Here is a 72,089-nt window from a genome sequence, read left to right on the forward strand (position 1 = left end):
TTCCCAGACTCCTGCCAACATAGATTGGTGAGGTCCGATAACTTTTTTAGCGTATATTTCCTCGAAGAGCAAGTCTTTGATTTCTTCCTCTGGGCTAGTGATATTCAATTTTCCCTACAGAGGCAATGTGGAGTGGTGAGGTTGGGTGTTGAGGAGAATTGCATGAGCTCATATGGTAATTCCCTAAGCGCAGTCATTGGGAAAGTTTTGTCCAAGGAAAAACTGATTCCCTTGTGGGAAGTTAGGGACTGCTTCCTCAGGCAAGGATTTTTGTCTGCTCAATGTCCTCATCCTATTATTTTATAGTCTTAACTTTTCCTCTATCATTTCTTTTAGCTTACCATAAAACCTTTGGCAATGTTGAGCATTTAATTGGTACTGATTCCCTGCAGTCTCACAATCAGGCTCTGGCCTGGACCACAACCATATCTTTCCTGAAGGACTAAAGGAGTCAAGAAACTCCTTCAAACTTGCAGCTGAGGTTTGAATATACCCGTTCATGTTTATAGTAGGATAATCACAGTTTTCAGTTCAAACAACCCATGATTTTTATAACCAATGTTATTGTGGTCATGATTCATGCTACAATCAATCGATCTCTCAGTGCTTTGCCCTCCAGCTGCACTTTATGCTGTCACATTACTGGTGATAATTTAAATTATGAAGATGCCACTACCTGCCATGGCTGTCTAGCATCCCATTTCCCTAGCAAGCAATATATCTGCACATTCTTTAAATATATAAGCAAACTAATCCCAGAGACTCAGTTGAAGGTTTGGTTTTAGGGCTACTCCAAATATTCATTACTCTATCAGTCAGAGTTCTGTCAGGAAAGAGATGGCCCACTCAAATTGGACTATTTGAGGAGAATTTAATAAAGGGACTATTTACAAAGAGCTGTGAACAGAGTACGGGAAAATCACAAAGGGTAGACTAGTCCTTTGGCACAGCATCTTACTACATCTAGGCCTGAGGGGAGAAGGGAAAAGAGCACTTAGCAGAAGCCAGAGAAAGAGGGAGAGAGATTTCATGGGGAGGAAAACCAAACAAAAGCTGGGACAATGGTTTAGGGACGAATGTGGCCTTCATTGACCGAGCAGGGAGAGAGTCTGGGAATAAGTCTTCTGACTCAGTCTTTTCTCTCCTTCCGGCTCCTCCTCCCAGTGGCCAAATTACTTGATACAGCTTGGTCTCCTGGAGCAGAGAATGTGATGGAAAAGGATGGCAGTCAATCTAGAGGGACAAATGGAAGACATCAAAGCACCCTACAGAAATATCAGTACCCACGTGCTTATCAATATTCAAATATACATGTGTGTGTATATATATGTTACATATATATTCATATATTTATATATTTGAATTCAGAAAAACTCAATGCTGAATACACAGGAAAATTATGGTTCAATTCATCTATCGCTGGGGACTCGCAGTCTCTAAACAAAACCTTTCTGAGTTATTAAATAAAATTGACCTGCCTTTGTCAATGTATAGTTTTGTTTAATTGCCTTGTTTGTTATTTCCCTCAAACTACAAAACCATGAGGAATTCTGTGGATATAAAACTCTTGGGGTCTACTAACTGTTATAAGAGATTCTGGAACAAGCTGATTTGAATATTAGAATGCTGGGATGAGGTCTTGCTATGAATTTCAGTAAATTGTCTGATTCAGGTATTACTGATGGCATAGAAATTTTATTTTATTCCCAAAATGACTCAACGCCTGTTTACATTCTATTATATGGCAGGAGCTACAAAGCCTCATTTTCATACCCCATCATTGTTCTATGGCAGTTTCTGAAACTGCTGAGAGGAAAAAGGGAGACTTAGATTTCTCTACTACTCGTGGTGAGAAAGTGCAATTTACGTTCAAGGAAGGAATGGAAAATAAAAATATACGATTGACACACACACACACACAAATAGCCATTGAGAACCATTCACCAAAGGAATGAGCTTTTGTCAATATCTCAAGAGCCCTAGAGGGCAGCAGACTACGAAAGATGTCTACACTCATGTTCAAAATAACAAGTGAAAAATTTAAATTTTTTAAAATTTATATTTGTCCCAGAAGGCAAGAAGACACAAAGTACATTTAAAAAGAATGTCAAACAACAAACAACCATGACTGTCAGGTTATCAATAACCACTAGGTGAGACTGGCCAGAGGAGGACTCCTTTTTTATAAAACTTTAACTTGTAACCTAGCATCCATGTTTAAGACTCAAAGGAAACACTGTGAAAATATATGCACTATTTTGTTTGTCTGTGTTTGTGCTGCGGTATGAACATTTTCTATGAGAAGATCCACGGAGGTCTAGTTCCCAAAAGTGTTAGTGACCCAGCAAAAGTTTATAATATTTATATTTATAATATATTTTAATTAAATATATATATATAAATATTTTAAAGGAATGGAGCATAAGACAGAGAAATAATGAAATCAACAGAAGATGGGGTGGGCACCATGATGGACAATTTGGATTCATCAAGAGAGCTCTGGGCCAAAGGAGAGAAGGCTTGACTAGCAGAGGAAAATAGCAAAAATAATTGTTATATTGCTACCAATTTTACCATCCTCACTCTTTGGCATAATAATTTCACTACTTTGCAATTATATGACTTGAATAACCAACATAATATTAAATGCTCAGCACATAATATCTATTATTGGATGTCAAACCCTCTTCTAATCTCCTTGAATCTCCCCACAATCTTATAAGAAATTCATTATTATAGATGAGAAGTGCATTACATTACAGAAGAGGAAATTGATTCTTGGGAGGATTAAATAAGTTTCTAAAGGTGACCAAATTATACAGGGTTGGAATCAGAATTCAGCCTAGATCTCTCTGACCCCACATCTCATGCTGAACAGTCCATATTGCCTCCCCAAATTATTGTCTACTCTCCTGCAAAATACCTGTGTATACACACATATTAGTTCATTTCATCTTCACACTCTTGTAAAGTAGGACTACTGTCATTCTAATAATAGTGGCCAATATTGCAATGTTTCTGAAAATATTACATAGCGTCAGCTTGCATCAGAATCACTTGGACTACTTGAGGGAGAGATTCCTTGGAACTCGGACCTATTATATTTGAATCTCAAAGGGGTGAGGCCCAGGAAGCTACAACTTAACAAATGTCACGTGGAGCTTATGCTTTCTCAGTTAGAGAGCCAATGATGTATTGAAGGTTTTTCATGTGTCAGGTCCTCTGATAAGTAGTTTAAAAACTTTATATCCTTTAATCTTTATAAAAGCCCTATCAAGTAATTATAATTATTATTCTTGTTTTGAAAGTGAGGCGGTTGAGACTTAATATAATTAAATAATTTGTATAAGGTCTTTTGACAGCTGGTAAGCAGTAAAATAGAATTCGAATCCTTGTCATCAGCCTGAAGACCCAGTGCTGTCTCTACTTTGACTACCTTCTAATCATGGGCACTATTGATTTTGGAGACATGGTTCCTAACAACTCTTCAATATAAAAGACAATTTGCTGCTCAGATGGAAACCATCTCCCTCACAAATACACTCTATTTTGAAATAAAATTTGTCTGTATATTTCAGCGGTCAGACTGTATATTCCGTGACTATTTGTTCTTGGTTTTTCTTGCACGTGCCTGTGAATAGCACAGAATAGTCAGAGATTTCTAGTTACTGCAAGTAATGTGGGGTAACAAACAATTCCTTTAAGGTTTAAATGCCATCATTAGGGCAGACCGGAATGGGGATTTGATTGACATACTTCTTGAGAATTAGGGCAGTCCATCTATTCAATCATTCAGCAAATACCATTTGTGCCTACTCTGTGCCGGATACCGTTCTAAGCACTTGCATCCAACAGTGAACAAAGCAAGCAACAAAGCGTGCCCTTCTTGCATAAACATGTATAAATACAAGTATAAATAAAACAGAGAAAGGGGATAGAGAGTGCTGGGCGATGCGGAGCGGGCACAATTTTGAAAAGGGTGATCAGGAAAGACCTCTCAGAGAAGGTGATATATTTTTGAGCAACTAATGGAAGTAAAAGAATATTCTAAGCAAAATAAACAGCAAGCATAAATATTTCAAATGTGAATGTCCTTTGGGCTGCAAATAAAGTGTGTGTACATATATGTGTCTAGAGTTCATACAGAGATATGCAAGCATCTAGCCAAGAGTTTTCCTGAGATAGAAATGTCCCGTTGCATTGCAAAGCTGTCTCATTCCCACCTATGCTCTCCTCTCACTAGGTTATCAACCATCTTTATGAGAGGACAGGGTAGAGTAGGGCAGGATGCTTGGGAGGTTAAGGGTTATTTGCCACTTCTCTTCAAGATGTGGCTAACAGCAAAAATGCCTAAAAGGAAGGAGGATTTATGTCATGGTGGGAGGAGGCTTAGGAGGAATTTGCTGTGGTAGAAAGAGCACAGAATGAGGAGTCAGAGGCACTGAGTTTTAGATTCAGTCACATCCGCTGATTTGCTTTATAATTACCAATAGTCACTTTGCATCTCTAGGAGGTCTCTCTTTCCTCATTTTTCTGATCCGGAGTAGGAGTGTAGTAGATTGTTTATGCATTCATTATTCAGACTTGCTGCACACATGTGGATTTGAGAGGTGCTAGTTGACTGCCTAACACCACTAAGCATTTTGCCACAGCCCCCGACATTTCAAACATTTAACACTGGTCTAGGTGAAGTCATTGTCTCAGAGAATGTTCGGAGTGTGACATTAAAAGCCCTCTGCAATCTCGTCTAACATCATTCCAACAAAAATACACTACATACTCCAGACAGATGTGACACACTTTAGACAGTTTCTCCACCCTCTAGTCATTCCATTCCCTGCTTCTCTGCTTTGATAGCTGTAGTTTCCTTTTCATTGCCAGAAATCTTCCTCCCACATGGTAACTGCCCATACATCTTCAAGCACACGAGCATGTTTTTCCCTCCTGTCTAAAACCTTTCATAGTACACACAATGCTTCCCTCATTGCTCCTAGCAAGCTGTCCACTCTGGCCTGCCTCCCACTATGAGGCATGATAGATAATTCTATCATAACCTATTGTATTTACTTCTTTACAAAGATTTGATTTCTCCTAATAAACTACACCCTTCTTGAGGTCAGGTCTCATGCCTTAGTTTTATCTCTTGTTCCTAGTACCTACCTATTTAGAATAAAGTAAATGCTAGGTAGAGATGCAGGTTTGAGGACAATTATTGAGCACTGAGAGAATTGGTTTGAATCTTGGCTCTACAACCCTCAAATTTTGTGACCTTGAACAATGTATGTTCCAACATTTCTTAGACAGCTCATCTCTAAAATAGGAATAACAATCACATTTATTTCATAAGATTATAGTGAAGATTAAAATAAAATGACTCCTTTGAAGCACTCAGCAGAGTGCCTGGCACATACTAAGTACTCCATAAATATTATGATACATAATGGAGAAATTTGACAAGTTGCTTTTGGGGACATTAGCCAATCTGACACCTTTCTTGTCACTTAAAAATTGGGTAATGAGTTGAAGAAAAGTGAGACTGAATATGTTTGTTACAAAATCTATCTGTATAGACACTCAGGATGAGTGAAATCCACTTCTAAAACAATACAGTCATTGCTGAATAGAAGTTCAAAGATTATGACTCTCTGAAGTACACTTGGTGTTGAGGAATGTACAGATTTTGTAATCAGATATCCTTGAGCTTCAATCTTGCCTGCACTTACTTCTGAGTTTACCTTCAGAAAGTTAATTAAATGCTCTGGATCTATTTTCCTGTCTATAATGGGAACTGCAACACAAACTCCACAGAGCTGTTTGACAATTAAATAAGTCCCCAAGGAGGTGTTTTGCAAAGAGTAGTTTCTCAAAATGTAGTGATTTTTGTTATTACTTTTTAAGTCATTCTCTTCTTTTGCATTGAGAAAGATTCTCCTAAATAAAGTTAGCACACTTTTAGTTTAATTGCCTTTTCAGGGACTTTCAAAGCTATGAAACCCTGAGGTCCTTAACGGATCAAATATACAGGGGATCCTGAGCAGGTATAAGTTATCTGGATCCATAGTGTGGTCCTTTGTTGGTTGGGACTGTGAGAGTTGCAGGTAAGTGTCCTGGTCCTGGGTGAGGTGAGTAGAATGTTTGTGCGCTCATAATCTGAGTTGGCTATAAATGTAAAAGACACAGGACTCTGCCAGAAGATGACTTGGGTACCACTTGGAAGCATTTATATCAACCTACATACGTGAGGTACTCACCTGGGACAGCATCTGCCTCTCTCAGCATTATCCTATTTGTTTTTGTTAAGGTGTTATAACAAAAAGAGAGGGACCCCTGGAGCCCACAAGCAACTGTTAACCTAATATCAAATATGAAAGGAGGTAGCTTAGTGGTTAAATACCAGGTCTCTGGAGTAGGACAACACCACTTACTAATTGTGTAATTACTAGCTACTTATTAAAACTCAGTTTGCTCATCTGTAAAATTATTTCTATTAATCTCTAAACATACCTATGATAGATGCTGTGGGAATAATAAAATAATGCATGTGAAACACTAAGCGCAGTGCTTGACTCAGAGTAAAGCATCCAAAATTTTTAGCTATTATTTTTATAAATGATCAAATCTTGGGATCGTTACGAGAATCAGTGAACAAGAGAATCAGGACATTAAGTTTAAGATTGAGTCCAGGAGTTTTCTACTTTTTCCCACAGGAAACCCCTTTTATCTCACGGATTCATGTTTTCAAAGATTTTGTTCAGCCACAAAATTGTTCTCAGTTTATATCGAGTGATTTGTTTAAAATCAACAGCCCACAAGATCTCATAGTAAGTCTACTAAGTAAAATGATATATTTTTCCAAGAAAAGTAGATGGGAAAGAGTACATTCTAGTGAAGGGAAAGAAAAAAAGTTAAATTAGTGGGATGTGTGTAATAGTAGATAATGAGCAGCACTAGGGAGAGTGATAAAGTAGAAAAAGATATAAGAAATGTGAGGGATGTATACTGCAATATAGTGATCAGGGAACATCTGAAAAGGGGTAATATCAGCGGCTGTTAAGACTTGAAGAAGGTGAGGGAGTTCACTATAAAGATACCTGAGGAAGAGGATTCTAGTCACAGGGAGGAGCAGCGGCACAGGCTCTGACCATGTGCTGTTTGTTCTATGAGTGGAAAGGAGGGCAGCGTGGCTGGAGGGGAGATAACAGTGGAGGGGAGAACAGGAGAGTCAGACGCAGAAAGGTAATAAGATTGTACACTTTGTAAGGATTTTAGCTTTTACTATGAATAAATTGGCATGTCATTGGAGTGTTTGAAGAAGAGGAGTAAGGTGATCTAACTGGTATATTAACAGGGTCACTGTAGCTGCCTTGTTGAGAGACTCGAGTGGGGTGAGCACGGAAGCAGGGAGGAAGCACGGAGACCATTAGGAAGCTCTATAATGATGCAAACGTGAGATAATGGTGGGTTATTCTGGGGTAGAGCCACGGGGGCTGGGAAAAGTTGGTCAGATTCTGGATCTATTTTGAAGGTAAAATCAAGACGTTTCTGGTTAATCAGCTACAATGTAAAAGACAAAGAGGAGTGAAACATATTCAGTGATTTTCCCTAAACTGAGATAATGCCATTTACTGCAGTGGAGAAATCAGAGAGAAAAGCAGGCTTAAGAGGGACTGATAGGAACTCAGTTTCTCTTGAAATGCCCAGTGGACACCCTGTTAGAGATATTAAGTAGGTATTTATATCCATGAGTCTGGAGCTCAGAGAAGAGAAACGGTCAGGAAATTAAGAAAATAATAAGATTTACATATGGAAATCACTTAAAGTCTAAAGTTGTTAGACTGGGTGACTCGACAGGGAGTGACTGTGGATGGAAAAGGGAAGGGATTCAAGGGTTGATTCTGAGCACTCCAAAATTCAAAGCTGGGGGCACTATTGCTACTGAGAACACACAGCCATGGAAGTAGAAGGAAACCCAGGCAAGTTTGAAGACCTGGAAGCCGAGAGAAGAGAGTGTTTCCAGCAAGAAGGACTGATAAACTATGTCAAATGCTGCAGATAAATCAAATCAGAGGAGGACTGAAACGCGGTCTTTGGACTGAGTTATGTGTGGTCACTGAACCTAGACGAAAGCACCTTTAGTGGAGTAATAGTAGCAAAAGCCTAGGTGCAACAATCATCTGTTATTCTATAATTTACTCAGAAATAAGTCAATTTATTAACTTTGGTTTTCATTAGCACTAATATTGACAGTCTACTAGGATGTGAGTGTTTTTCTGGATTCCAAGAGGCTGGACATACATAATCATGTTCACTGGGATTTTTGTTTTTTTAGCTACAAAACCACTTCAGTTGATGGGAAGTTAGTGTGAATGGAATTGCCCACGAAGTGTAATACAGATGTACAGCTGCTGGATATATTCCAGTCTACCCATTTCAGGAGAACATTTATAGTTGTATGTGCAGAGAATCCTGAAGAGGGTGAGCAGATTTTTTTGTCATTTGTTGGAATGCCAAGTCTCATCATCATATTCTAAGACATATATTTTCTTCCTAATTGTTATTATGAAGGAAAAAATCCTTAATAACAAAAAATTCTAAAAGAAATAAAAACGTAGGGCCAGCCCGGTGGCTTAGGGGTTAAGTGTGTGCGCTCCACTAATGGCAGTCCAGGTTCGGATCCCCGGCGCACACCGACTCACTGCTTCTCTGGCCATGCCGAGGCCGCGTCCCACATACAGCAACTAGAAGGATGTGCAACTATGACACATAACTATCTACTGGGGCTTTGGGGGAAAAAAAGGAGGAGGATTGGCAATAGATGTTAGCTGAGAGTCGGTCTTCCTCAGCAAAAAGAGGAGGATTAGCATGGATGTTAGCTCAGGGCTGATCTCTCTCACAAAAAAAAAAAAAAAAAAAGAAATAAAAACGTAATATAATGTGTAAATTTCTAGTACTATATTACTTATGTAGTATACATGAATTACTTAAATTTAAAATTGGCAATTTAGACTATTCTTATATATTTTTATTGTTACAATATATGTAAAATACAGTAAATCCTGTGTACTTTATAATGCCATTATAGTACATCATTCTTCTGTACACTTCTTTCCAAAACTTTGTATATATCCTCTTTTTATTCCTTATAATCTCCTGAGTATTTTCTTATGCCTATAGATATTATCATGAAATATGAATTTATAATGGCTGCAGAGTGTCTCAGTATATGGAAGTACTGAAAAAAAAATACTTAATTCTTTAAAAAATATATTAAAAATAGGTGAAGTTCAGTATCTCAGATACAAATAAGTAACACTTTAGCTAAGAAGTCACATATTTAGCAAAAAAGCAAATTGACATTGTAAAGAAGACCACAGTACAAGAAAATAGGAATTATAAGGCCATCCTTCCTTTACTTGAACAATCATTCCTAAGCGAAAAAATAAACAACCAACTTCAGAAATTTGGAATTGAATATTGTTAAAGTCATTGAACAAGGAGACCATTACACTGAGGGGGCTCTTAGACCCCGGTAGCCTATGTAAGCAAACCAATATCTAAGAGAGCGTCAATGCACTTGAATCCGAGAAATAGAAACTTCAGAACAACCAATCACAAACCGCCAGCTAAGTTTTCCCAAATAAGGTAACCATTTCAGATATAGCCAATCAAATAATTTCCTTGCTTTCCTTTTGTGTCCTCTCTATAAAAACCTGTCCCCTAGCTCCTGTTGGGGGCGAGCTCCTAACCACTTTCAACTTGACACTTGGCCGGATTCAAATCGATGTAAACTCAAGTAAACTGTTGAAAATTTTAATGTGCCTAAGTTTATCTTTAACAATACATAGTCATAAGGTCTAAGTGGTTTGTTGCAAAATGAAAACTGTTTCTAAAATGAGCGCTTACATTGTTGGATCCTAGATTTCTAGGTTTACCAGAGATGTAAGGTTATTTATTTACCATATTGTCTATTTATTCAGCACAGTGAGTCAAGCTGAACTCTCATTTTCTCTTCTGTTAGGTGAGCTTCCCTATAGCCATGCAGAGGGGCAATCACACAGTGACAGAGTTCATCCTGGTGGGCTTCACAGCAGACCCCATGATGCAGCTGATCCTGTTTGTGATATTCCTTGGTGTGTATTCTGTGACTGTGGTAGGAAATACCACCCTTATAATGTTGATCTGTAATGACTCTCAGTTGCACACGCCCATGAATTTTTTCAGTGGGAATCTGTCTTTTCTGGATCTGTGGTATTCCTCTGTCTATACCCCGAAGATCCTAGTCACCTGCATCTCTGAAGACAAAAGCATCTCCTTTGCCAGCTGTGTAGCTCAGTTCTTCTTCTCTGGTGGGCTGGCCTACAGTGAGTGTTACCTGTTGGCTGCCATGGCTTATGACCATTATATGACCATCTCAAAGCCACTGCTTTATTCTCATGCTATGTCTATAAAGGTATGCACATTTTTGGTAGCAGCCTCATAACTTGGTGGCTTTATTAACTGTTCCATCATCACCAAAAGAACTTTTGCCATGGAATTCTGTAGTGATAATATCATTGATGACTTTTTCTGTGATTTGCTTCCCCTGGCGAAACTGGCTTGCAGTGGGAAAGATGGCTACCAGGTTGTGCTGTATTTCCTCCTGGCCTCCAATGTCATTACTCCCACTGTGCTCGTACTTGCCTCCTACCTCTTTATCATTGCCACCATCTCGAGGATCCGCTCCACCTAAGGCCGCCTCAAAGCCTTCTCCACATGCTCCTCCCACTTGATCTCTGTCACTTTGTACTATGGCTCCATTCTCTACATCTATTCTCATCTCCGAACTAGCTATTCTTTTGGTAGGGACAAATAGTTTCTACATTTTACACTGTGGTGTTCCCCATGTTGAATCCCATGATCTATAGCTTGAGGAATAAGGATGTAAAAGAGGATCTGAGTAAACTCTTCAAATAAATCAAGATTCTCTCCTTCTAAGGAAATGCAAAGACAATATTTGATCAGGCTACAATGTTTCAAGAAAAGCTGTCATTGTGTTCCATCATGATCTAGAACTCTTAAAATGCAAGTTAAAGAATTTGCACTCTCGATACATGACAATTCACAAGACTTAAGATGAGAAAATTAGAGCAATTTAGGATATAAACTTTAAATATAAAATATAAGTATTTGTATTGAATTTCATATTACTCTACATTAAAAACAAAAACTTAAAACCAAAAACTGTTCTCTGCCTTCAGAAAGTGACAGAACAGCCCACTCCTTTAGCATAAGAATATCTTTGGCTGACTGATATATATTGAACAACATCTATATAGTTATTTCCAAAAAACAGGAACAAATATTCTGAATTAATTTTTAATATTTTCCTATGGTTATTAACTAGTTGTAATCACCACTTTCCATTCTCGTAACAGAATTTCTTAGGCATTTTTACATGTACTTTTTTCCCCCAGAAGCATTAGCACAAAGACCCAGAGGCACCCTTGAAATAATTCCGTACAACTAGGCTCAATGAGCATGATCTCTCCAATCTATACGTCTCTTATAAAAGTGCCTCAATTAAGAAAAAATTAAGTCATCATAGATATGATTTTTATGAATCACTGTGTAACTCCCAGGGATCCTCTTTTATTTTATATGTGTGAACCAACAAGAGATTCTATGTCCAAATTGTGACGATAGAAACAGAATTATTAGAGTAAAAATAATAGCTTTAGTGAGGCGAAACACCTTGAGAAATAAAAGGCTATGAGTAAATATTACTCAAAAGAGAAAAATTATATAGAAAATATATACAGGTAGTAATAAAGCAAAAGGGAAGATATGATAAGTTGCTTTAATTTTGATTTTTAAAAGTGAGGCAATGTTGATGTACTTTATGTTGATAAAACATGACTTGTTTCTATCAGTGTAAGCAGGAACTAAAAAAAAACGCAACAAAGTGAAAATTAAGCAAGTAGTTCTCCAAAAATGTAGGAGCTCCATGCAGAGCAGGAAAGATTGATCTACACTGGCAGTGATACACATTAACCTGAAGAGTAAAGCCAAGGTATATAATCAGTACTAGCTGTAACACACAGTAACCCAATAGAGACAGGGCCCAACAGTGTAAGTCCAAGACGCTGGATTTAGACAATGTTCTAAAATGGAAAGTTATTTATGCCAGCTCAGATTCTTATTATGTAAAAGATTTCCCACTAATAATAAAATTCATACGAAATATATTCTTTTTAAGCAATATTAACAGATCTAATTTGTTTATTACAGTGGCAGAAATTCAGTTATTTAATGTTGCTTACATGAAACTAGAAAATACATCATTCCGGAGGGAAACATCGGTTACAAAAATTAAAATTGGTGTAATAAACCTATTCTTAAAACATCCTAGTATCATAAATCCTGATATTTAACTACAACAAAGATCCTCAAACTACTGGTTAAGAACTCTTATCTTAAGCCTTTTAGGAGAAGCAGCCAAGTCCGATTCTACAAATAATTGTCAATATAGACTCAGACACTATAACTTTCACTGGCCTAAGTGGATAGTTACATTATTCTGTGTATGGAAAAGTCATCTTTACTCCAGAATCAAGTCTAAATAACATTACCAAGACCCTCATAAGAAGATAAAGTACAGCTAATAATCAACTTAGGAAGACAGAAACATGAATAAGAGTCTAATAAAAATGTAATTAAACAAGTGACATTGATATTTTAGAAAATGATTTAGAATAAGTGCAAGTTTGACAGTAACTTTTTTACTCACTGTTGAGAATATTTCATCTGCAGTTTATAGTCGTGAAACATCCAAAAGAATCTTCCATATTAATTTGAAATTACAGTATAAATCCCTAAGGGGATTTTATTACTCAAATCACAAATGATGTCTGAAGTCTTACAAAAAAGCAGTTTTCTAAGTGGCAGCTTTTAGATATGTGAGTTTTAACGAACAATTTTTAAAAGTACTAATGGTTTATGGGAGTCCCTCCATGCAGAAAATCGCTTGAACTTACATGTTTTAATAAAAAGAAAGAACTCTGGTGAGAAGAAGACCGTGTTGCTGAGCCCCTGCCGTATGCTGTGACCACTTGATACGAGGGCCCAGTGAACACGAACTGTCGTGTGTGGGGAAGGAGGCTGACTAACATTCACAGACTGTGTCACCTCACCCACCTGACTAGTGAGAGCCTCCCAATATATGCATGTTTGGATATAATTGTGTACATATGTGTGAACATAAAGGGTTTAGGACATCTTCTAAAGAAAGTCTATGACTTTGAAGGTTCAATAAAATATGACAGTCTCTCAGCCTCCTCCACAAATCCAGTGACCTCAAAATGCATTGTTTATCCCTCAAAGCCTACAACTGCTTAGTGCTAATGTGAGCCTGTGCAACTATACAGTTTTTGAGGCTATACATTTGTTTTTACTCCAAACTGATTCCGTCCATTTTTTCCCCAAGACAAAAGTTACTATTCCTGCATCCTTTCTGCAACTTGTCTACCTGTAAAACTCGTTCACTCATGACCTCCACCTTGCACATCTCAATTCCTTTGCTCTCAGAGAAAGAGATGAGTTAAAGGTGATGAATTGGGATCCTCACCCTTGCATCTTTCAAGTCTTTGATGAAAACACAAATCTCTGCACTTCCCCCAGGGATGTGATATTGCATTTTGTTTACTATCTTAGCAGAGGGTGTCTAAGGGGAGCAATTTCAGGGACTTCTACTTGAGCCTTCCAACAGTAATAATGCTCATTCCAAGGGTCAAGGAGGAGGAACTAGAATGAGGATTCTGTTTTATTCTGTATGTCTATGCCCAATATGATTTCTGGATCTGGGTAAATACGATCATCTATATTTCTGGTCCCATTGCCTATACCAAGAGATGCACTCAGGCCAAAATTATCTTTCACAATGTTTCCATGAGACCCACTGGTGAGTGTGTACCTCTGGTGTTTTTCCACGTCTGGAGATTAGTGTCAGTTCAGAGCCAATATCTAGTAACCCTCAGAAGACTTGAGTACTTCTCCTTTCCCATTGTAGGATTACCCTCATAAATGGCTACAAGCCATCCACAAGAGGGCTTGGAGGAAGATATACAGTGTACACCTTGGTCTAGTTTCAGGATTCTTCCTTAAAGGGACCATCCCTCCCCATCAGTCTATGGCTTCAGTGGCTGTAAACTAACTTAGGTCAGAGAACTATGTAAGAGGCTGTATTTCCCCACTAGAACATCTTGAGCTAGTTTTGTCCAAGTAAAAATGTTTTTTGTTTATAAGAAAAATAGCACCTTGGTTGGTTTCCCATCTACTTCATCTTTAGGAACCACGTAATCCAAGAGATGTTGCCACAAATGTCTGGACGACAAAATACTTGGTTAGCATCTAGAGTTTGTGGTGTGTAGGGGTAATTGTTTGCATCTCATCTCTGACGTATGCGGTGCAATCGGCTTTCTGGCTGCCTGTTTGTTTTTCCACAGGTTTAAATTTCAGCAGAAGCCAACTCACCACATGCTGTTTATAAGCTCTATTTGCTCATGCCTCTGTGCCACAGAAAGCCAATCTCTCAATGTCTTCCCTTCATTCCTCCTTCATTGCATGATGCCATTGGTGATCTGTTAAGTTGGATGTCACTAAATACCATAGATTGCCAGAGTCCCATTTCCCACCACAATGGGTTTACAAGTCTAATCTTCAAATATGTGAACAATCCAATTCCATTTGAATATTTATCTTCCGAGACTACTTCTAGGATCAGTATCAATTATGAACCTGGCAGGTAGCAGATTGCTAGTTAAACTGGTTAATTTGGGAAGGGATTAATAAAGGGATTATTACAAAGGAATGTGTGTGGTGTGGAGAATTCCCAAGGAAAAGGGTGATAAACCTAGGACCACTAACTTCTGAGAGTTGTTCTTTCCCTATCCCTAAAGGTGCAAGAAGAGAGAGACGTTGTGAGCACTGGAGGGAGACCTTTGAAAGAAGGTTGCCTGGAAGGAGCTGTGGTCTAGGCCCAGGGATACAGCCAGCTGTGACATGTCTGCAAGCAAGGAGCCTGGGGAAAATTACTCTGACCTCACTCTCTTCCCTGCCAGTGACAACTGGTGGCTAAATCCATTAAGTAGATAGAGTTCAAAGAAACCCACTGATGGAGTTAACACAGCTGAGCATCTTGGAGCAAAGGGGAGGTTCAAAAGGTGGAGAATGAATTTGGAAGGACAAAAGAAAAATGTTCAACATATAACAAAAATATCGGTATCATTGAACATATGTGCTTAAATATGCAATGTGTGCATGTGAATATATATAGTATATGTAATATATGTGCACACACGTGTTCAGTTTAGCTTCTACATAATTCAAGAGAGAATGAGGATGAAAATTCAGACTTATTACATTTTCACGGGGAAATTACAGTCACAAAAAATTTTTCTGCATCATTACATAATACCCAATTTGTCAACATACAGTCTTGTTTAATTGTCTTGTTAGTTATTTCCCAAGCTATGAAATCCTGAGGGGTTGCAGGAATCTACCACCCTGGGGAACCAGAAACTGATAAAAACAATTCTGGGACAGGCAGATTTGAATTCTGTTGAGGTGATGGTGTGGCTGGGAATTTTAAGTAAGTTGCCTAATTCAGATGTTACAGATAGAGGGAAAATTTTACTTGTTCCTCACAACCAGTCCAAAGGTCATTTACATCTTAAGATACAATAAGTGCTAAAAAAAGGGCCTCTTGAAATATCTTCACCATCTTCCTATTGCAGTTTCTGAAACTGCTGACAGTTCACAAGGAGAAGTAGCATTTCTCATTACTAGAGACAAAAAAATTAACATTACATAAAAGGACAAGAGAGAAAAAGAAACTAAATACACAAACAAACAAGCAATCACCGGGAGCCACTTACAAAAGAAACGTGATTGTCAATATCTCAAGAGCAACTGAGGCAACCGAATGAAGTAGCAGAGATTACTAAAGATTACTAGTCTGAAGGCTACATTTAAATTTATTTCAGTTTGATATTCTTTAAGAAAGCACAAAGGCATATAATATTTTTGAGAATTCCAGACAAGAAATGTTTATCTGTAAATACGAAAAGTTATATTTTAATAATTTTGATGGAAAATGCATTGTTTAGCTTACACAAAAACATAACCTTAGTTATGATGTGGGGCCGCTGAGTTGCGAGTCCAAAAAGAATTTTCAGACACGACCTGCTCGTTCGTTCATGCACCTTTATTTTGTGTTCAGCCTGGGGACAGGACCCACGGGCAGTAGAGAGCTGCATGGGGACAGGACCCATGGGCAGTAGAGAGCTGCTGTGTGGAAGAGTCTGTGTGGGGCCGTTATATACAATTCTTAGCTATTTTACTATTCTATAGAAATGTCAAAAGAGAAAGTATTAGGTGGTCTGGTGAGCCTCAAAGATTAGGGCATGGGGTCGGATGAATGAGATGTGTCCTTGCATTCCAAGGTAAAGTTTGCCTCAAGGAACACGTAGGCAGGAGATTCAAGTCATTGATTACCTCCTGAGGTAAATTCCTTCCCTCCCAGCCAGAGGTGATTGAGTAAGGAGGAGCATGTGAGACTGAGTGGCGACCACGTCAGTTATGGAGAATAAAGTTAGCTCCTTAGCAAACACAGCCAGATTACCCTAGTCTTCTGGTTCTGATTAACAACTACAGAACTCAATTCTTCAACCAGTCCCTACCCAAGGAATTGTGTGCCCTATCTTGTTTTTGTGTTGGCTGTAGGATTCCAAGTAAATCTGTTTATACCTCATCGTTTTATTTATTTATTTATTTATTTATTTATTTATTTATTTATTTATTTATTTATTGTGAGGAATATCGGCCCTGAGGTAACATCTGCCAATCCTTCTCTTTTTTTTTTTTTTTTTTTTTGCTGAGGAAGACTGGCCCTGGGCTAACATCCATACCCATCTTCCTTGACTTTATATGGGACGCTGCCACAGCATGGCCCGATAAGCGGTGCATGGTGCATGCCCCGGATCCCAACCGGCAAACCCAGGCCGCTGCAGCAGAGCACACGCACTCAACCACTTGGGCCACCGGGCCGGCCCCTAGCTCATCTTTTTTAATGTATAACATTATGCAACACGTATTTACATTTGTTAACTCCTTGAGTCCTCACAACATTGTAATGCAGGCAAGATTCCTGGAATAAAGAATAAGAATAAGAATACAACTGATATTTATTTCAACATTTCAATGATGTGATCTATAAGCAACCTGCTTCACAAGAATTGGGCTACTTAAATGAAAGCAGGTTCTTGGGGCCCACTCATAGCCTGCTAAATCCTTGTGTGTGCTGTATTTGAGAACCACTGGTTACTTGAGTGTGTATGATGTGCCAGGCACTGTGCTTAGCCTTTATTTGAATTTTCTTCTTTACAACAACCCTAAGCAGAGAGAAGTTATCCCTGTCTTACATATGAAGAAATCGAGGCTTTACAATGTTGGCTAATGATGGAGAACTTGAATCTTTGTTATTGCCTGAAAGTCAAATGCTTTTTCTATGATGCCCAGGCTGGTTTGAGCAGCCAGCTCTGATTTCTAAGATATGGTTCCTATCCATCATGACATATAATGACAGAAAATCTGTTACTGACATAAAAAACACCTCCTTCACAGACCCACTCCATTTGGGCAAACAAATATTGGGTAAAGATATTTCGTAGGCAGATTTCTTTGTTTCTTCCTTTTCTTGTCTGCAAAGAACACAAATGGCTGGGAATTTCTGGTTCCAGGAAATGCATATGAGATATCAGACAAGTCTGCTGACGTTTTAAGGGTAAATGACATCATTAGCTGTCACCCAGAAAATCAATTCTATTGACTTGGTTCTCTTCCAACTCAGGGCTGCCCATTCATTCATTCATTCATTCATTCACTAAATATTTATTGTGTGTCTATTATATGCCCGGTACTATTCTAGGCACAGGGCATATAAAAATAAGTGAAACAGACAAACTTCCTGCAATCATGGAGTTTACATTCTAGTGGCCTCCTATCTCTGTTTGACATCACTCACTCAGTAGACTCATGAAAAGGTAGACAGAGTGCTATATCACCACAGGTAATTTTACCACTCAGGGATACTCTTCAGTTATTTTCTATCCCTTCATATAATCCCTAGAAGAATCCTATAGTCACTAATTAAAATACAAATCTGTGGAGTAGAGTTTCTTAATAGAGTCATAACATCCTTTAAGAAACATTTTTGAAATGTGTGGTGGATTTTTGACTGTCACAAAGATCAGGGACCCTACTGGCCATTTAGTATGTAGCAGATAAGGATGAAAATGGTTTGCAACCACGGGGCAGTCCCATCCAAAGAAAAATGTCCCACCCTCTACATCCACTGCCTTGATGGACAATTGTGCATTGAAAAAAGATCTTCATAATTATGTGAGTTCGAAATTTACTCCACTTTACGAATAAACATAAAGTATATTTTAATAAGTTTTTGCTATACATCAATTTGCCTAGGAATCCTAAATTGAGCAGAAGTTGTGATTTGTTTGGAACTTTGTCAAGAATTGTTCATCTTGTCAAAAAAATCTTATCACTAGTGTAAATGTCACTCTTGATATTTGAGTCACCAACACATTCACGATGATTCTATGTAGATATGTATCCATTTCACTAAGTATTCCAGCATTTACATATTGAAATTCACATTATTTTATAATAAATCCTATAATTATTAACGTATAATAATTGTATTATGAACTACTTTTCTTTTTTATCACTTTTACATTAGACAGAATATTGTATATACATATGCATACACATGTTTGTAGGTAGATTATATTAACTATAAATTTCATCTTAGGACTATGAAGGAAGCATTAAAAGTGTTGGTTATAAAGCGGAAGTTTTTGAATTGTGATAAGATTGAGTACTGTTACTATAGATGATATCAAATTGGGATAAGTGTCTTTTTAAGAATTGTACATGTACTTATAAAAATTGGAAAATAATGCTAAGTTTCAGCTTTTTAGACCCCAAAATACCTACAATGATATTCCATTTTTTTTAATTTAGAATATTCAGATGGTTTAATTTTTTTGGTTTCCATTCTGAAATTTCACTCTGATTCTCAATTTGGTTTTCTCCCTGAGATTTATGACAAATGTGCCAAATGTTCCTGTACAGTAGCTGAGGGGAAAACTTTCTCTGTGATTATGGAGAAAAACTGTGTAGGAGAGACAAAATTTTACCTTAGGGTTTTAAGCTAGGCCTGAGAATTAAATTGACATAAGACAGATTAACAGGACAAAAGCATACAAATTTATTTGATATAAGTATTATGTGACATGGAAACCCTCATAAGGAAACAGAGTCTCAAAGATGTGGAAAAACATAAATGTTTTTATATTAGGTTGAAGAAAGAGAAGCAATAGATGAAAAGTAATTAAAACATATGGGGAGGCTAAAGGAAGATAGAATTATTTTAAAGAGTAGATCAAAGTTGAAGGACTCATGCTTCCCAATTACAAAACATACTACAAAGCTATAGTAATTGAAACAATTAAGACATTGGCATACGGACAGACATTAAGACCAATGGAATAGAATGGAGAGTCCAGAAATAAACACTTACATTTATGGATTTGGTAGGTAGGGATAATGCCTCCCCAAAATGTCTATGTTCTAATCCCTGGAAACTGGGAACACGTTAGGTTACATGGAAAGTGGGTGTTAAGGTTGCTATTCAGCTGACTTTAAAATAGATTATCCTAGATTATCTCCTGGGCCTAATGTAATCACAAGAGTCTGTAAGATTTGAAAGAGAGGGAGAAGAGTTCAGAGTCAGAGGGACATGTGAGTATGGAAGAATGGTCATAGAGATGCAATGGTGCTGGCTTTAAAGATGAAAAAGAGGGACCATGAACCAAGGAATGTGGGCAACCTCTAGAAGCAAGGGAATGTATTCTCCCTTAGAGCCTCCAGAAAGGAACACATCAGGCCAACATCATAATTTCAACCCAGTTTGATCCATGTGGGACTTCTAATCTACAGAACTCTAAGATAATATATTTGTGTTGTTTTAAGCCACTAAGCTTGTGGTAATTTGTTACAGGGGCAACAGGAAACTAAAACAATGGTCAACTTTTTTTTGACGAAGATGCCAAGAAAATTCAGTGGGGAAAGAATAGTTTTTTCAATAAATGGTGTGGGGACAACTGGATATTTATATGCCAAAGAATAAAGCTGGACCCTTACCTCACACTATATACAAAAATTAACTGAAAATAGATAATAGACCTAATTATAAGAGTTAAAACTATAAAAATATTAGAAGAAAACAAAGCAAATCTTTGTGATCTAGAGTTAGGCAGTGTTTTCTTAGATAAGACACAAGAGTAAGCAATAAAAAAAAAGATAAATTTAAAAACGTTTGTATATCAATGAAGAAATAAAAAATAGACAAATTGGACTTTATCAAATTTAAAAGCTTTGGTACATCAGTGAAGACCATGAAGAAAGCAAATAAGATCGCCCAGATGGTGGGATAAAATAATTGCAAGTCACATATCTAATAAAGGCTTTTATACATAATATATAAGAATCCTTACAATTCAACAATAAGAAGATAAAAAAACCTATTTAAAAAGTGGTGCAAAGATTTGACTAGCTATTTCTCCAATGAAGCTAAACAAATAGCCAATAAGTACATGAAAAGATGCTCAACATCATTAGTCATTAGTAAAATGTAAATCAAAACCACAATATTATACTTCTTCACACCCAATAGGATTGTGACAATCAAGAAGACAGAAAATTACTTGTGTTGGTGAGGATAGGGAAAAATTGGAACTTGTATACTTTGCTGTTGGGAATGAAAATTGTTACAGCTAATTTGGAAGACAGTTTGGCAATTCCTCAAGATGTTAAATATAAATTCAACACGTGACTCAGTGATTCTATCTTACATATCTACACATATAAATGAAAACATGTATCCATACAGAACTTATACAAGAATGTTCATAGCAGCTGCCAAGAAGTAGAAGCAACAACGTGTCCATCAATTGATGAAATGGTGACCAAATATGTTTTAACCATTTACAAGAATATTATTTACAATATAAAGGAATAAAGTAATGATATATGCTACAACATAGATGAAAAGGTCAAAAAAAAAAGGAATTATTTTAACAAGGTCTGTTTGGACAGAATCCTTTTGGTCTCAGCTTCCTGTCCTTGAAAATAAGAATGTTTCTTTTCTCCTGGTATAGAGAGGGCAGCTCTCACATGATGGTTTTATCTCCTGTTTTCAGAAAGAAAGGGGGAGATCAGAGTGTCCGTTTTGTATCTGATATTATTTCAAAAGCCATTAGCTCAAAATAATCCTATACTAACGCGGGATATTTTGGAGAGATACATTCTGCCACCTTTCAAATGTCACCACCTTCTAAACCATAAGAACTTTTCCAATTACCATGGGTTTTGAACATCTTGTCCGTTTCTGGCTAGGAAATTAGAAAGGGGTGTTATCTCTCAGTGTCTAAACTTAATTACCTCTTCTCTCAGTTTTCACCCATCATCCAGTATTATGTTCTTAATATCATCTAACATTAACTGAAAGTATTTTTATACTTGTTTATTTATGTGTCTCTCCCTTCTAAATAAAAGCTACACAGAATAAGTCACAGCCCTGTCATCCTCACTGCTGTGTCCTAATGCCTAGACAGTGCCTGGGGCTCAAGAAATATATTCTTAAAAAAATGAATAAACCACTAACAGCACTAAGTCTTTCATATTAGCAAAAGAATTTTATTGAAATGAATACACTGAGGCTCAGAAAACTCCCATTGCCTGTCCAAGTCAGGCAAGATTCCTGCTCAGATCTCCCTTACTCTAAAATGCATAGACTCAAACAGAGAAAGCCCTCCTTTGGTATTGGTTGGAGGAATTAAACTCTTCACTCTTCCACTTGTAGGTGAGGTTCCTTTAAGCCATGGAGAGGAGTAACCACACAGTGACAGAGTTGATCCTGCTGGGCTTCACAACAGACCCCATGATGCGGCTGGTCCTGTTTGTGGTGTCCCTTGGTGTGTACTCTGTGACTGTGGCAGGAAATACCACCCTCATAATGTTGATTTGTAATGACTCCCAGCTGCACACTCCCATGTATTTTTTTCATTGGGAATCTGTCTTTTCTGGATCTCTGGTATTCCTCTGTCTACACCCCGAAGATCCTAGTCACCTGCATCTCCGAAGACAAAAGCATCTCCTTTGCTGGTTGTGTAGCTCAGTTCTTCTTCTCTGCTGGGCTGGGGTTCAGTGAGTGTTACCTGTTTGCGGCCATGGCTTATGACTGCTATGTAGCCATCTCAAAGTCACTGCTTTATTCTCAGGCTATGTCCATAAAGCTATGTGCATTTTTAGTAACAGCTTCATATTTTGGTGGTTTTATTAACTCTTCCATCATAACCAACAGAACTTTTGCCTTGAATTTTTGTGGCGACAATGTCATTGATGACTTTTTCTGTGATGTCCCTCCCCTGGTGAAGTTGGCATGTGATGTGAAAGAGAGCTACCAGGCTGCACTGTACTATCTCCTGACCTCCAATGTCATTATCCCCACTGCGCTCATACTGGCCTCCTACCTCTTCATCATCACCACCATCTTGAGGATCCGCTCCACCCAGGGCCGCCTCAAAGCCTTCTCCACATGCTCCTCCCACCTGATCTCTGTCACCTTGTACTATGTCTCCATTCTCTACATCTACTCTTGCCCAAGTTCCAGCTATTCCCTTGAGAGAGATAAAGTGGTTTCCACGTTTTATACTGTGCTGTTCCCCTTGTTGAACCCCATGATCTATAGTTTGAGAAATAAAGATGTGAAAGAAGCTCTGAAAAAATTTTTCAGGTTAGCACAATCTGAACTCTAAATTGACATAAATTTCTCAAATCAGTACTCAGTGAAAATGGAAGTCTTCAGGGCAAGTTTGAAGAACTAGATTAAAAAAAACATAAACATATTTTCCATTCAAAGAAATCCAATGAAAGAGACTTACTTCTCTGTGTTTGTTTTGCTTTTGTGATCAAACTATAATCTATACTATAGAGTATAGAATCAATTTAATATTAATACAGGTTTTGAAAAACAGCATGAGAGTTTAATGTAAAATAGAAGAGTATATATTACTTTGGGATCAAAGGATTACAGTTTATTTTACTATCTATGCTGAGATTGACCCTTTTTTTCCTCCCTACATGATGGGCATTATGGGAATGTGAACTAAATGTTCTATGGATACTTGATTTATAGAATATACCCCAAATCCTTATTGCCTAGCACACACAAAGATTCCATCATAATGGAACAATAAGGAATGTTAAGAATTTTGTGATGAAAAGAGAGAGCAGTGACATGTTAGATAATAAATGAATATGAAAAGAAAGTTCACAAAAGTCAGAGCTAATACAAATGGTAAAGTGGCTGCCACTATTTGCTTTAACATTTTAATTTAAATGCATTTTATAACTGTGCTCATTATACCAAGAGCTGCAATCTTTCAATAACAAATTCTAACTTCTTAGGCTCAAGCTGCTTATTTGTCAAATGTGACTAATAATCCTTTATTTGCGGCGTGGTTATAAAGAGTATTGAATAAATAAATCAACTAAACCTGCCACATACTGACTATTGAGTCGTAAGTTTCTTTCTGGTTAAAATCTTCCAATGGGAAAAATGAAACAAGCATTGGGTCTAGAATATAGTGGAGTTTTGTTTGTTGGTTTGTTGTTTCAGTTTGTACACTTTTAAGTTGTTATTTTCCTTCATGGGGAATATGTAGTGTTATGGAATGAGGGACAGGATGGCAGGGTATTCATTCTCTGTAGAAATGATCACTCTTTACAGTGATATACAATCCTAAAGATACATCTTTCACGATGGAATTAGAAAGATGTTTTGATTGCTTTTTTATTTATCTTATAATGTAAACAACTAAAACGTTTCGAATATATTAAATTGATGCAGAAGGCACAATGTTTACAAAGATATATTCTATATACTCCGTTAGAGCTATATGAAAATATTCGGACGGAGTTACTTACAAAAAATAAATGTTTATAAAATTTTGAGTAAATTTCCTGCAGTTTAACCATTTCAAATCTTTTTCTCAATAAATAAAGTTTGTTTGCAAGATCAAGTCAAACTATGTGCATGAAAACGGTCCAATTTTATTTTCTCATTAGGAGACCTCCCAAGGTAATAAAGATGATAAATTTTATGAAAATCATGTACTGCAAAGAAGCAAAATACAATATTGTGGAACATAAACAACTCAATGATATAAGTTTAAGTTTGTTTAATCACAATAAAATAATAAACAATTAAAAAATGGTTTGATCAATGTGTCACTGTTTTAAGTATAACTCACTGAATATACTTGAAAAATTACAATGTTTACAAATTGTCTATAAGCAAATAATTTGGAAAATACAATAAGACCATTCTGCAAAAAGATAACCTTCATCTCTGTGGCCTTATGATCTGAGTTGCCTTCCAGAAGGCCAATTTGACATCTTTGTTTCTCAGGCTGTAGATGAGAGGGTTGAGCAGTGGATTGACCACAGTGTAGAACAGAGAAGCCACTTTGTCTCTCCCCAGAGAGTAGGTGGAACTTGGCCTTGAATACGTAAAGAGTAAGGATCCATAGAAGAACATGACTGAGATTAGCTGAGATGCACAGGTGGAGAAGGCCTTGCGCCTTCCTGAGGCTGTGCCGATTCTCAGGATAGCCGGCAGGATTTTGAGATAGGAAATCAGGATGGCAAGAATGCTGGAGAGGACAGTGAATCCCACCATACCTAGGAGGAGTTTTTCATAGACCTGGGTGTCTGTACAAGACATTTTTACCAACGGTGGTACATCACAAAGATAGTGGTCAATGATATTTCTACCACAAAAATTCAGGCGGAAAGCGTTGACAGTATGGGCTACAGCATTCAGGAACCCCCCTATGTAGGAGGCAGCAACAAGTCGAGTACAGAGAGAAATGGACATGGTACTTGAATAAAGCAATGGATTACAGATGGCCACGTGGCGGTCATAGGCCATGGCTGCTAGGAGATAGCACTCAGTGTAGGTTACAGCACAGGAAAAGAAAAACTGGGCTCCACATATAGCCAAGGAAATGCGCTTGTCTTCTGAGACACAAGTGGCCAGGATTTGGGGAGTGTACACAGAGGTGTACCAGAAATCCAAAAATGACAGATTGCCAATGAAAAAATACATAGGCGTGTGCAGGCAGGAATCGATATGGATTAAGATAACCAGGGTCATGTTCCCAGGCAAGGTTATCAAATAGAGCATCAGAAATATTCCAAATAGAATCAGCTGCCACCGGGGGTCTTTTGAGAAGCCCACCAAGATGAATTCAGTCAGGGTGGTGTGATTTCCGACTTCCATGTCCACAGAGAAGCAAGCCTAACATAGACTACGAGAAAAAAAAATATTTAGTGATTTTGCTATTGAAAGAAATAAACAAAGGTATCAATTAAGTCAGCAGTTACTTGAGGCTTACAGAATTTTATCCTTTAGTATCTAGAATGATATAATTTCAGTCTGAGATTTGGAAACCACTGGGATTGGAGTAGAATCTGATTTTGAAATTGAGCTTTCACTTAATAATTGTTTAATATAGGTAAATACCATAATTCTCACAAAACAGATGAGAAAAATGATGACTTCTAACATGTTGTCTGATTGAATAAAGAAGATATGCATGAAAAATACTCGAACTGATATTCAATACATAGTGAGCAATCACAAAATTTGAGTATCTTGCATATATTACTAATAACCTATGTGTCAGGCATTGTGCAGATAGTTATACAGAAACAGATATATTGTCCTATTCCTGCCACTATTAGTACAAATAGAATAAATAAATAAATAAATAAATGTTACTCACCGTGTGCCAGTTAGTACTCTGAGTCCTATACTTAACCCACTTAATCCTTACCACAACTTTATAAAGTAGATACTGTTATGATCCCCATGTAGTTAGGAAACATTTCCAATGGCACAGAACTGTTCAACAGCAGAACTAGTATTTGAACCCAGAATTTTCTTTATAAAGTGTATATGCTCTCAACCATAAAGCGTTTTATAAGTGAATTGTTTCTCTCTTGTTCTCCTAGCTAAGGTAATGTTATAATCCTCTGACAACCTGAATTTCCTTACCTATTGAAAAGAGCTTTAAAAATCACTTTTTTAAACAGAACGCTTTGTTTTCCACTTTCCCCTAGTAGATGTAAGACTTATATACATAATTGAGGCATTTTTTTATATGGTGGATAGTGAACATTAAAAAGAACCCAAATTTGATGTCAAAGATTCATTGAGAAACCATGAATCCTTCCAAGTTCCTATCTTGAAGCTTTGAGAGCACATCTAAACGGCGGTATCTAATTTAAAACGGTACAGAATCACAGCTGATGCCCCAGTGCTTTAGAGCTGATGTCCCCCTAATTATAAAGGCAGTGGGAGAAAGCTAAAACCAACAGAGGATTGTAATTTATTCCGATGTTTGAAATATTTACCTTTGAGCTAAGCTGGCGTCAATGTTGTAACTAGTATGCAAACCCAAGTCTTCTACCTGGAAGTCTGGTGCTTCTGCTTGCTAGGAAGCAAGGTATGGTGTCCAAGTCTTTCAAATGCAGCTGATGATGTTATGATAGGTTATGACTTCATTGATGACATTGTGGTGAAAGCAGCTCAAAGTATATAACGGATCTTTCCTCGTTAACGCACAAAGCACAGATGCTTTAGTCCTACACCCAAAGTTCCATAAGCTAGATCTGATTTACCTTTATAAACCTCTCTCTCACCGCTTGTCTTCATCTATTTAGGAAGTCAACCAAACTAAATTCCTCACACGACTGATTTTCCCAGAATAATCTCACACGTGCTGGGAGCTTCACAGTTCTAGTGCTACGCTGTTATTCATGTGTACACTATAATTCATTTTTTTATGAATCTATTCCAGCTTGAGTAGAATTACCAGGCAGAAATATATAGTTATTATATTGATAATATAAAAAATGGTGTATTCTAGCCACCATCTCAATGGTTACTAAGATCTTTCTCTGGTATGTTATCATGTGTCTGTACAAGGAAACATATGGGTCTTATTAAGCTCATTTTTAATACAACATAATTTGGGGAAAAAATGGAAATATCTGGCCAGAGCCAATTACTTCTACCTCTACCCTCTAAAGAGGCAAATAACTAATAAAATAAATGTTCTGCTTTAATCTCAAAGTCCCAGAAGAGATATTTAAATGAGACCTGGAAAATGAACTAAAATGAAAAATGACCCTAAAATGCTTCCAATTTATTTTAAGTTGAAGTTAAATTCCATACAATGGCCTTAAGGTCCTCCAAGAGCCTACCCTCCATAACCTACAGGTCTGTATTTCCTAAGACTCATGCCCTCCCTCATTCTGCTCCAGCTTTGGTGACATTCATGCTGTTTCTCAGAAAAATGCCAGCCCTGCCCAGCAACAAATATTTCTGAACTGTCTGTTCCTCTGCCTGAAACACTATCCCCAGATGTTTCCCAGGCTGACACTCTCATCTCCATTAAGACCCATTCAAATATCATTTTCTGACTAAGACTCGTCCTCATCACTATTGTAAATTCCATGCCCTTTTTCCCACCAGTAATCCCCATCCATCTTATTCTCCTCAGACTCTGCTCTATTTTCCCCCAGAACTATGGTCATTTTCTAACTCTTGCTTATTAAATTTATTGTCCATTTTCGCCCATCAGGATGCATCAACCTCAGGGCAGAAATATTTCTCTGTTTTGCTTACTACTGTATCCAAGCATACAGAACAGTTCCTAGTAACTAAATGGCACACAATAAATATTTCCAGAATGGGTAATTACCTTTATATCTTGAAGGTATTTTTCCCAACGTATTGTCTGCTTCTAACCTAGTTCCAACTATTCAGGACACGATCTACCCTCAAGTGGACTTTCCTGGCTCAGTGTACTGTATAACTAATAAGATGCAAGAGTAAATAAAGAGAGGACTCATAACTACAACCCCAAATCCATCTCAAATTTGAAATAAATTGCAACTAAATTGTGAATTTGAAATAAAAACACAGAAAATATCAGAGCCAGTTATGCTAAAACATCACATATAGGACAACTTTTCAAGTTATGTGTTCCCCTGTGGAAGCTCTATTCCCTGCTCCCTTCACTGGAGCACTTAAAACTTCTATGCATGAATGTGTCCCTTTAGCACCTAAAAGTGAGTACTAAGAAATGAAAATATCACACCCTAGTACTTTGGAGTACACAGTATCACAACCACTAGAGTAAAAAAGCATGTCACATTTTTTTTATCCTCTTGATTTCTCCACTGTGTAAGTGAATATATGATGACTCAGCATAACCACCACACTGAATATTGATTTCTACATGAAAGTCACATATACCATTGGTTCGAATACTATTTAGGGTGTAGGTGTGTGTGTGTTTGGCATAACAATGATACTTTGAGAGCCAGGTCAGACTCTGTATCTCCCTTCTAATTGCATCTGAGGTCACAGAGAAGCCAAACCACTTAGCTTCTTCTGATGCAGTTGCTTACCCTTGGTCAGGAAGGACACTCCAGGAAGTGTCACTCTTTTTCTTCTCCTCTGATGTTTTGGTGTGTTCTGTTGGACCCAATAGGTGTATTTTCTCAACAGCCCTTTGGGACTCCTTCCACAGAGCATCCCAGAGATATGTACCTCGGTCTCCAGGGACTCAATTAGAATTAATTTGGAGAATGGACATAATATACTAATTAGGATAAGATGAAATGTGGAATATTTTACTGAGTACACTATCTTAAGAGATCTGAGTTACAATAGAATCATTTAACACTTCTGATGATAGAAACTCTCTAATTGTACTAATTAGACTTTTCTAGAATATATTATACAGTCTATAATTTTTTTCCTTCCCATATGCTCTTCTCTCTCTTCTAGGCTATCCTCCCTTATCTCATTCATCAAGAAACTCCTATTGGGGCCAGCCAAGCGATTAAGTGGGCACGCTCCGCGGTGGCCTGGGGTTCCCTGGTTCGGATACCCGGGGTGCACCAATGCACAGCTTGGTAAGCCATGCTGTGGTGGCATCCCATATAAAGTGGAGGAAGATGGGCATGGATGTTAGCCCAGAGCCAGTCTTCCTCAGCAAATAAAAAAAAGAGGAAGATTGGCAGATGTTAGCACAGGGCTGATCTTCCTCACAAAAAAAATAAAAAGAAACTCTTATGATTCCCTGATGTTATAGGTTAAATTGTATCCCCTGAAATTCACATGTTGAAGCATTAATACCCAGTAACTCAGAATGTGGCTGTATTTGGAGATAGGGCTTTTACAGAGGTAATTAAGTGAAAATGATGTGGTTAGGGTGAGTGCTAAACAAATCTGACTGGTGTCTTTTTAAAAAAAGGGGAAATAGAAATTGGGACACCCAAAGAGACACCAGGGATGGGTGTGCACAGAGAAAAAACCACGTGAGGACACAGCAACCGGGTGGCCGTTTTCAAACCCAGGAAAGATGCCTCAGAAGAAAGCAACCCTGATGGCACGTGAATCTTGGCCTTTTAGCCTCCAGAACTGTGAGAAAATAAATTTTTGTTGTTAACACGACCCAGTCTGTGGTATTTTTTTGTGGGAGCCCTAGCAAACTAATGTACTTGTTTATCAACACTAGGGCTTTTTTATGTTGGTGCAATCCCATGTTTTATATGTAGATAGACTATTAAATTAGGAAAGGTAGTGCATCATAATGAAATATTCTCCCATTATTCATTAATACATACACAACTCTGACCAACCAAAGAAATATAAATATTCATAGAACCTTAATTGTTATCAATCATTGCTTCACCTAGGAGACAATTTCACTTTGAATCTTTTCCTGGATGTAAAGCTTTTTGAAAGTTCTTTCTCTATTTCTCTACTTATCTGTCCATTTCTATCTACATCTCCATTTCTGTCTATTTCAGACAGCTGCTATATTTTTATCCTTAATTCTTTAATGTTTGGGGAAAATACTCTATTGAAAAGCTCGCAGTGACTCTAGTAAAGATATTTATTCCCTCCTCTATCTATTGCCAGGGAAATCTTCACATCATGTAAACCAAGACATGAGAATCAGAAAGAAAAAATAAATTTATTTCCAATTGCATTTTACAGTAGACATTTTATATACGACCTCCTATCTGACTCTGTCTCCCAACAACTGGGATAAAAACCTTTGGAGTCAGAAGTTTTGGCTTCGCATTCCGATTTTCTCACCAATGAACTACATGATTTGAAGGAAGTCATTTAATCCACCTGAACCAGGCAATGACTCTGTCACCAATTTTATTACTCCCAATTATAGATTATAATATTATACATATAAGTGACTTATGAACTGTCAAGTGAAAATTAGAAGAAAAAAAACTTCTCTCTTTCAACCTTCTAGAATTCCAGTAATTTTATAGACGCTGTATCAAGCTAGCAGGTCTGGCAGTTTTTCTAAATGCCCCAGCCTTATTCATTTTAAAAACACATTCAAATACATCAGTGCCAACTTAAAAAACAAATACAGACTGGTGTTTCAACATTATCCAAAGATTTCTTTTTGTTTTCTTCTTTTGTGTATTTCTGAGAGTACAGTCTGAAAACAATGACAGGGAGATAATCTGTGAAATAAAATATAGTCATTGTTCACCATATATTTCCATTTAAGAAAACTTTGCTCTATATAACATTTTCTTCAGGGCATCTTTAACATCTTTATTTCTTAAGCTATAGATCAAGGGATTCAACACTGGAATCACCACAGTATAGAACACCGACACAACTTTATCCCTCTCTAGTACATAGCTAGCACTTGGTCGAGAGTAAACAAAGAGACTTGAACCATAGTACAAGGTGACAGCTGTCAGGTGAGAGCCACAAGTGGAGAAAGCCTTGAGGTGGCCTTGGGTGGAGTGGATCCTCAAGATGGCAGCAATAATGAAGAGGTAAGAGGCAAGAATAAGCATGGCAGGAGTGATGACACTGGAGGCAAGTACAAAATAGAGCACAGCCTGGTAGCTCTCCTTCACATCACAGGCCAATTTTACAAGGGGGAGCACATCACAGAAAAAATCGTCAATGATGTTGTTGCCACAGAAGCTCAGAGTAAATGTTTCAGTAGTGATGATAGTTGAATTAAGAAAGCCAGCAATATACGAAGTTGCAACAAGACTGGCACATAACCTTGCAGACATAGCCTGGGAATAAAACAAGGGATTAGAGATGGCCATGTAACGGTCATAAGCCATGGCAGCCAACAGGTAACATTCACTATAGGCCAGACCAGCTGAGAAGAAGAACTGAGCTAGGCAGCCAGCAAAGGAGATGCTTTTGTCATCAGAGATGCAGGTCATCAGGATTTTGGGGACATAGACAGAAGAATACCAGAGATCCAGGAATGACAGGTTTCCAATGAAAAAATACATGGGTGTGTGGAGCGGAGAATCAGTACAGATCAAAGAAATCATGGTGATGTTCCCTAAGAGACTGATGACATAAATGATGAGGAAGATGAAAAAGAGCGCTCTCTGGAACCGTAAGTCTGCTGTGAACCCCAGAAGTATGAACTCTTTCACTTTGGTAGAATTTTTCTCATCCATTGATTTTGGGTTTCCATGGTCCCTTTCTGTGAAGACATTAATAAATAATGTCATGATTTGATTTAATATATTAGTATATCAGCTCCCCCATCATTTGCCATTTTAAATGATTAAAAAACCCAACTGATGCTTTTACTTTGTAAATTGTGAGACATTTATGCTGAACTGTGTATCATTCTTGCGGATAACTGGGAAATTATTCTATACTCCCCTGAGAGATGAGTTATTATGCACATAACATAGTGTGTGTCACCTTATATTTTTAAACTATTTTTCCTACTTTTTGGAGGGAGTGATTTGTGTATTTTCTCTTCTGTTTGCATTTAGGGTGATTGGGAACCATGTGGACGATATGAAGAAGATAATTTGAAAAGATGCACTGACTTTTCTCTTCTCTTCTTTTCTCTTCTCTTCTCTTCTCTTCTCTTCTCTTCTCTTCTCTTCTCTTCTCATCTTTTTGTCTTTTTCTAGAGAATTACATGTGGAAGCACACCTATATTATTTTAATTATCTATTGGAATACCTTTGGAAGTGCATTTTATTGCAATTTCTTCAAAGGTGATATTTATATTCTCTTCAACTTTGTATCCACAACCAAGAACACAGCTTTGCATAAAGTTGAAAATGTATAATTTGAATAAAAGAATAGATTTACTTAGACAATAGGAATTTGAGACAATAGCTACCTGTATGATGCTCAATATACACTGAAGGGGAGTAATCATATTAATCAATGGATAATTGTGTTCATAATGGAGTTGAATTTCCTATAGAATCAAGATTTTTAAAAATGAAAGGAAGAAACCAAAAAACTAAACTGTCCAAACTGAATGATTTGGGGAAATATGGTAGGCTGAATAGTGACCCCATATAAATCCATGTTCTAATTCCTGAAATCTCTGAATGTTACTTCGTATGGGAAAAGAGTCATTAAATTAAGAATCTTGAGATGCGTAAATTATCAGGATGAGCCTTAAATGCAATCTCAAATATCCTTATGTGATGGAGGCAGAGGGAGATTTGATTACAGATACCAGAGGCTGAGGCAATGGAGACTCAGAAGCAGAGACTGGAGAGATACAACCACAGGGAACGCCAGCAGCCAGAAGTAGCCAGAGGAGGCAAGGAATGGATTCTCCACTGGAGCCTCTGGGTGGAGCGTTCTTGCCAACACCTTGATTTTGGTTCAGTGACATTGAGTTTGGATTTTCAACCTCCAGGACTATGAGGGAGCAAATTTCTGTTGTTTTAAGTCACCAAGCTTTTGGTAATTTGTTAATACAGAACATTATGGACCTCAATCTCTAATAGTCTTCTTTTCCTTGAAGGTAGAAGGAGACTGAATTATTGCCAGCACTGAGGGAAGCACTCTCTCTGCTTCTTTATGTTACAACCCAGGAGGCCCCCTACTGTAACATACCAAAATCAAAAAAGGGCTAAATGATGATTGTCAGGGTTCTGAATCGACAGAGGATGTAGTATTTCTGCTATTGGATCTAAGGCTTTAAAATCTCTTCTGCTAGGGAAAAGAAACTTAATCTTGGTCATATGCTTCGCTATGGACTTTAAATTCAGCTAGAAAAATGGAGAATTGGTCTCTTGGAACTGTATCTATTTGATGATGAAAATACATAATTTTTAACTGTAAAATAAATATTAATGCTATAGTTATTATCAAAGTAGAAATTTTTCATAATAACCAAAAGAGGATTGGAATAATTGACCTTTCAACTCCCTTAGAATTTCAAGGCTGTCAGACGCTAAGGTCATTTTCAACAAAGCGTATTCCGGGAAGCAGCTTAAGACCAAGAACCAAGAGATCTGTGTTTGATCTTAGTTGACTGCTGCCAACTTTAAATAAAATTATAACCTCCAAAACTCTATTTTCTCACCTACTTTGCTTAGTTCAGTGGGACTTTAGGAGATCACAGATGTGATTAAGCACTTTGAAAACTAGAAGTTAGAACTACGCATTGCATTCCTTATAATTTCATTATCTCTGCAAAAAATCTGTCCTTCTGATATATTTGCTTTACCTCCCAAGGACTTCCAATTTTACCTATGATATTGACTCCCTAGAGTTGCATATGTTCTCATGCAGAAACTTCCCCTTCTTTAATATGTAGCTTTTACACAAGTTGGGAATTTGCAGTTGGGAATCTGCAAAAAAAAAGCTTGTTTGCAGAATTATAACTGGGAATGAACCTTGCAAGATACATTTCTTGCCTAATATCTTCTCTCTACAGTTATTAAAAAGTAAAATAGGGGCCGGCCCAGTGGTGTAGTGGTTAGATTCACATGTTCCACCTTGGCGGTCTGGGGTTCGCAGGTGCGGATCCCAGGTATGGACCTACACACTGCTCATCAGGCCACACTGTGGCAGTGTCCCACATACAAAATAGAGGAAGATTGGCACAGATGTTAGCTCAGGGACAATCTTCCTGAAGCAAAAAAGAGAAAAATAAAATAAAACAAATGCAAGTGTGAATGTCTACATATATGAATATGTATTCAAAGCTTTTACACATAAAAAAGAATTGAAGGTATCTTGGTGTGAGACAGGTAAATAGCATAAATTAAGAAAATGTGAAACGGAAAAACAAGCCATGGACATAAAATGGAGGTAAGGATAAACCTGCGGCTCACCAACCAGTTCAACCCATTGCTCTGTGCAGACCACAGATGTGACCAAAACTTTCTAGCAGTCCATATATACAATTAGAAGCACCTCTCAAAATAAACAAATCAACCAAAAGGATGGGCAATATATTACCATTCGTGATACTAACTTTGAAATCATCTCTCCTAAGGTTTCTGGTGAAAACAATGAGTCAAATAAAATGCATGATATATCGAATGGTATTATTATGTATGTAGACCCAAAAGGGAGATTTTGAGCTATATTTACTTGCCATTAATTCATAGACTTAAAGCTGGTTGCATGCTTTCTTAGATTGTAGGGACGCTCAGACTCTTTTCCCCACAAAACATCTCTCCTCTCCATCTGCCACACATCTCCCTTCACTGGGGGGCCTCTTGAAGAGGGAAATGCCTTTGGGAACGGTCACCTAAAAGTAACTGCTGTCTCGGTGATCTCTGAATCTTCTCCAGGCATAACGGACCTACCTACTTGTCATTCAGCTTGATACATTAATCAGATATTTCTTGAGTTATATGATAATTATAACTGTACAGTATGATCCCAAAGATATATCTATATCTCTATTTTTCGTTTTTTTTTTTGTGAGGAAGATCAGCCCTGAGCTAACATCCATGCCTATCCTCCTCTTTTTGCTGAGGAAGACTGGCCCTGAGCTAACGTCTGTGACCATCTTCCTCTACTTTATGTGGGATCTCGCCACAGCATGGCCTGACAAGCGGTGCATCCGTGCGTGCCCAGGATCAGAACCAGGCCACCAGCAGCGGAGCGTGCGCACTTAACTGCTATGCCGCAGGGCCGGCCCCTCTATATATCTATATTTTATGTATATATATATATGCACTCCTTCTCCTAAGGAGCTCCTGTATCATGCACTGCCTAACATAGCATAAGAAACATTTTAAACTCATGAAAATATTGACCTATTTTAATTTTTCTATACTCCGCCTACTCTAAGGACTAATAAGTTTCTGGCAAGATGCCAGAGGAGACAACAGTGGGCCACACACAGCTACAGAGGGTTTATGAGAATGAAAGCATCCATCAAGTACACATTAATTGCTTGTTGCACTGAAAGAGAAAAGAAGGCAGGAAGAAAAGATATTTAGAGACATTTCAGCTTCCTTCATCAAATATAGTTGTAGGAAAGATAACTATGCTATCACACAAAGTAGAATTATGTTGTGGTTTGATTACATTAAGAATTGTTCTGTCTTTTGTCCCTATTGTGATTTACTGACCTTTTTCCTCTGGTTAGTTTAAAACAATACTTGATGGACAAAAAGAGTCACTTCATTTAAATTTCAACTCAACTCTAGAATTTCTCACATTACCTTAGAATAAAAAGTGTCTTCTTTTCACTCCACAGGAATCCTATTTCCAATGGTAGCATATAAGCCTGAGCATCCCTTTGGGATATGCCGCAAAAAGCATGGAGGGTCTTCATGTGCTATTCTGGTGCCAAGTGACCAATTATAATGCTCAGCTATCTTTCTGGAATGCAGTAGGGAGAAGTCATGTATCCTGAATATACTGGGTCTCATTAATCTGTAAAGCCTTTTTGCTTTGTGAGTTTCACTCACTCATTTTAGGAAAACAGAAACCTGCAAAACGGAATAACCAACAGGATAGTCTTCACACAGCAGATGCTGAAGAATTATTTGCAGTCCATAATGATAATGATAATAACATGATAATGGCATGAACATAGGATTTTAGTGCTGAAACATGTTAATTGTCACTTAATAAAACGTGCCCATTTTACAAACAATGAATTTAAAGGCAGAATTTGAGAATTTAAATTGAGAGACAGAACCAAAGTCATATGATTAGAGGAAGCTTCATCTCTATAGCTCCATGATTTTATTTATTCACTATATTCATTCATTCAATATATATAGTCATTATATATATAATATATATTTACATATAATATATATTATATATACATTCATTCAATATATTCATATATTCATTATATTTATTCATTCAAAGCATATTTATCATGCAACACCTAGGTACCCAGCACTGAGTTAGAAGTTGGGGGAGATACAACAGGGAGGGAAGGGAAGGTCTTAGGTGAACTTAGTTGTTGTCAGGAGGCAAGCTCATGACAGAGATTGCCTAAGAGCGAACCCTAGGTCTACAACTCACTAGTTGAGTGACCAAGAGCAGTGCACTTAAACTCACCAAGCCTCAGTTTTCCTATCTATAAAGTGGAAAAAAACATGTCTTCCTCATAAAGTTGTTGTGAAGATTGAATGAGATAATGTATATAAAGGTTTTAATAAACATCGGTGAAAAAAAACAAAAGCAAAAATACAAATAAAATAAAGATAGGGAGATACAGTGCCTGCCCTTGTGGAAGTTATGGCCTCATGGGAGAGGTAATCAAATCATTATATAAATTTATAATTACAAATTATGACTAGTACTGCAGAGTCATAATATTAAGGTGTCATGATATTTATTACAAGCCCTGACATAGTGTGGGATCTTAGGGAAGCTTTTTCTGAGGAGGTTATATTAAACTGAGAACTGCATGACAATAATAGCAGGTCACTAGTCATAGTGAGTGATGACAGGAGGGATGGCATCTGCAGGGAGGGCCGGGAGAGGAGTCTTGTGAGGTCACAGGAAATGTAAAGATCCCAGTAGGGAAAAAGCACCATGGATTCCAGGAAGGGAGGGAAGCTCATAGTGGCTGGACCCTGGAGATATAAATACAGCTGCACTGAATTAGGCAGGAGAGGTGGACGAGGTCAGACAGCAAAGGGACTGAGTGTCCATGTTAATGATTCGGAGTATGTTCTAAGTGCACTGGGAGCCATTGATGGATTTAATCAGATGCATGCTGTGGTCAAACAAAATTCAAATAAAACTATCTTTACAGCATGAACAATAGAAGTATGAAGGCAGAGAGGTCCAGATGGCTCTTTCGGAAACCCAGGCAATTGCTGATAGCACTGGGCTGGGTGATAGCAATGGATTTGTTGGTAAATAGTCAGATGTGAGGGATATTTGGGAAGTAATATACATATAGGAGTTGGTGATGAAAACTTTGAGACACAAATATCTCTGAAATTTCCTTGTCTTTGAAAACAGCCAATTTCCTCTCTCTCAGGGGAAAAAAATCTTTTAATGACTTTGTAAGGGCAGGTATCTTGCAGGAAAAGTCAGTATCTTCTCTGTCCCTACACTCAACACGCCTCTTTGCTTCCAGGTCCAAGAGAGAGTTAGATCCAAGCATAATCCAGACATGGAGTAAAAGGACTGCTCTAGGAGGACATGTGTATACACCTGAGGTGAGATTGTGCTGATTGTCAGGGTCTGAGGAGCTTGTGGGGAATAGGTACTAAGGAAATTGAACAAAGGAAGATAAACCAAGAAATAACATCAACAGAGAACTATAATCAGTACAAATGAGATGCAAGACCATCCCTTACTTCCTTTGTAAAAGAAAGAGTCAAAAAGATTAGAGGGGCCGGCCCGGTGGCGCAAGCGGTTAAGTGCGCGCGCGCTCCGCTGCGGCGGCCCGAGGTTCGCTGGTTCGGATCCCGGGCGCGCACCGACGCACTGCTTGGTAAGCCATGCTGTGGCGGCGTCCCATATAAAAAGTGGAGGAAGATGGGCACAGATGTTAGCCCAGGGCCGTCTTCCTCAGCAAAAAAAGAGGAGGATTGGCGGATGTTAGCTCAGGGCTGATCTCCTCACAAAAAAAAAAAAAAAAAAAAAAAAAATGAAGTAAAAAAAAAAAAGATTAGAGAGATAGGTATGTTGGTGTAGATCAATTATGTGCAACCTACTTAACTATCTACTAAACCTGTGGTTCTCAAATGTTTTGATCTCAGCACCCTTTATGCTATTAAAAAATACTGGGGACTCAAATATTTTTTGTTTATACGAGTTATATCTATCAATATTTACCATTTCAGAAATAAATACAGAAATTTTAATGTTTTATTAATTCATTTAAAATAATAGTAAACCCATTACATTTTAACATGAATAATAGATTAATAAATACAGATAACTATATTTCCATACCAAAAATGTATAGAACAGAATGACACTGTTATACATTTTTTCAAGTTTTAAAAATATCTAGCTTATACAAGACAGTTGAATTCTTATACATGTTTCTGAATTCAATGTATTGAGTTATGTTGTTTTGATTGAAGCATATGAACAAAATTCAGCCTTAAACAGATACACAGTTAGAAAAGGGAAAAATATTCCAATACCCTTTTCAGATAATTGTGATACTCTTCTTTGATAATATACCAAATCACGAGTAGTATTTTTTAAGTTAATTTCAATATGAAACATGAATCCAATACCTGTAATATCTTGGACTATTATGAAAATAGTATTGAGACTGTGAAACCCTTGAAAGTATCTCAAGAACATCCAAAGTTCCCTAGACTACTCTCTGAGAACCACTGCTCTAAACACATCCCTTGAAAGAGCCCAAAGGACATTCCTTTCTCAAAGCAAAGGAAATGCATTAGTGAGAAGATCACAGAAAATCTCTGTGTGTCTGTTTTCAATAGGCTGAAAATGACAGTCAGAGATGCTGTCACAAAATCGGGTTTCTTGATTTCAAGGAAAATAAAGGAATGCTAGAGAGTTGCAACTAAGGTTAGGCATGTAATCATGAGAGATCAAGTGACTACAATTACTATAATAGCCACAGGACTATTTTACAGTTGAGGTAACTGAAGAGTAGGAATAGTTATGAATGAATTGTGCCGGGTCACACAGCAAATGACTTTCAAGGATAGATAACTTTCAAATCCACGTCTTCTCATCTCTCAAGCACATTCTCTTAACTACTACAGTAGCCTCCATATCTACCAGGTACTTATATGCCAGTCACTGGGGACAAGTAATAAAAAAGGCATGGACCCTACTCTCAAGGAGATAATAGTCTCGTGGGAGAAACAAGCATCTATCATCAAAAAAGTGCAATAAAATATATAAGAGATGTAATTACAGCTTTATGTAAAAGGTATAATGATGGGAAAAAGGCGTGTATTAGATATGAAGGGAAATAAAGGAATTGTTTACGTGCCTAACAAAGCTTATAAAATGAAGGAGGTATTTATTTCTGTTGAACACTTGATTAAAATTTACCAATTGGTTGGAGCATGTGCCAGTTAATAAGCTATTGCCGCTCAGCTTCAAACCCACTCTTATACTCTGTTCTAGGATGCTTGGGCTGGGACTCTGCAAACCACATTCCTTCCTTGCCACTTGCCTTCTGATTGATTCTACCTACAAAGGGTGCAAAGAGGCTGGAAACCTGCAAGAGGGATAAAAGACTTGCTCCTTTCTGTTTTCACTTCCTGTTCCACTCAGTGTCTCCCTAGCAATGTTTCTCCACCCAGAGCGTAGCAATTTTGTTCTAGTAGGAGAATTTCATTCCAGTTTGCAGTTTTTCTTACATTGGTTGAATCAGGCTTGTTACATCACCTCAAAGATACCAGCCTGAGACACCTGGGTCCCAGCTCCATGCGACAGATAGGGAAGGGAGGGTCCTCTGAACTTTGCTGAACAAAAACCCCTTCTCTGAGGTCTGAGTCTTATCTCTGCAGGATCCCTCTTTCAACTTTCTAAGTTTTAATAATTTCAACCTTTTCCCTTTCTGGGCCCATTCCTAAAGGCCACAGCTGCTTTCTGAAGTTGCTACCTCTGTAATACCTAAGTCTTTCCTTTACATCTCTGCAATTCTTCAATAACGAGTTAGCAATTCTTTATATTTAAATTTTCTGTGTTCAAATAATTGGTGTGGTTTCTGTCTCCTGGCTAGATCCTAGCTGATACAAAGAGAATTTCTTACAAAGAAAACCATAAATGTAAAGATACAGAAGTACAAAAAAATTGATGCATGAATGAATGATTCAAAATACAGTCCTTTTCCTCAAAATATCTAAAATTTATCAGAGAGAGGAGCATTTTTCTAAAATCTGCCTCTTTGATAAAAGTGCTTAGCACATCCTGCTTTTTGTTCCCCTGATTGGCCACTGCATATCTTACATTCAAGTCCTAATTACGAGGCAGGCACAGTAACAAGCACTCCTTATCTCCTTTGCTCCTCACGAAGTCCCGTATCTACTATTATCTCCAACATATAGCTGAGGAGACTATTGTCGAGGAAAGTTAAATCACTTACTCATGGTACCCAGATAGTAAGAAGCAGAACCATGGTTTTAATTCAGGGAGTCTGTTTGTAGACAATACAAATAAAAAACCCAAAATCTTACTGGAGACTGCTTTCATAATTTCAATAACAGTTTTTAGTAAACTATGAAAACTTAAAAAATGGAACTACGTTTACTTTCACTTCCCCAACAAGGGGGAGTGTCGCTTGCAGGTGGATACCATACCCAAACTTGCGCATCCCAAATCGACTATTTGCACGAAGACAGAAGGTATGGTCAGGTTTTCCGCCAGGAATTTCTCTTGGATTTTTTTTTCCTTTGAGTTTTCAGGTTTTACGATCTTTGCTGAACCAACCACAATGCATTATCTCAAAGATATCAGCACCATCTGTCTGTCACCCCCTCTGTACTTTGACAATTCTGCAGTCACCGGACTTCTGGCCACTGGTTTCTCCTACTTGCAATCCATTCTCCACGCAGTTGCTCTAATAATCTTCCAAAAAACTTGTCTAAAGTTGTGACTCCTGTGCTTTAAAATAAATCATATTTGTTCCCCATTTTCTACAGGATTGAAACAGGTATGTCTATGGGTGAGATTAAGCTGTGTACTTATTTTAATTCTAGTTATTTCAGGGAATATAAGGAAAGACACAGTTGTGGGCCCATAAATTTAAATTTACACATAGAACCAGGGAGCCTCCTTGCACAGCCCTCAACATTAGGGAAAAGAAAGTCTAATCGTGCAGACTTGATCCAAGGCAAGGGGGCAGAGGTGATTTGTAAAACATTGTGGATTAAGTCATTATTAATCAGCCACAAAAAGGAAGCAAATCCTGCTATCCGCGACAACATGGATAAACCTGGAGGATATATTGCTAAGTGAAATGATCCAGACTCAGAAAAATATACCCCAGATCTCACTTATATGTGGAATCAAAAAGTCAAACTTCTAGAATCAGAGAGTAGAATGGTGGTTACTGGGGACTGGGCAGCAGAGGAAATGGAAAGATGTTGACCTAAAGGAACAAACATTCAGTCATAAGATGAATAAGTGCTGGGGATCTAATGTACAGCATGGTGACTATAGTTAATAATACTGTATTGTATACTTGAATTTGCTGAGAGGGTAAATCTTACCTGCTCTTACCACTCATAAAAAATGGTAACCATGGGGGGCTGGCCCCCTGGCTCAAGCAGTTAAGTGCCTGCACTCCACTGTGGCGGCCCAGGGTTCACCAGTTCGGATCCTGGCCACGCACCAACTCACTGCTTCTCGAGCCATGCTGTGGCGGCGTCCCATATAAAGTAGAGGAAGATGGGCACGGATGTTAGCTCAGGGCCAGTCTTCCTCAGAAAACAAGAGGAGGATTGGCATCAGATGTTAGCTCAGGGCTGATCTTCCTCACACACACAAAAAAATGGTAACCATGGGAAGTGATGGACGTGTTAATTAGCTCTACTGTGATAATCATCTCACAATCTATACATATATCAAAACATCATGTACATCTTAACTATATGTAATTTTTTTTGTCAATAAGAAAAGATTACCTTTTGATGGAAATCTCAAGGATTCACATCTGAGCCCTGGAAAGAAAAGGAAGAATATTATGTCAGGCAAAGTGCTGTATACTTGATTCTCTGCAAAATCTACAGGTCATCTTTATACTGTGACTTAGAGTGTACCACCACTCCAGGTGGGATTGAAGAGCACTTTCTTCATTCGCTGCAGCCCATCTAGTCCTCATCCATGCACACCGAGTCTTGAAGCACAGAATGGAGGAGGAATTAACGTAAAGCAAGAGGCAGATAACATCACAGAGCGCACAGGAAATACAAGAGGACAGAGATGCTCAGTGCAACTGTGTCAGGCACTAGAATCCAGAGGCCAGTTTTTGGAAGGAGGGAAAGAAGAAACAAATTCGTACTGACTGTGTTCTTCAATTTATGAGAGACTTTTTCATGATGGGGGAGACTCCGAAAAAAAGAAAAAGAAAAATGAACGGCCAGACTAAGAGGTCATTTACTCTTCTCTAAGTAGAAATTAAATCATAGAAAAATGTTACTGTTGCTGTTTGTGACCCTATTATAAATCACCTGCCCCTCTCAACAACCTCAGACCAATACGGCAACTTGACAAGATCATGGATCAAGCTCCTCTGCAAGATACAAAAGACTCATAAGTTACAGCCTTCCTATGGAGTCATATCTGCTACTTACCACCATGACGCCCACAGGGGTGCAGACCCTCAGAACTCTGTGCTGTTACCTGGAAATGCCTCCACTATGCCCACCTCTCTTTAGATTTCTGCATGCTATTCCTTGTGCTTGCAATGCTCTTGCATGCTGTTCCACCTGGCATGCTTCTACTCATACCACACATTTCAGGTCAAGAGTTAACCTAAAACATTTGACATTCCCTATACCTCTGCATAAACAGAATTAATCCCTCCCTCCACTTTGTACCAGGTGACCCCCAAAATAGTGCACTCTGTACACAGCACAGTTAACACTGAGGTCAGAGGTGCCTCCACACTTGTCCCCAGCTCAAATCTTGATAAAGGAATAGTTACAATTCTATGTGCTTGCTAAATGCCAGACACAGGGTTGAGCATGCTATGGATATTATCTCATTCAATTCAGAGATAAAACCTGTCTAGAGCAGCGGAGAACTTTCCTAAACATTATAAAATTGAGAAAAAAGAAAAATGTATGAGATAACATTTCCATAAGAAATGAAATTGATTTTAGAAATCAGACAATGAACAGCAACTGTGTTTAAGCATTCTCTGAATAATTTGATAAGCTAATACACGAGTCTTTAGAATCTCATTTAGAATACATAATAATCAATATATGAATTTAGAACTAACATGAATGCTGGTGTCATTTAATTTCTCTATTTTGAACACTGAAGTGCTTTTTATATCTTCTTTTGGGGAGACAGGGCATTGAAATTTCAGAAATGACAGCTTTTCTGGTGATATAAAATTGCTATCTAATTATTCATAAATTTCCACCCATTGGTACTATGAAGAAAGGATGAGAGATGGGAGAATGTGGAGAAAAACTGACAACAGCCTCAGCCACTCACCAAAAAATGGGGACTCTGTTATGATATGATATTCCCAAATGCAGGAGACAGCAAGCCTAGAGCAGTGAAGAAGCATATCTAAAATAGAGGTTCTATAATGTGTATTTACGATCCAAATCCTAATCCCTGTGTGGTTATGCTGAGAAACATAAAAACATAAAAAGTGTTCAAAGAAATGACAACTTAGAAAATGCTGAACACTCAAGCATACCTCTTGGCTTCACAATAGAGAGTCTGATCAACCAAGAAGCTAACTTATTTGAAGGTCAGAATTTCGTTCATTTCTTAATGTTATCCTCTGACAATACAATGCAGACATAATGAAAATTGCTGACAATGAAATTTTCACGGTAGATAAATGTTCAAATTGCAGATGCATCTATTGAGCTCTGAGGATCTGACATGTCACCGTTTAGCAATTGAAGAAGAACCAATATGGATCACATTTTAATAGCTTCAAAGAGAATTGAGATATGCAAGTTAAGAGAAACCTTTGAGAGAACTGATGAAGTTCTCTAATGGATTTTGTGAAAAGAACACTCTTTATGAATGAGCCATGAATAATCATAATGAAGTGTTGAAAATGTTATGCCCTTTCAATACTTAATTTCTTATTAGCTTTATGTATGAACTGGTACATAGTTGAAATTATGTATAGCATTTCGTGATCTTTGTTTTATTCTCCATGATCTATTCCAATCAAACACTTTATTATAATGTACTAGAAAATATTGTTTTTGTTTCCCATGTTAGTGTATTCACATCAATGGATGTTTTCCTGGCATCTGTTTTTATCAGATAATAAATTTGTGAATGGTTACCTCTTCTTCTGCACTTTGCAGTTATGAAATAGCTTCATTTCTCAGGGCAGGAAGCTGGAGAGAGAGTATGACAAGTGATAAAACCTCTTCCATCCTTTTTGGGAATCTGTATCTCTCTTGTCCATATAGCCCACAGTATATTGTGAACCAGGTATGTGTGACCAAGGCCACACTTCTATATACCTGTGCCCCGATGATGCCCTTTTCCAGGTGCTCCTTCCTCAGCTCCACTTAACTGTAGTAGAAGGAGGACTTTCTCAGTGTTCGTGGATGAGTGACTGAATAAATGAAATTATGGTTGGCCAATTTTCCTTTTTTTATTTTCATGATGCCGATTTTAGATCAAATCAGAAAAAGAATCAAATAGAAATATGTAGCCCAAATATTTATTGAGCAGTGGCTATGGACAATTTATCCAATTGTGTGCAAATCACTAGAGATCTAACAGTGAACAACATAGAAAGAGTCCTTTTGCTGCTTATAGCTCAGGTTGTCATGACTACAGAGCAAAGCAATTGCTTAGTGTGATTGTGAGAAGTTGCAAGACTTTCCCAAGACCATGAAAAGAGTTTGTGGCAGAGCCAGTATAATCAGAACTCCTAGCAATACACTTTCTAAGTCTTAGATGCTCTAAAACTTAGTCCTCTATCCCCTTTTTTCACCCAAATGGCTTTCTCTACCTCTACTGGAGCAGGAGTTCTAAATGATGGTCCACTGTTCACTAGATGGGCTTCAAAGTGTACAAGGTTCCCTGCTGAAAATGTTCAGGAGAAATCTTCTTTGTGTGCTTATGTATTCAAGAGGGTCTATTAGATTCTCAGTAGGGTCCACAGTTCAGAGCCATTTGTCTACAAGTTTCAGATTTGTATCCTTCAAAATGAAAGCCTTCTAGAGTGATGTTGATACTTCCTGAAATGGATTTTACCAAAGGAATTTGGGCAAAAAAATGGTAAACTAGATGAAATTTCCTTTAGAGTACCTTAGAACTCTAACCTTCTAGATTTGACTGCTGAAGAGAGTTGTCAGCCAAACATTAAAGTCAATTTTTCATTTTATCATTTTGAACATATCCAGAAGAAGAAGAAACTTAGGTACAATGTTATGAAAACATTTCCAAGAAGAGGAAGTAAGTAAGGGTATACTGATGTTTCATATCAATGTTGTGACAAGAAAAAAAAAAAAGAGAAGAATTTTTGATAAATGAAGATTTACTGTTTTTCATATGAAAGAATTTCAAATCAGAGCAGAGTGATTATTAACCATAAGTATGAATAACAGCATCAGTGTAAGCAAACATTTGTAGGATAATGGCTTGTCTTTCCATTTAATTTTATCTTAAGAAAAAACTGACCCTATTCTCAAGGAGCTTATCATCTACTAAGTACAGACAGGCTAGATGTTCACCAAGCCAATCTACTCTTCTGGACACACAGGAAGATTACATTTCGCAGCCCACTTTGTAGCTAAGCCAGGATCATGTGACTACATTTTAGCCAACGGAATATGACAAGAGTCAGGTACCCCATTTCTATTTCTGGAAATATAAATACAAAATAAAACCCCATACACAATCATCCACATCATTCACCCCCTCTCTTCCCCTTCTGCCATACCATGGTGGCCACGTTGGATGATGGTGATGCCAAAGGAAGAAAGGAAAATGGATCTCCAAGTCACTAAGTAGCAGAAAGATGGCATGTACCAGAACTTGAACTGTAACATAGTCTAGCCCATCCCTACTAAAATTGTTTTGGTCACTTATTTAAAAATCAAACAAATATATATTAAAAACCCCAAGCTAAGCATGCATTGCCATTGTTAAAAATCAAAAACAAACAAGAATGTAATTCCTACCTCCAAGGAAGATGATAATTTAAACATGGAAAATGTAATTGCAAGCAGATAATACAACACAATATTTTTTGTAGGCAAATGAAAAGGGAAAAAAATCTGTCAAAAAAGAGTTATTGCCTGTACTTTCCAATAAATTTTACTGTGAAACTAAAACTGGTCTATAAAAACATAGTTTATTTAAAAGGTGGGAGGAGATGGTTGTTATCTCGTGATAAGAGTTCAGAAAGAGGCTGAACATGAGGAAGGTTGAAGGCGGTTTTCATTTTTCCTCTATATTCTTGAGAGTTTTCGACTCCTTTTAGTAACAGATGTGCATTAATGTAACCTATGTAATAGAAATAAAAAAGAATTAAAAATGGTTTGCCTATATTTATAAACATACTAAATATAATTAATGACATTGTTTATGAATGATATATTTAAAACTTTTGCCTACTCATCTAATTCTTTATCCATACATGGAAAACCAAAAAATACATTCCAACTTCAGCTTAATGGGGAAAAGATCTCTTTCTTGGAGAATTTATGCTTCCTTGTGGTGTGAACAAGAAATACACACGCTCAGTGTATGGATATACATGTACTCAACAGAAGTACCTTCCATTAGCCAGGCTCTGCTGCTCTAAATGCTTTTGTAGAATCCATACCCTTCAAAATATCTATGACCAAGAATTCCTACTTTGTAGCACCTACTATGCTGAATAATTTACATTTATTTGTGGTTACGTATTTCCTGTCTCTTCCTTAAACCATAAACCCCGAGAAGGCTGGGTCCATTCCTGTTTTTGCTCAGTGATGTATTATATTCCAACCCTAGCATAGCCCCCTACACAGCACATAGCACAGTAGCACTTGATAAATATTTGTTGAGTTTAATTAATTAATTAATTAATGTGCTGGAACATAATCATCTCTGAGTTATTTTTCAAATTAAAAAAAGCAATAAACAGAACAAGGTCTACAATATCTTCCCATTTGCCTGGATGTGCAAAGACATATTCACGTATATTCTTGTAAATGGATAAAAACCCTCTGGAAGGAAACACAGGAGCTATTAACACTGATCCATGTTAGAGAAGGAAGCTGGAGGTCTGGGCTGAGCTGATCACTTCTTATCGTGTATTCATTTGCATACCTTGGAATATTTACCATAAACATATAAAATTTTTCAATATAAAAGCATAAACCAAACAATAAATAGTATAAATGTTACCAAACATAGAGAGCAAATTACTTATATTTTTCATTATATAAAAGGGAGAAAATAAAACTCCCCATTTTCTTTTAATTTTATTTTATTAATAAAAATTGTATATTTAAGGTGCACAATATGATGTTTTGGTTTACATATACATAGTGAATGATTATTATAATTAAGCTAATTAGCATATGCATCTCCTCACATCATTATCATTTTTGCGTGTGTGGTAAGAGCACTTGAGATCTACATTCTTAGCAAATTTCCAGTATAAAATAAAGTGTTATTAACTACAGTCACCATGCCATACATTAGATTTCTAGATATTATTCATCTTACATAACTGAAACTTTGTATCCTTTGACCAACATCTCCCCATTTCCCCCACCTCCCTGCCCCTGGTAACCACTATTCCACTCTCTACTTTTATGAATTTGACTTTTTTGGATTCCACGTATAAGTGAGATCATGCAGTATTTTTCTTTCTAAGTCTGGCTTATTTCACTTAGTATAATATCCTCCAGATTCATCCATGTTGTCACAAAATACAGGATTTCCTTCATTTCTAAAGCAAAGTATATCTATATATATATCTCACGATTTCTTTATCCATGCATCCATTGACGGACATTTAGATTATTTCCATATCTTGGCTATTGTGAATAATGATGCAATGAGCATGGGAGCACAGATATCTCTTCAAGACACTGATTACATTTTCTTTGGATCTATATATACTCAGAGGTGGGATTGCTGGATCATATGGTAGTTCTACCTTTAGAGGAACCGCTATATTATTTTCCATAATGCATGTAGCGATTTACATTCCCACCAAAAATGCACAAGAGTCCTCTTTTCTCCACATCCTCAACAACACTTATCTTTTGTCTTTTTGATAATAGTCATCCCAGTGGGTGTGAGGTGATATCTCACTGCGGTTTGATTTGCATTTCCCTGATGATTAGTGATGTTGAACATTTCTTTATATACCTATCAGCCATTTGTGTATCTTCTTTGGAAAAATATTCACGTTCTTTGCCCATTTTTTAATCAGGTCTATTTTTTGCTATTAAGTTGTTTGAGTTCCTTATACATTTTGGATACTAACTCCTTATCATATCTATGGTTTGCAAATATTTTCTCCCAATACATACGTTGCCTTTTCATTGTGTTGATTGTTTCCTTTGCTGTGCAGAAGCTTTTTAATTTGATGTAGTTCTACCTGTTTATTTATGTTTTTGTTTTCTGCGCCTTTGGTGTCATATCCAAAAAATCATTGCTAAGATCAATGTCAAAAATCTTTTCCCCTATGTTTTATTCTAGGAGTTTTTATGGTTTCAGTTCTTATATTTAAGTCTTTAATCCATTGAGCTGATTATTGCGTATGCTGTAAGAATGGGGGCCCATATCACCCTTTTGCATAATTCCACCTGCCTTTTTATTGCAGCCCTCTTATTTTTATCTTAAACCTTAGCATTGTAGTATCTATTTAAACTCGTCATTTCATCATTTTAGGAGCTCCCCCTAAGCTAGTACAATGTTTTCTCTGCCATACATTTGCTCTAGTGAGTGTGTGTGTGTGTGTGTGTGTGTGTGTGTACAGCATAGCTATATATACATTCAGAAGATTAGATCAAATTCTCAGAGGAAAGATCCAATTAAAAAAAATGGAACAGAAAAGAGAACAGAGTAAAGGAAAAGGAGAGCAAGTGTAATTATTTCCTCATGCTGTATTGAGCATTATTTTTGTGCTCAAAACTATTTCCTCCCCCCTATTGTCTTCATCAGAAAGTACCAGGAAGCATGGACTCTCTTTTAAAAAATATCTCCTCTACTTCTTTACCACAAATTGCTACAATCCCACAAGAACATAACTGTCTTTTTTTCCTTTGCAATGGACGGTCCTTTCGGAATAGTCATGAGTTAATCATAAAATGTTTATTATTCCCTTTTAGCATGATAGCTATTTGAGCTGTTTTTTCTTCCTTCATTTCCTTCCCTCTTTCCCTCTTTCCTTCTTTCCTTCTTTTGTTTATGAGCAGCTGTCACGGTGCCCTGCGAGGAGTAACTGCCCTAAACATCAGGAGGATCGGGTTCTTAACACGGCTGTGCTTCCAACCCCACGGCCTTGAACAGGTCAGTTCCTCCCTCCAACTGTTAGTTCTCTCACTTGACAAAGAAAAGGCTCAGCCCAGATCATCTCTAAGGTAGTTTTCACTTCTAACATTTCTGTGACTCAAAAAAACTATATAAGAGTTTGAAGCCTGAGCAATGAGTAGTTAATTCTTCAGAGAAATTGTTACAGCCAAATGCTGACAAACTATTCTTGCCATCTAAGACTGAGGCCCCAAAGCCCAACATGGTTATTGATCCCCTTTCTAACGAGATGCCTTGGGCATCATTAAGATCAATTGGGTGTACAGAGGCAGCAATTACTAAACTTGAAAGAAATTATTTGCCTCATTCCTAATAAGTTTCAGAGGAACTAATTAATCAAGGCAAATTTAAATAACAAAACTCCCCTGGTGATAATTACTGTTTAGCTCTGAAAGTTAGCTCCTGGGGCCTGATCCAGGTCAGGAAGGAAAGAAGCACTGATCCTGGGGATGGGCAATGCCTTTGTACATTGATGTAAGACAGGAGGGCCACTTTCTAGCGTTATCTGTTCATTGGATGCTATCCTGTCTTCTTGGGGTTTGATCTCTTGCCCTACAAAAGAAAACAAAACAAAAAAAAAACAGAAATGTATTCCAATTCAACAAAAACTGGCAAACCCAGGAGATTAAATTAATTTATAAAAATCAGAAGCTGTAAGAAAGGCTATAATTCAAATCTTTGCTCTGTTGAAGAACATGTGTCTTGCACAAAGACATTTCTAGGTTTGAACACCAGCTCTTAATCTTGAGCAAGTTATTAAAACTCTCGAGTTTCAATTATTTCAAATGCAACAGCACGTTAAATAATAGTACCTGCAGTGGGGAATTTAATGAGATAATGCACATAATGTGCCTGGAACATAGTAAGAACTCAATACATATTAATTGTCATTATTGTTTAGTCATCACTATCATTCTCACCCAGGCTATTGCACCAGCTCCTACCAGGTCCCCTCACCTCTAGTCGCTCTTTATTCCTGACTATCCTACACAAAGCCACCTCTCCAGTTGGGTAGGCCTACATGTTATAAATGGTGGCCTCTTCCTACAGAAAGAATAATGCCCCAACTCCCCAAACTAAATAGGCCGCAATCTGACTCCATCGATTTTTCTATCCATATCTCCCACCACTTTACTTCATAGTTCCTATAATCCCAGCTAAATCAGACCACTTGTTTGTCACATCGTCATGCTCTTCCTGTGCCATTTTCTCTACCCGGTATTCTTCTCACCATTGCTAGATGTCCAAGTCCTACCTTCACTGCCAATCTCAAGGATCACCTCCTCCACGAAACCATTCACTGCCCTAATCCAATATGAAGCTTCTTTCTTTCTTTCCTTCCTTCTTTATTTACTGAGTCTCCACCAAACCATGTATTTGCTTCTTATGGCTATTATATTCTGTCATACATTTTAGTCATTTATACATTAGCTATGCTTTATTAGATTGGAAATTTCGCAAGGATAGAGACCTTATCTTTCTGGTTATTTTAAATAATAGTAATAAATGCAAAAAAAATTGTATTCTATTTTAATTTTGATAAAATAACCCTTATTTCATTGCTCACAAATGATTATAATTCTATTTTCTAAATGAGGCCCTCCTAGAAGCAAGGTAGCTTCTGGAGATCACACAGAAAGTTAGTGACAAAGTTAAATCTAAAACTTTGATCTTGGGGCTGGCCCAGTGGCATAGCAGTTAAGGTCATACACTCTGCTGCGGCGGCCCGGGGTTCGCAGGTTCGGATCCCGGGAGTGGACATACGCACTGTTTGTCAAGCCATGCTGTGGCGGTGTCCCATATAAAGTGGAGGAAGATGGGCATGGATGTTAGCCCAGGGCCAGTCTTCCTCAGCAAAAAGAGGGGGAGTGGCATCGTATGGTAGCTCAGGGCTAATCTTCCTCAAAAAAAATAATAATAATAAAAATTAAAAAAATAAATAAATAAAACTCTGCTCTCTGACTTCATATCCAGTGATCTTCCTAGCCCAATATTTTCTTAACTTTATGTGGACAAGATCAATGGTCCTTTGTCAATGTGGTTGATGGTCCTTATGCACCTGGGCTTCCCACGTAGCTACTTACATATTTGCCAGAGTATTCGTTGGATCTCAATTTTACAAAACAAAATGAAGTAAAAATTATAAGCATTAACTTCCTCAGCCCCATTCTCAATTCCCCCTTTCTGCTCCTTCCCACTCCTCCCTGGCACAGTCTTCCCCACCAGAGAGTCCACAGACCCAGAACCTCCTAAGAGCCTGTAGAAGCACCTCTTCAGGGGCAAAATCTGTGGCACAGAGTCTCAGGTTTACAACCAGGAAAATGAAGATATGAGACAGGAGTAGTTAATGCATCTTTTACTCCAGCAAATAGTAAATTAAATATTTGAAGTCTATACATTGGCAAGGCAATGCTTAAAACACTGTTATTGACTGGTAATGGATAATAAATAGTTTGAAACAGGCTTATTCCAAAATCCTAGCCTCAATTAAAAATAAATAAGAGGAGAGTTACTATCCTTGAAAAAGATATAAGTGGACATTCTGAAGAGAATTCCAAGGTCCCTTTTCAGTAGATGTTTTTAAAAGTACACTCGTTACAGAAAAATTGAACAATACAGAAACATAGAGAGAAATTTTTTTACAGCCATCTGTGGTCTCACTACACAAATATAACTGCTACTAAGTTAGATGACTTATTTTTTTTTCCTTTTTTTTTTTTACTCTTTCTTCCCTGTGTAGTACTTTTAAACACATATATAACATTTTATTTTTATTTCTTAATAAGAGGAAAAAATAATATTTTCATGATTTTACAGAAATTTGTTTGAGATTGGGAATAGCTGAAAAATATTTCCTTATAAAGGACATAATGTGACAAGTCACTAGCCTTAAATGTTTGTTGGAGGGAAATTATTGTTTCAATAGCTCATCATTCCATCTGCAGCTAGGGCCACCTGGCCTCTACAACTTTTACTTTCAATGATGAATGTCATAAGAAGCCATTTTCAGAACATTTTGAAGTTCTCTGTTTTTTTTTTAAGGTACAGACCTGGATACTTCTTTGAGGTGAAATATGTTCCCTTATTCTACACAAATCCTGACAGTCACCTTTTTAAAAAATCATAGTAAAGTAAACTAAACATAAAATTTCCCTTTTAACTATTTTTAAGTGTATAATTCAGTGACATTAAGTACATTCACATTCACCCAACCATCACCACCATTCATCTCCAGAATTATTTTTACATCATTCCAAATCGAAACTCTGTACCCATCAAATCATAACTCCACGTTACCTCCTCTCGCCAGCCCCTAGTAACCACTATTCTACTTTCTATCTCTATAAATTTTACTACTCTTAGTATCTCTTATAAGTGGAATCATGTAATATTTCTCCTTTTGTATCTGCCTTATTTCACTAAGCATAATATATTTAAGGTTCATCCTGGTTGTAACGTGTCAGAATTTCATCCCTTTTTAAGGCTGAATAACATTCCAATATATAGATATATCACATTTGATAATCCATTCATCCCTCAGTGGACATTTGGGTGGTTTCCAACTTTGGCTATGGCAAATAGTGCTGCTATAAATGTCAGTTTTTTAGACATACAAAGACAAAGTAAAGATTTTATGTTGAGATAAAGATGAATATGGTAATATAACATATTGGACAGTTTATTGTCATTCATTCAACAAATATTACTAAGCACCTACTCTGTAGCAGACATTCTTCTAGTGGAACAGTGGTGAACAAAAAGAGCTTTGCAATCAGAGTGCAAAGTATATATGTGCCAAGAAATATGGGGACAAATGTGGGGCAGCTGGCCACTCTGGTCTGGTAGGCTCTGACCACGGGCAGCCTCCCGAGGCACTCTTCAGAAAGCAGCCCATGCAGAGAAGGTCTGAGGGCAGGCCCCACGGACCCCACAGAGAATAACCCCAACATCCACTGCTCTGCTCTCTGCTTCACCACAACATGCTGGTTTGGCCTGTGGTAGCACCACTACTTCAACAGCCTCATTGTGGATAAGCAGTCATGATGCTGCAGGATGGCACATGCTCCAGGTGTCCGTGGAGATGCAGTCAAGCAAGAATTGATAGAGAGGTGGGCCTGGCAACATCTCCTGGAAAAAGCAGCTCCACGCAGGCTCCCAAATCTGTCTTCATATTTACCCTATATGTCTGTACCTTTCTGCTAATTATTTTACTGATGGGTAGGCTGGAACATGACTATCCAACAATCCATGAACATTCAGAAAATTCGAGATTTATCTGATTTTGAAATATGTAACATAAACATTCAACTGGATTTGAATTCTATTTTCATTTTAACAAGAAATTTCAATATCGCCATTTGTCAAAAGAATAGCTTTAATATGATTTCTTTAAATTTAATTTCAACTCCTTTAAATACGTAAATGCCGTAAAAATTAATTTTCAGATTATTATTAAAAATTATTTGTTAGAAGTCGTTCATAATAATTTCAGCCAAAAACCTGAGGTAAAACTGTTATGCTCATGGAAGCAAATTCAAGTTCCCCACGCAAAAATTTGGAAAAAAATTCCTTGTAATTTTTATATAAATTCAAAGCATCTTACCTACTATTTTGTATTTTGTTTATTGTTATAATATGATACTTAAAAAAATAATGAAACGTCTATGTCTTGAGAGCTTGGCTTTGTGACCTTTCTGATCTCTGCCATCAAGAGGATGCACGTACATCTCGGTGGCCAGTTGAATATACTGGGTTTCCAGGAAGCACTCTCTTTGTCTGGCTGTGTCAGCTCTCAGGGGAGTTTGTCATAAGGGGTCCCAATTTCTTTCATTAGGAGTCTTTGTTGTTTCACCCTCCATTGCTTATTAGTGCACTCTGCCTGTGCAATACAGGCCTTTGCTTTCTTAGACTATTTTTGGCAGTGAACTTTCTGGATCTTATGAGGACTGCTTCTTTTGCACTCTCTTTTGGTGACAGCTCTTATGTCCATGGTTAAGCTGTAAAAGACTTGTTGGTTTGAGTCACTCTTAAGATCCTACTCGTCAATGTGGTCAGATGACGGATCATTTAAATTAGAAAAACTTCTAAATTTTAAAAAAAAAAATTTGAGAGTTCTTACCATAATTGTTTTATTGGTACCTATAAAAAGACTAAATTAATAAAGAAATACAAAAATAAAATAATGACTAACCTTAAGACTCTAACTCAGGTTACAATTAAATTGAGAAAATGTAAAAATGTGTTGATAAGATTATGAAGGTTGGAATGCTTAAGCTAATTTTATATGAAGAGGTTGTATCAACTTTGCCTGAATGCATTTTGAAGATGGACATTATGTCGGGCTGGGAATGGTTCCCATATCCAAAATTATAAGACCAAGACCTATTGATAAAGTCCTAAAGATAGCTATGACTAGAGGTATAAGAGTTGATGGAAATCAGACAAAAGTTTGTAGGTAAATTGATATATTTTTAGACTTTATGTGAAGTGACTGCATCTGTTTATGCCTGATTGTATTATAGATTGTATTGTGGTGATAGACATAGTGTATCACTGGCAAATGTTTCCCCTGCCTAATTATAAGACAGCATATAAATCTGCACTTTAGACGATGTTAATTCAACATACTAAAAGGAAGTCAATAGAGTTGTCTGAGCCCCCACATGATATGAAATAAAAACTAGAGGCTAATATCAGGTGATAAAAAAAAAAGATAATAAACCCCCAACCCCCAGGGCAAATTGGTCTAGGGTTAAATTGCACACTTAGAAAGAGGGCCTTTGTTAAATGATTTGTGCAGACTTTTCAAGGTGTGATACATTATCCTAAAGTTTTAAAATAATAGCTATGGAGTCTTTGTGTATGTGCATCTATATGTGTGTTATATACGTGTGATATTTTGCCCTGGATGGTATGCCCAAAATTAAGACCTCTATTTCATTGGCTTAAAGCAATTCTCAAAAAAGACACCTACTTCTGGGTCTCTATTTTTCTGGTATTTGTTGCACGTTGAATCACAGTTGCATATAATGAAATACTGGATTTTCCCTGTTTTTAGATTTATATGTGTTGGAAATTTGATTCATGAAAATTGATATGCCATTGCGGTATCATGCTGTCAGCAGAACGACTGTTTTCAGCATGACACGTCTCACAATAAGCCAGTGTGTTGGGATTTGTCTATTTGCCTGATCGAGCATGTTGCACTCTTCAAATCCTCTTTATCATTACTTACTTTTACCCCACAGATTTATCAGTTTCTGAGAGCAATGTGTTAAACAATAATAGAGTATCTTAATATTTATATCTTCCCTAAAAATGAGTTATTTTTTAGCTAAATCTTCTCTCCTCTATTCTTCCATGTGGTAATCATCTGGAATTTTGGTTCGAATGTGTTTTTAATGTCTTGTTTTAAAACTAATACTAAATTAGACAGACTGTTTTTTCCTTTCGTCGTGACTCCTGTTATGTTTTCCTGGGTTCACATTTCTTCTTCCTGATGCACATTCTTTACCGCTTCTTTCACTGCAGGCCTGTGGGAGGTCAACTTGGAGACTGTTTGTAGGTCAGATAACATCTTTCTTTCTTTGACACATAGTGTGAATAGGTGTTTAATTTAGCTTTGGAGTAATTTTTTTTCTTCTTTGCCAAGTTATTTAATATTTCTGAGCCTCCGTATCTTTAGCTTAAAATGGGAGTAAAACTCTAAAAATGGTGACTGTAACTGAGATAATACACGCAGAGCTTGCCAGTCATGTTGCTTAGCAGAAATTAAATAGTCAATAATGGTAACTATTATTAATCATTATCATGATGTTGTTATAATAATGTAATATACTGTAATAATATATTAATGTATAATAATTATATATTAATTTATAATTATAATGTACAGTGTATAATGTATAATGTATGCAATGTATAATAATAGTATATTATTATTATTAATCATTAGAATCTTCAGAGTGTGCATTCTCAGAGAATCACAGCTTAAGATTGAGAATGTGAAGCTCACACACAAAAAGTCTGAGAGAGTGGCATGACTGTGACTTTAATTCTCAGCCCTTGGGTATCTTCAGCTGTGGTCATCTGCACAGTGTGTACAGATAATGCAATCTGTTCCCACAGAGCCACGGCAGAACAGCGCAGCCTGCCTCATGCCTGGGATGCTCTGGGCTGCTTGTTGTGGGGGCCAATGCTGTGAGGCTAGTTGGACTCTGTACAGAGAAAGATGAAAAAAGACTCTTTCTTTTCCCTCAGATTTCCCCCTGCCTGAGTTTTATTCACTTTTCCATCCAGAGCAGATACTCTCTTCCCAGAGCCTTGGTGTTACTCTGGGATTCAGGGTCTCCAGACACCTAGTCATTTCAGCTCCCAAGGTCCAAGGTGACTGCAGAGTCATGTCTCACACACTCCTCTCATCTTGGCCTGTTTCCCGTCATGGAGGACCCATGAGTGGGGAGAGGAGACATTGAGGGAGATTGATCTGGAAGTCCTGGTGAATCTGAGCTTCAGAGAATGAAGCAGAAAAGGGGAACCTGAGACTGCCAGTGCTTCAGTGGGGGAGGAATATGGAGGAACCGACAGGGGTGTGATGGCTGCACAGAGTCAAGGGGAGGGATGTTCCAAAGTTTCCTAAGAAGGGAAAACTTGCACTGAAGTGGGGATTCGATTTTACATGATGGCAATGTCTGTGCTGGTTTCACCAATTCTGGTGTCCCTGAGGGATGAACTGGTGTGACACCACAGGACAGAAGTTGCAGTCACTTTCAGGACTTAAGGAAGTTGAAATCTTTCAGCTTAGTCCCCTGTGAGCCAGTCAGGGGCCAAGTCTAGAAAGGCTTGGAGCCTGTGTCTGTCCAATGTGGTTTCGTTCTGTTCCAGTCAAGCTTCTCCGGACCCCGTCTGGGAAAAGGGGACCTCAGATCTAGTCAGATCTAGTCATCGCAGCTTCCGTAGGTCGCCATGAGGCAGGTAATAGCCCAGGCGTCGTCACTGGACCTCATAGTCGCCCTCCTTCTTCCGCCGGCAGACAAGTGACTTGTGAGGTGACGAGGGCGCATCAGAATGGTCCAGTCAGCTGCCCAGTATGGGAGACTCCAGGGGAAGGAGATGCCAAAGCCACAGAGACCCGATGCCTCCTGTGTCTCTCTCTTCCTTTTGTCCACTTCATATTCACCCTCAGTCCTTCTTTTCCTTCCCTTTTCCCTCTTTCGGCTCTCTCTCCCTCTCTTTCCCCTGCATGTTCTAGCTTAATTGAGGTATTAACGACATACAGCAAACTGTATACATTTAAAGTGAATAATTTGATACATTTTGATTATAACTTATTGAACCATCACCACAATCAAGAAAAGGAATGCCCATCCTCCCCAAATTTCCTCATGCTCATTTTAATTTCTCCTTCCCTGCCGTTTGCAAACACATTCTCATTCCCAAGCAACCAGTGTTCCGGTATATGTCCCTATAGATTTTCCTGTATTTTCCACGAATTTTTATAAATGGGATCATATACTACTCATTTTTTACTGTCTTCTTTCACTCAGCATAATTATTTTGAGATTTATGCTTGTCATTGCATGTACTATGAAGTCATTCCTATCCCCAACCCTTCCCTGGCAGCACTGTGCACATGCCCAAGTGCTTCCCAGGTTGGCGTGAGAGCCAACAGTACTGCTGCATCCCCAAAAGTAGGAATGCGCCTTGGTGCAACTCTGGGAGGGGTTGGCAGCAGCCCTGGGTCTGCACTTGAATGTTTTCCTGGATGGTTGGAGAGCCCACCGTGCCACGGCAGTCCCAGTGATTGGCCAATGCTCAGACCCTTGAAGAAGCCCCACCCGCCAAGCAGAGAGGCTGGCATGAGCATGAGAAAAGGCAGCAGCAGATATACGGGCACAGGCGAATGCTTTCCCAGATGCACAACACCCATAGCAGTGCTGCGCTCTCACAACTGGGTACTTGCCTCCGTGTGGCGGGAGCTCTGATCCCAGTGTGAATGCTTTCCCAGCTGGCTGGAACACCCACTGTACCCACACAACTTCCAGCATATGGGGGGGATCAGAAACACAGCTCATGCTTCCCCCACAGCAGTAGCAGGTGGAATCTGCGACCTGATACTACCACAAATACGCAGGCAAAAGATTAGTTCATCAAACACCATAAGAAACTACAGTAACAATTCAGAGCAGAAGGAAATGACAAATCTCCAGAAACCAACTTGAAGTCACAGAAATTTACAATCTAAATGACAGAGAATTCAAAATAACTGTCATAAAGAAACTCACCAAGTTACAAGAATGTTCAGACAGTTCGATGAACTCAGGAATAAAATTAATGAGGAAAAGGAATACTTCATCAAAGAGACTGAAACTATTAAAAAAAAAACAAGCAGAAATTCTGGATAGAAAGAACATAATTAATGAGATAAAAAAGAATCTAGAATCCTTAAAAAATAGAGCTGATATCATGGTTGAAAGAATAAGTGATTTAGAGGCTAGAAATATAGAAATGCTTCCAGTGGACGAGGAGAAAGGACTCAGATTTTTAGAAAATGAAGGAATTCTTGGAGAAATATATGACTCAATTCTAAAAGGAACATAAGAATTATACGGCTGGGTAGACGTATGTAGTTATTAACGACGCATCCAAGCTAATTTTCACTAGCACTCGATGAGAATTTCAGTGACTTGACATCTTCAACAACACTTGCTATAGTCAGTCTTTTTAATTTTAGCCATTCTCAAGTGTGGTAGAATCTCATGATGACTGTCACTTACATTTCCTCAATGACTCATGTTGTGAAGGAGAAGGCAAGCCACGCACAGACTGGGAGAAAACATCTGCAAAACATATCCCTAGAAAAGGACGTGTATTTATAATATATAAAGAGCTCTTACAACCCAATAGTGAGAAGACAAGCAACACGTCATGGCTTACCAGGAGACAGCAGATCAGGCCTGTGATGAGCATCAGGAATCCCGCCAAGCAGATGAGGATGAGGGCCCAGACGGGGTGGTCTGGGGAGACACGTGCTGGGGTGAGCCACCTCCTGTCATTGCCCCAGGGCTCCTGCTGACCCCACTGTGCCTCAACCATCCTTGACAAGGGTTGGCCATCTTTCCTCATCATCCAAGACCCTGTGCACGTGGTTCTCTTCGATGAGGCACAGCATCAAGATACTCGCCCCCTACCGTGGGCTGGGGCTTCCTGCAGGTTTACCAGGCTTCTCAGTCAAGGTGTCATCTCTGTTGGGAGAATATTCTGGAAGTGAATGAAATGGAGAATGCATGTGAGTGTGTTTCACTCTTTTTAATAAAACTTTTTAGACACAGAAAAATAAAGGGAACAGTCGCATAAACATCCATCATCTAGATTTCACAATGTATATTCCATCCAATTAAAACAATATTTCATCAATGTATAAATTATTAACACTTGCCACCCTTGATTCATCCCATGTTTTCAATGAAATATTAAAGTCAAGTAGACATCATGATGTTTCACCCCATTTTACTTTCCATCTCTAAAAAGTGAGCACACTTTGCTACAAAATCCAAGGCCATTATCACAGAACAAAAGTGTAATAAATTAAACCAAATTAAACCTCTGTGCCCAGAGGACTGAATTTGGGGCGGACTATCTTATGATGGCCGGAGGGAGAATGGGTCATCACAGTTGGCAAGCCTATGGGATCTCTCTAAATTCGTAAATTCCCACTCAAAATTGTTCTTCCGTGCCTAGAAACACATCATTCCCTTCTCCTTTATCTATTTGCTTAATATTCATTTTCTAGGATTAACCTACAATGTAATTTCCTGCAGGAAGTCTTTTCTGATTTCCGCCTGCAAGTATGAGTTTGTTCAGATCAAATAATTGATAAGTTTCAATTCTCTATTCTTGTTTTTGCCAGCTACAACATAAACTCCAGGAGGGAGTGGGCATGGGGGGAGGGGTGCAGGTCCCCCTACTTGTGCCTCTACCCAGACAACCTCTTAGAGGTGTGCTGTCTGATATGGAGCAGCAACAAGTCTCTTTTTGAATTAAAATTAATTTTAGTTAAATAAAATAAAAATTCTAACCTCAGTAACATTAAAAATCAGTAACAATAAAGACCAGTCACAATACCATCTTTCGAGCACTCAACAGCCACATGCAGCTATGCACTGGACAGCACAGATATAGAACATTCCACCACTGCAGAAAGTTCTAGTGCATTGGTGCTCATCTAGAGCAGGACTTGGCAAACTATAGCCTGTGGATCAGAAACCACATCCACTCCCAAACCTGTAAGTCTGCTTCACACACAGCTGGAGGCCCTCACTGACCATCTGGCCCAGTGGCTCTCAGTGCAGAGATAAGGAAACAAAAGTCCAGAGAGGGGAGGTGACTAGCTTGAGGTCACTGAGCTGTCTAGGAGAAGGTGAGGGCCTCCCATACTACACTGGTGTCCTTTTCTCTCTCTCAATGGTGGCTAAAGACTGGGGGACTATGCCACCTCCCGCCAGCCTGAGAAAGTTCAATGTTCTCTCAGCCGCAGGCCTCCAGAGTCCCTAGAAAGGCCTCACTTTCTTCCCCAACGACCAGGGAGCCTTACCATCCCCAAGGGCATTCTTTCCGTCCAGGTTAAAGTTCTGCAGCTGGGTACCATTCTGGTCAGCCGCAGGAATTCCTCATAGATGGCAACTCTGTCCAGTCTCTGTGCGAAGGCGGCTGGGTACACAGTGAGTCCACTGCAGTGTGGTTACCATGGGGGACCAACCTGGAAGGACACAAGGGATGAACAAGGGTGTCAGGAATTCTACCCTGATTCTAGATTCCCTGCTTCTGGGTCCTGTCCAAGAGAACTTTGTGCAATAATGTCAACATTTGCCTGCACTACCAAATAAGTCATTATTAGCCCCATGTTGTTATCAAGCACTTAAAATGTGGCTAGTGTGTGTGAGTGAGGAACTGAATTTCTCATGTAATTTCATTTCAAGTAATTAATTTATAAATAAATAACCACAGGGAGAACATTTTTGAAACTTTGGAGTAAGGACGTCTGCAAATGCATAAAAACAATGAGAACACTGGTAAAAATGGTCAAAATCAACTTTTCAGAAGTCTAGAAATGAATCAAAGGCTTGTAAGAATCTGAGGAGGGTTTAGTGAAGAAACATGGTGGAATCTTGATAACGGGAGCAAACTTTGTGGCATTATAACTTGCACTATTCCCACCCTGCTCTCACAATAGCCTCCATAACTTTGAAAGCCGTCAGTCTCAGCACCATGGTAGCTGAGACACCCAGCAGCACAGCAGCCATAACGGGTTTGGAGCTCTGAAAAGACCCCTCCCCACCCAACTGCAACTAGCTGACCTGCCTGGCAGCTCCCCGAAAACGCCCCATGTTCAGGGCTTGTTGTTACTAGACTCAGAGCTTGCCCAGGGAGGAAAGTCTGTCCCCAGGGCACTTGCTAAAAACAATCAGGGCTAATTGTTTTATATTGCAGTTGCCTGAGGGAGTGATACCAGCTGAGGCAGGCAAGAGGTGAGCCAAAAACTTAGAAGAAAAATTAGGGGAATGAGATGTCCACAGGGGGCTTTGAAAAGCTCCAGGGTATTTGCGGGCATCTAGAAGGCCACAAGGGCTCAGGAATGTGGCACACCCAGGAAAGACTTGAGAACATCTTAATCTCTCACCTCTAGTTGAAGGGTTGGCTTAATATCTGAAAACTTGATTATGTAATACACCATATTAATAGAATAAGGGCCAATACCACGCAATCTCGACCACATATACAGAAAAGAATTTCACAAAATACAACGCCCTTCATGTCTAAAAAAGAAAACACTCAACAAATTAGGAAAAGAAAAAAACTTTCTCAACCTATAAACAGCATCGATGAAAAACCCACGGCTAACACCATATTCAATGGTGAAAGACTGAAAATTTTCCCCTAAGACCAGGGACAAGACATTGATGTCTTCCCTTATCTCTTATGTTAATCACAGGTACCAGAGGTTCTAATGAGGGCAATTAGGCAAGAAAAAGGAATAAAAGAAACCCAGATTGGAAGGGAAGAGGTAAAACTATTTGTTTTGCAGATGAGAAGATATTGTATCTAGAAAAACCTAAAAAATACACCCCCCCCACACACAATATGTGCATCGTATCCCAATAGGTGTATAAAAAATTTAAATTGCCCCATCTGGTTAGTGGCTCCAATATTGGAGAGCACAGTTAGACTGCTAATATTTGTTGAACGTTTCCAGAAGGGGAGGAGGAGGAGGATGCTGGAGGTTGGTGGCCCCAAATGTTAATGCTTTTCTCAACCCCCGAAAACCTATGGAAGGAGATGGTAGGATTAGCTGACAGGGATGTGGGGCAGAATGGGCACCATGTCAGTGACTTCCAGATCAAGGATGTGTCACGGGAGCTCAGAGCCATCAGCCACAAGCTCAGCCAATGCTTCCAATCTCCTCAACCCACATCAAGTCGGTGACCAGGCAGGAGTGGAATATGTCTCACAGCTGGCTGCCTCTGTAGAGCTTGGTGACCTGGAACAAACGCAAGGGAGAGTGGGTGAGATGGAGGTCTCCTGGAGACGCAGGGGGCCACTGGAGCCAGTGAAAGATCACAGACCTTGGGGCAAGGGAGACATGACTTCAAATCTTGGCTCTGCCCCTAACTCACTGTGTGAGAAATCTCCGTTCTGAGCTTCAGTTTACCCATGTGAGAAATGGGGAAGGCAGCTAGGACATCACCTCCAGACACTGAGAGAACCCAGGCACGCAGGGAAAGTGAAGGGTTGAAACAATCACGTAACAGATGTAAGTCAGACGGAGGAATGACGGTGCCCTGAGGGCAAGGAGCGATGCGAGAGGGGAGACCCCACCTGGTCCTGGGTGTCCCTCAGCAGGGCGGTGTACTCCGAGGATGTGGGCTCCGGGTTGCTGAGGTTCCAGCTGATGATGTGGAAATGTAGCTGGTGCTCTCTCTGGATGGATAAACTCTGGACTGCAGAGCCTGGAGCCACCGAGAGGAAGAGCAGACACGTGGAGACTCTCCGTTCCCAGCACAGAGGCATGGTGGCCCACGGGGTCAGGATGGTAGGTGCAGACGGCGTCCACACTGCTGGCTCCCCCATCCTTCTCAGGCCTGGGGAGAGAGGGATGTGGGGACTCTAGAGAGAGGTCCTGAAACCTCTGGGGTGGGGGCCAGAACAGGAAGGAGGAAATGGGAGGACGGGGGGAGACAGAGAGGGGTGGTGACAAAAGTGGTCATTAGGGGCAAATGCTCAGGGGAGGGTCTCGCCTGAGGGAGACCAGTCTGCAACTCAAGGAGAAGAGGCCCAGGCTGCTCTTCTTGAACAAGGACCCAGCTGGGGAGGAAGGAGGAGGAGGAGGAGCAGGAGGGACAGGGGTTGGGGGAGGGGCTGGGTGGGATTTAACCCACCAGGAGCTGCTGGGACCAGGGTCTCCCCAGGCTCTGCAGGACCCTCTCAGTGGAGTTGAACGTGGCTGAGCCATTGCTCCTGTCTGATGAATACTGGAGGGTGGAGATGGGGAAGGTGACTGTGAGGGTCTTCAGGTTGTGCCCCAAAGCTGCAAGACGAGAGGGAGAGCGATGGCCATCACTGAGAGCTGGCCTGAGACCACACCAGAGTCCTGCACTCATTATCATCTGTCGTCTTCTCGCCCAGTGGCACCACCACCCACCCGTGTGGTCACCCAAGTCAGAACCAGCACATCTGCTCAGCTCCTCCTCCCTCCCAGTAACACCAATTCCAGTTGCGCACTGGTCCTCACATACACTCCCTCTCTCCATCCCTGTCCCAGCTCAGGTCTTAACTTCCTTCACCCAGACCAACACCCCACCAGGCTCACTGGATGCTCTGTCTAAAGGATGTTCTACATGGACCACTAGAAGAATCTTTCTGAAATGAATACCTCACTAGGGCCACCACTGCTCTAGTACCACCCATGGCTCCCTATGGCCTTCAGTGTTTAGTTCAACCTTCTTGACCTGGCACTCAAGGCTCTACTCAATCTGGCTCCTGCTGACCTTTCAGTCTCATTTTATCCATCTACTGCGGGTTAAACATTATGCTTCACGCACCCAAATTCATTTCAATTCTCCCCATAGGGCATGTTGTTTCTGGCCGGAGCCTTTGATCATGGAATCCTCTCTGCCAGGAAAACCCTTCATCCTCTAGTTGCCAGGGTCCCTCCTACTTATTCCTAAAGACTCCATTTTGGTGAAACTTTCTCTAGCAAGCTCTTCCCCTCCAAATTACGCCAGGCCCTCTCCCCGAAACATCCCACATTGTACTATAATGGTGTGTTAATTTCACAAGATTAGGGGCTCTCTGAGGGCTGGCCTTAGACTGAATCGTCAGTATAATCTTTGTGATCAGCATGATTGCCCTAAAACCAAAATTTCACACCCTGGCTTCCCAGCTCCTGGATCACAACTGGCTGGTGGAGGAGTGGGGCCGGAGAGCTTCTCTTAGGAAGGAAAAGGGGCCCACAGATACCTGTGGTGGCTTCTGGTGGCACAGGTGATGATGAAGTATGCAGGGACGTGGTGGCCGGCTCGGGAGCTGTGGCGAGGGCTGTCATCAGGGAGGGCCAGAGTGGGAGGAGCCCCCAGGCTCACCCGGGCTCCAGCAGTGGCTTTCCCAGGACCACCATTCACAGGTGAAGCATAAATGAGAGTGAGGGGACGGGTGACTGTGTGAGTAGAGGGATGAGCAAGCCTGTGGATGAGAGGAGCCCAAGAGAGAGAGATATGTGAACAAGAGAGAGTGAACTCGGAGGAGAGACAGATGGACGGGCAGAAAACTGGACAGACGGATGGGATACCTGGAAAAGGAGGACCAAGGGCGGGGCTTCAGGAGAATTAAAGTGAAAACCACGTGGGGTCAGAGTGTGGTGGAGAACATGTCTGTGTCTAAGGCTTTCTCACCCTGGGCTGGGACTCTCCACCAGAACCCGGGAGGGAGAGAAGGGATGAATTAGGGCCCTTCCAGGTGCTTCCCTCACCAAGGACAGCGGGTGAAGGAGAACAAGTGCTCCCCAACCCCAAATGTGGACGGGACCCAAGAGATCAGGGCCAGGAATACTCACTGGTGGTAGTCGGGGCTGCGGCTCCATAGGTGTAATCTGTGGAGAGAAGGCGAGAGGAGCTGAGCAAGGGTTGGGGTGAACATAAAGGATTAAGGGAGAGGGAGGATGTAGGGAGCTTTGTGGGGAAAGCAGAGGGGAAAGCAGAGGGGAAGAGGGGAGTGGTGTTCAGGGGGGAGGCAATGAGATGGAAGGTGGCTGGACCCAGTGATTACACAGTGATGAGAAGACTGAACCCACACCAGGAGGATAGAGAGATGGATCATAGCTCACTTTAGAGCAACGGAGGGAACACAGAACTCTGACTGGGAGAGAGAGTGTGGCTGTAGCACAGCCCCTCACCACTGACGTAGAGGCTGTCCCCGTCCAGGGTGAGGGAGCCCAGGTGGGTGACGCCCTGGGTCTCATGGTGTGGCTCCCAGTAGAGTCACTCTCTGGCCAGCCCGGGACCTGCGGGGGTCAGAGTGGAAGGTGTAGATGATGTCCACCCCAGTGGCTACCCCACCCTTCTCAAGCCTGGGGGAGGGAGAACCTGGGGACATGGAATACTGAGCAGGGGTCCTTCTGGGTGTGGAAAGCGAGAGAGGGGAAGGGAGGAGGCTGACGGAGAGGCTGAAGGGGCTGCTCTGATGTCTGGAGAGGCCCTCCTCGGTGTCTCCCATGTGAGACAACCCCCTCACAAGTAAGGCCTGACTTCCTTTAGGATGTGGAGGGGGGCCTGTGAGTGACAAAGAGGGGTGAACACACAGACCTGGGTGAGGGGGCGCCTGCAGGTCTGCACGGACAGCAGCGAGGAGAACAGTCACTGCCCTGTGCCATCTGACACATGCAGGCAAGAAAGTACCGTTACGTTCTCTCAGTTCCACACTCCAAGGTCTTTTCTTTCTACTTCTTTCCTGCTCCACAGCCATCACCCAGGCCTAGGGAACAGTCACCTTATTCCTCATCTTATTCCCAGCACCTCCCATCTCGCCTCTTAAGTCTACATTCTTAACCATGAAGTCCATCTGAACCCACGTGCTTAGACCAAACACTAATCACATCCTCCTTCTACTCGCATCTCTCCAGAGTCTTCCCACTGGCCTTAGAACAGAGTCCCAAGTCACCCCTGATCTGGTCCTGCCTGTCCCCCCTCTCCGGTGTGGCTCACACCCCTCCCCCTGTGTTGACTCGGCTCAGCCATCCCTCTTCTCAGTTCATGGACACACCAGGCTCTCTGCTTCAGGGGTGTCCTCATGCGGGTCCCTCTGTCTGAAACGCTCTCTTGAACACACTCCCACACCCTCACTCCAGTCTAACCCTCCAACCAGCTAAATCCAGTCCCATCTCTAGCTCTCAAGCTAAATATCAGTCCTTCTCAAGAGGGCTTCCCTGTCCCCTCAGGTTGAGTCACCTTGTGCCAAACTCCCACATCACTCTCATCATTAACTGTCTAAAATCCAAATTCCCAAATACAATATAAATTCCATGGAGGTGGGACAAGGTCTCTCTGGTTCTCCAGGTCCCCATGTATGTGGCCCAGGGCCTAGCTCATCAGATGAGGAACCATCCCGGTTTGTGTAGGACTGCCCTGGTTTGAACACTAAACGTCCTGTGTCCTGGAAAACCCCTCTGTCCTGAGTAAACAAGGATGGTGGGTCACCATAAATTATAAACTCAAAGACTATCTATTGCATGACAAGCACACATTACCCTCAAGAACATCACAGGAAAGCTAGAATGAAAAAGGCACACACACATACACACACAATTAGTAGAGGCCAACAACTAAATACAAAATTACTTAACAAGATTCTCTGCAACGTGAATCACCAGACCGTTATTTCAGAAAAGTTTCAAGAAACAAAGTTAATTCCCTTTACAAGGCAAGGTGGTGAGGACAGTCATTTTAGAGACTAGTGCCCTGCCCTGCAATCTACAGTGTTGCTTAGTACTCCTCCAAATGATTTGAAATGTCATAAAGAAAAAAATGCTCAAAATAAATCTGGCTACTGGCAAATTCAATGTTAAATTTGTTATTAATACAAAGAAGTTCCAATCATCTTTTTCCCTCAGTGCTCCTATATTTCAAATTTTTGTAGAGGATTTATAGGACTTTAGAAGTCAAGTTGAATGGGTCTAAGGAATGTTGCTGAGTATCCCTGCTAATATTTAATGGGATGTCTTCTAATACTACATACACACGCAAAACATTTCTGTATTTATATTATATATAAATCCTGACTTTTGAGTATTATGCAATGCAAGTAAATCTATATTTTCTACTATAATACACATTTGCAGTTATTTACACTTGTTTTATGTGTTCTTATTTGCATATAACTGTACTTACTGAAATATTTACCACACAGAACCACACACAGCTTACCATCTTTCACTTGAATATAATCCATCAAACATCAATAATTTTTCTCAAGATACCCTCACTCTGAGTGTCCATGTGGTGACAACCTGAGCCCAGGAAAGCCCACTAGCAGGTCTTCTGCACAGCGGAGGCTGCCGGAACCTGTTGGTACCAGGTCGACAGGGTACTCACCTGGTCACACAGAAATCCATGGATCAGCGAGGACAGGTGGACCCTGAGCCTGCTTTCACCTCAAACTTGAGCTCCACGGATGTTTTCGTGTCTGAGGGGGGAAAAAAAAGTGCAAACAAGCTTTTGAGGCCTTTTATAGGGTGTTGGATGGAAAGGCCACCCCATTCACTTTTCTTTTGTGTATTTACTGATTTAACTGTAACTGTTGGCTGAGACTGGATTTTCCCGATTCCCATGCAGTCAACTGCTCCCCAAGATGGGAGGAAGCAGCTTTGTGCTGTGTGCACTTGTGTCGCTCAACTCACTTGGCTGGACAGAGACATTTTGGTGACCCCGGACCCTTTAAACAAGCTTGTCATTTAGGGACCCTGTAAGTGACTCGCTGACTTGTAAACAATTCCCACACTTCATTCAGGGCTCGGGAGATCTTCAGGCCCTGGAGCAGGTTTCCCAACCTCGGCACCACTGACATTTGGGGCCGGATGATTCTCTGTCGGGCGGTCCTGGGCCCTGGAGGAGGCTGAGCAGCATCCCTGCCTCCCCCTCTAGACGCCAGGAGCGCCCCCATTTGTAACGACCCAAACACCGCCTCCAGACGCGGATAAGCCCCCTGGGGACAAAATCACACGGAGGACGGTGACGGGGACTCTGAGGAGGGGCCGGCGGCGCCCAGAGCCGGGAGGAACAGCAGCCTCGGGCGCCCTGAGCGAACAGCCCGGGGGACACGGGGCTCCGGGGGGACGGAGGGACATGACGGGGCAGCCCGCGGCCCAGGCCCCTCCCTGGACCGCGACCGGAGCCGGGATCGCCCGCCGCTCACCGAGCCCCGACCCTTCGGCCGAAGGTCCACGGGAACGCGGTCCGCGCCGAGAAGACTGGACACACCGCGCAGACCTCCCGCTCCATCCACGGCGCCGCCCGCGCTTCCGCTTCCGGTCTCGGGCGGGCGTTCTGGGAGGACGGAAGTTCGGGGAGGACAGAGGTTTGGGGGCTCCGGGTTGAGGCGGCGTGGGGGGGGCGGGGCGGGGCCGCGCACCCCAGCCTCGGGGGAGGTGTCTAGTTTCTAGAGTGAGTGCGAGGCCTGGCCGCGGGCTGGGTCAGCACCAGGGACAGGGACCAGGTCTAGGGGCGGGGCTGTGGGTGGAAACCAGTTCTAGGGGCGGGGCTGTGGGCGGGGACCAGGGTGCGGGCGGGGCAAGGGGCGGGGACCAGGATGTGGGCGGAGCCAGGCCCGAGTGTTGTGGGCGGAGACCAGTTCCAGGGGCGGGAAGAGGCGGGGTTGGGGATGGAATAAGTCTGGCCGACTTCACAGTGGGAGGAAATCAGCTCCAGGGGCGGGGCTGGAGGCGGGGCTTTCCGTGGACCCCTAGACTGTACAGGTAGCTGGATGTTGAACAGCTTTTCTTGTTCCTTTCCTCACGTTTATACAGCCTCGTAGAATGATGTGCCCATATTTAGAATTATAAATTTTTTGTGCGTGTTTGCTGTTCTTAATTTCATTAAAAAATTGGATCATATATTCACATTTCTCTAAAACTTACTGTCCCAAGCCAGTAGATAAGGATATAACGCTATTTTAATTTTAATTTAAAAATCTGGGGGGAGGGAGGCCACTACGTCGTAGATGCACGTTAGGAAAACTTCAAAGAGTGGTGCAAAGTCAGTAAAATATTCTCACTCTACCACTGTCTCCCAGTCCTTTTGCACAGAGATAAACATCCTTTTCTCCTCTATCCTTCCAGACATACTGTGTATATGTGGGCCTGTGTATATGTTCAAGCCCAAGAGTGAGGTCCCCAAGCAAAACCTGAAGCCCATGAATTGTCTCACGCGTCAGAAGTTACTGAAAAGAGATTTAAATTTCTGGTGGAAGGAGATGAACTAGTGATGAATCCATAGGAAGACAACAAAGAAATAAGGGAATTTTACCATTTAAAAGGTCAAAGGAAAAAGTGAGAAAGAAAATGTGTTCATCATATCTGATGTAGCACATCTCTGGATAAGATTCGTATGCTATAAAATGGTAAACACTTATGTCATAAAACAGTAGACATTGAATTTTGATTTATCCTAATTCATTAAATAGTTATATTGGGCAAGGGGAATTATGTTTTTAATGTATGTAAGAACTCTTCATGCTGATTTTTTCAGAGAAGAAAGAAACTATAAATAGTCAAAAGATGAAAAATGAAAAAGTGTATGAGTAGCTAATATAGAAATACAGATTTTCAACCAGAAAATTAAAAAAGTTGTTTTTGGAACCAGAGTCAAGAGTGGGGAAGGTAGATTTCATTATAAGGCTTGAAGTATTATTTGAGAGATGTGCGTATAGACACACACACACGCACACACGGGAGCCTGAATTTGCATTCCAAAGGGATCATCGAACTCTACAAATAATTTGTAAAAAGGATTCACTTTACAACAGTAGAACATATTTTGAAAACTACAGACTTCAAGCATAAAGAAAGCTCTCATCATCCCGGTAGAAAAATGAATGAGGCATCACTTTCCAACCGACATGGTGATAAGCATTTTACATACATTACTCTTGAGTATTTTCACAGCAACCCATAGGAAGATGGTATTATCTATCTCCATTTTGCAGATGAGGAAATTGATGACAGCATATTGCTAAAATTTTCATATAATTTCTCAATAGATGTTGTTTTATGTTAAAATTGTTTATTGAATTTTCTTTTCATTAATAAAACAATATATGCCATTCTTACAAAGAAGCAAAGAGTGTGTAAAAACAATTTAGCAAAACGACAGTTTTCTTTTGATGTAATTAAATATAACAATCACTTTATTATTTTTCTGCTCTGTGCCTCACATCTAGGAATATACTTCCTATCCTAAAGGCTTGCTAGAAAACTCGACTAAAAATCAAGTATCAGGGAATACCCATATTATGCAAGGTTCCTGAATACATGCAAAAAAAGCCATTATAACAAGTTTTTGTACAAAAATCTTAGATCATTCATGAACTGATAACAACACAAATCATGATTAGGCAAGGTATTTCTGTAGAATGACAAATATTTAAACTTTAGACATTTAGAAAGTAGTTCATTACAGTAAGTAATGTGTAGAAGGAGAATTTTTTCAAACTCACTAAGTGCCAGGAAAACGTTTGACAAAATGCACCGCAATATTATTCACAATCGCCAAGAGATGGAAACTACCTAATTGTACATCTGTGGGTGAAAGGATGAAGAAAATCTGGGGCATCTGTACAATGGAATATTATTCAGCCTTAAAAAGGAAAGAAATCCTGTATTCAGAATTGCCTGCCCGGATCATTTCAGCAGTCATGTGCTTTCTTGCTTAGTCTCCTCTGGTCCATTCGCCAACCAGAAACCAGGGGATCCTTTTACAATGTAAGTGCCGCAACCTCTAATGGATCCCTAAAAGAGACTTTGGAGGTAGGCTGCTTGGGTACCAGCTGTGTGACCTTGGACATTTATATAACCTCTAATGTTCCTCATCCATACAATAGGGGTTAATAGTATTGTCTCCATAGCATTGTTGTGAGGATTAAATGAGTGAATACATGTCAGATGCCTAGAATGTGCCTGGCACATGGTAAGGCAACATGAAAAATTTCACTGTAATTATAACCAAATTAAATATTGTGATGGCCTATTAATTAAGTTGAACCATATGAAATTTCTAATATTCACCCATTTTGACCCATTATTATGGTTGAATAAATGATAAAACTCAGTCTAGGCAGGTTGTGTAGAGTCAAAAAGGATTGGATAAAT

General features: G+C 39.5%; 2 protein-coding genes, 1 long non-coding RNA gene and 2 pseudogenes across 3 annotated transcripts; 2 read left to right on the forward strand and 3 right to left on the reverse strand.

Annotated features, from left to right (window-relative positions):
* The first annotated feature begins 10,024 nt into the window (after positions 1–10,024).
* Positions 10,025–10,953, forward strand: LOC131395753 (olfactory receptor 9G1-like; annotated as a pseudogene).
* Positions 10,954–21,982: 11,029 nt separating this feature from the next.
* On the forward strand, positions 21,983–22,931 carry LOC131395754 (olfactory receptor 9G19-like; annotated as a pseudogene).
* A 1,589-nt stretch (positions 22,932–24,520) lies between these two features.
* On the reverse strand, positions 24,521–25,462 carry LOC131395755 (olfactory receptor 9G4-like). The gene has a single exon (XM_058527585.1). It carries the CDS (start codon positions 25,457–25,459, stop codon positions 24,521–24,523), a length of 939 nt encoding a protein of 312 aa, XP_058383568.1. The 5' UTR covers positions 25,460–25,462.
* A 5,333-nt stretch (positions 25,463–30,795) lies between these two features.
* LOC131395756 (olfactory receptor 9G19-like) lies at positions 30,796–31,731 on the reverse strand. The gene has a single exon (XM_058527586.1). The coding sequence runs from the start codon at positions 31,729–31,731 to the stop codon at positions 30,796–30,798; it is 936 nt and encodes a 311-aa protein (XP_058383569.1).
* A 27,986-nt stretch (positions 31,732–59,717) lies between these two features.
* LOC131395100 (uncharacterized) lies at positions 59,718–63,685 on the reverse strand. Its single transcript, XR_009216268.1, has 3 exons — positions 63,554–63,685; positions 61,272–61,436; positions 59,718–59,938 (listed from the first exon to the last, which is right to left on the reverse strand). It is a non-coding gene; the product is annotated as an uncharacterized LOC131395100 (long non-coding RNA).
* Positions 63,686–72,089: the final 8,404 nt, after the last annotated feature.

Source organism: Diceros bicornis, chromosome 31 (genome assembly GCF_020826845.1).
Source record: "Diceros bicornis minor isolate mBicDic1 chromosome 31, mDicBic1.mat.cur, whole genome shotgun sequence".
Lineage (NCBI taxonomy): Eukaryota > Metazoa > Chordata > Mammalia > Perissodactyla > Rhinocerotidae > Diceros > Diceros bicornis.

Bases quoted from the DNA above. Each gene is read 5' to 3' on its own strand.
- LOC131395755 (XM_058527585.1), bottom strand. From the start codon at position 25,459: ATGGAAGTCGGAAATCACACCACCCTGACTGAATTCATCTTGGTGGGC.
- LOC131395756 (XM_058527586.1), bottom strand. From the start codon at position 31,731: ATGGATGAGAAAAATTCTACCAAAGTGAAAGAGTTCATACTTCTGGGG.